This window comes from Hydra vulgaris, chromosome 03, assembly GCF_038396675.1.
Source record: "Hydra vulgaris chromosome 03, alternate assembly HydraT2T_AEP".
NCBI classification, from domain to species: domain Eukaryota; kingdom Metazoa; phylum Cnidaria; class Hydrozoa; order Anthoathecata; family Hydridae; genus Hydra; species Hydra vulgaris.
In genome coordinates this window covers 59,414,352-59,486,440 of record NC_088922.1, presented here as the reverse complement: position 1 = coordinate 59,486,440, position 72,089 = coordinate 59,414,352, and the positions used below count along the sequence as shown (strand labels likewise).

General features: G+C 27.8%; 3 protein-coding genes across 10 annotated transcripts; 1 reads left to right on the top strand and 2 right to left on the bottom strand.

Annotated features, from left to right (window-relative positions):
- Positions 1 to 35,806: 35,806 nt before the first annotated feature.
- Positions 35,807 to 68,439, top strand: LOC100213140 (b(0,+)-type amino acid transporter 1). 5 transcript variants are annotated; one of them, XM_065793842.1, is made up of 9 exons: positions 35,807 to 35,884; positions 63,139 to 63,707; positions 63,780 to 63,905; positions 65,140 to 65,408; positions 65,592 to 65,695; positions 65,792 to 65,888; positions 67,108 to 67,263; positions 67,582 to 67,759; positions 67,985 to 68,439. In XM_065793842.1, the coding sequence occupies exons 2-9, from the start codon at positions 63,188 to 63,190 to the stop codon at positions 68,110 to 68,112; spliced, it is 1,578 nt and encodes a 525-aa protein (XP_065649914.1). In that variant the 5' UTR covers positions 35,807 to 35,884; positions 63,139 to 63,187; the 3' UTR covers positions 68,113 to 68,439. The 5 variants fall into 5 exon arrangements, with proteins under 5 accessions (XP_065649914.1, XP_065649910.1, XP_065649911.1 ...); XM_065793838.1 differs by lacking the exon at positions 35,807 to 35,884 and adding an exon at positions 48,964 to 49,112; XM_065793839.1 differs by lacking the exon at positions 35,807 to 35,884 and adding an exon at positions 48,990 to 49,122.
- LOC136078309 (uncharacterized) lies at positions 37,633 to 43,326 on the bottom strand. Of its 4 annotated transcripts, none has more exons than XM_065793835.1 (5): positions 43,166 to 43,326; positions 38,861 to 39,692; positions 38,393 to 38,665; positions 37,918 to 38,109; positions 37,633 to 37,814 (listed from the first exon to the last, which is right to left on the bottom strand). In XM_065793835.1, exons 2-3 carry the CDS (start codon positions 39,120 to 39,122, stop codon positions 38,559 to 38,561), a joined length of 369 nt encoding a protein of 122 aa, XP_065649907.1. In that variant the 5' UTR covers positions 39,123 to 39,692; positions 43,166 to 43,326; the 3' UTR covers positions 37,633 to 37,814; positions 37,918 to 38,109; positions 38,393 to 38,558. The 4 variants fall into 4 exon arrangements, with proteins under 4 accessions (XP_065649907.1, XP_065649909.1, XP_065649908.1 ...); XM_065793837.1 differs by lacking the exon at positions 43,166 to 43,326 and adding an exon at positions 39,928 to 41,804; XM_065793836.1 differs by having other exon boundaries at positions 37,918 to 38,665; positions 43,160 to 43,326.
- On the bottom strand, positions 40,760 to 41,629 carry LOC136078803 (uncharacterized). The gene has a single exon (XM_065794614.1). It carries the CDS (start codon positions 41,627 to 41,629, stop codon positions 40,760 to 40,762), a length of 870 nt encoding a protein of 289 aa, XP_065650686.1.
- Positions 68,440 to 72,089: the final 3,650 nt, after the last annotated feature.

The following is a 72,089-nucleotide window of genomic DNA, read 5'->3' as shown; positions in this document are numbered from 1 at the left end:
CTTGACTAAGCCAGATTATGAGTCATTTGCATTGATCTGATTAGTTTAACTAATAAAAATACTTTATTAATTCTATTTATCAAGAGCCATCTGGTAATTTAAAAAAGTTTAAAACTTATTTTGAAAATCTTCAATCAAAATAAATAGAGCGCGGAAGCATGTTTACAATTAAGTTCGGCGCCAGTTAATTTGTATAGAATACTGTTAGCAAACCTGCTCAAAGCGCCACCCTTTACCCACGTCAACTTGTTATTTGATCAATATAAACTTTTAATAAATTTATGCTTTGATATTGTTTATTTTAATTTGTATTTATATTCAATAGAACTTTTGTATTATCGTATATAAATGCATATTCGTTTAACGTTATCTGATGTAGTTTACTTTTTGCAATTTTTAAAAATATTGAAACGAGTTTCATTAAATCAAACTTTTAGGGAAATCATGTTGAATTAATAGAGTAGCTATTTTCTCTGGACTTCGTTACTTCCTTCACAAATAAATTGTTCATTTTTTCTTCTGATACGGGTTGGTTCGACTTTGGTTGAACAACTGTCATTATTTTTAAACTGATTACAGCCAGTTTTGATGTTTGTCTACTTAAAACACTTTTTTGAGTTAACCTCAATTTAGTGAGAGTTTTCTCAAATTCACTGTTTTTTCTGGTATTTACAAGAAACTTTTCGTTTTTATCCAATTGATTTATGGCGCTACGTATACCTTATTCTTTTGTCTGAAATAATTTAATAGTCACATAATATTATTTATGTTGATCACTAATAAAAAATCATGCCACACACACTAAGCAACAACAGCTTAAAACATGAAATGACTTTATAATATTGTATTATGAATTACCAGATGCTCTTGTTAAATTTCTATGGTCCGCATTCTTGACCAGACCATTGCATATATCGCATTGCACGTTGCAGTAATAAGCTGAAATGTTGGCTATAACTCATCTGCAGTCTATTTTTCCTTAATAAATCTAAGATTTATTTTTCCTTTACCTTTGCTAGTTTGTAACAATATAGACCTCAAGTAAAACTAGTTATCAAATTGATACTGTGTTGTTATCATGCTTTGCAACTTTTCCGACGTTGTATTATTAAAAGTATATTTCAATCTATTTATTGCAAGAGATAAGCGTTAGCGCGACTAGATTGCAAGACGCTACAACGTTAATATTCAAATTTAATAAAATAGTTTAAACTACAGACTTTTTATTTAATGAATATAAAAAAATAAATAAATAGAGAACGGTGTTGTTAAAATAATTTTTGATGCGTGCAGTTTGATTAAAAAAATTCAAAACCAAAACGCGTGTGGTTTCATAGCTCTAGTATTTATCAGACATGAATTTATTCTACACTTTTCTATAATCTCATAAAGGTTAGTCTGTATTTAAAATTGAATATCTAAAAATACAATAGCAGAACAGCTGCAAGTTTCATTTAGTGAATAAATATATTAACAAAAAAATTCAATGCATTCAATTTATACTGCCTTTGGAATTTGGTTATGCAAATGTAAGGCTTGCAAAATAAATGCTTTTTTTCTATTTCTCCATGCTTTTACAATAACGCAAACATGATTAGCCTTGCTAAATTCTAGTGTGACCACTTGTGGGAAAGCTCAAGACTTGTCCCTTTTTTCAGCGGCAAGTTGGAAACTAAGAGTGGCTGGTCACTTCGTCACAAATATCTTATAAAAAATAAAATAATAGCTACCAATATTAGATTATTAGTTAAAACTGATTTAAGAAATAAATAGAATATTTAAAATAAATGATAAAAAGTATGATTTTAGTGCTTATTTTTAAAATCTCGAAATGGAAAATGCATTATCTAAAACCTATATGTTTATCTAATTCCAAAAACCTATTGTTGACAATAATACAAGCAATAAATGATGAGTAATGGATTTAAAAATCCATTACTCATCATTTATTGCCTGGGCGTATCCAAACCATCTAGAAAGGAGAGGGAGATTTTTAGGTTTTTTGATTTGGTATTATGAAATTACATTATATTAATATCCCAACAGTCCAATTTTTTTATACCAAACAAATTTATTAGAATTTCGTATCACTTTTAAACAGCCTCCCTACTTTACTTCCATTTTCAAACAACATTTTATGTTAAATATATAAATTAAAAAAATTATTTCCAGAACATATCAGCCCCTATCGCCCATCTCCCTCCCCCTTATGGATCCGCCATTGGCTGAAGCTATATACTAAATACATTTTGTATAAAACAAAGTTGTATGCAAATAAAAAACATATATAAAGTAAACAATTACCTATTAAAATAAGTTCGTAAAAACATTGAAAAAATAGTATTCAATTAGTATTCTGTAACTGCGTAGCCAAATGTTTCATAACATTCTGCAAGTCCATTAGCCGACGCGAATGTTCGCAAATAGTCCGTTGTGGATAACGAAAGAACATTTAGTGAGAAGAAACACTTGAAGCGAAAATGCGAGCGAAAAACTATATGTGTATTTTTTGAGTTAAAGTTGTACATTGAAGTTTGAGTTGTTTTGAATTAAAGTTGTACATTGAAGTTTGTACATATTTTTTTTTTTGGAGTTCATCACATTGGAGTTATTATATTAAAGTTTATATATATATTTAAGCAGGAGATCGTTTTATTTGAAGTCACATATACTTGCATTGGAGGTTTTTTAGTTGGAAGTAATCCTTGTCACATTCTTCACATTATATTTTTTTGTGAAAAATCTACAAGCTAACCGGCCACTGAATTGAATTATCTTTAAAATTCTCGCATGTGTTTGAAAAATATGATGGTACGTTGGATGTTGCAATTTAGTTACAACGAACTAAAGTGTTTGCAAATATACATGGCGTCGAGTTGAAAATGCTTAATCCTGTACTGCTGCAAAGCGCTGCGTATGCAGTTTATGACAGTTTGACAAAAAAAAAGATAAAAAAGATTCGGAAAAAATTGAGACTGTGTTTTTGGAGGCCTTTTTACTGGAGCCCTATGCAGAGTACGAGTTATTCATAAAACAAAGGCTAAATAATGGAGAACGAGTAGATGTTTTTCTGACGGACTTGAAACGCTTGGCATATCTGCCAAAGCTCTTGGAAACGATATCCTGGAAATTTAGATTTTTCTAACATAAGCGATATCCTGGAGATTTCAAAAGAGACCGTTGATGTAATGCTACTAAAAGTGAGAGCCGCTTTAAATCAAGTTGATGCAACTGAAATGAATGCTGCTGCTTCCAATGTTTGCCAAGGCGTTCCGTAAACAAGATTACTCAAACCTGTGGTGTGCTACAACTGTCAGAGGTCAAAACACATCGCAAGGAATTGTGCAGCACCAAAAAAATAACAAACCAGGACACGTGGTGGCAATCTGCAATAAAAGGCATGGAAAGCAATCAGAAGAGCGAGCGTTGTGAACTCGCTCTCAAGAAAACATGGAGTAAGCGCACTTATTGTTAATCCAATAAAAATTAATGGTAGAGCCCTGAAAGTTGTTGTGGATACTGGATGTTCGACGTCGTGTCAAAGATTAGTTTGCTGATAACCAACTTGTGCAGTCAGGAAACTTCGAAGTGACAACATTTGACGTAAAATTCAAAATTGTGTTGGATTGGCAAATATTTTACTTGAAGTTTATAGGGTTCGTGTAAATAATCAAGTTTTGGTAACAGGTTTCTGTCCTTTTGGAGTAGACCTATTGCATGAGTTCAGTACGGTCACTGGGAGGAGTTACGATCCTTAGGTCTGGCGAAGCGCGTTTTAGAGGCGTGTGTGCGGAATTAGGAAATTACAGTAGAACGCTGCTTAAGATCACGAAATGAGACCATGAGACAATATTTATTGGAAAAGTTTGGAAAGAAAAATGGATAAAGAAGAGTGCAGGCAGTTCTGAAGTGTCTGCAAATACAGTGGCTTGGATACAATTCTAGAAAACGTTAATCAAGAGTACAAGAGCAAATTACAGGAGTGGATAAATTAAGATTGGTTATTAAAGTATGACGAACAAACAATTGAACCACCAAGGTCAGCATCCGCTAATGGCAGTGATTCAACGGAATAAAAGCAAAGTTCGGTCGGTGTTAGACTGGAGAGACGCCAACAAGTTCATCGAAGCATTTACAAATGACTCAGAAGTTTGTGCGAAAAAATTAAGACAGTGGAAAAGAATGGGTGACAAAAAATTATCAACCTGAGCAAACGTATCTTCACCTGAAAGTGGACGAGATATTGTGGCCCTTCCAAAAAGTGATGTTTCCAACGGTATCGTCTTACGCCACTTGGATTTGGACTCAACGTGGCACCAATGGTAATGATATATGTAGTGAACGCCATTGTTGAGGAAGATAAAAGGGTAAGGTAAGGGACTTCAGCATACGTTGATGGCATTTTTGTTAATAAGAATGTGGTGAGTACGGATTATGCCAGGAATCATTTTTTGAAGAGTTGCTTAAAAAGTATGGGGAGATAAAGACGGGGAGAATATTGATGTTCACGGAACGCAAGTCCTTGATTTGGCAGTGAAGAGAGTGGGAGAAAATCTGATGTGGTAAAGGGAAAATCAAATGTATGAAACTCCGCGGAAACTATCAAGAGGAGGATGGTGTGTTTTATTTGTGGACAATTTGCGAGTCATTTGCCAGAGTGCAGTTAGTTGTATGTTGCAAGCATTCTTATTAAGCGGAAAGCAGTTTCTTTGACAAGTGGATGGGACAACAAAACTTTTGATAAGGGATTAAAACGTGTTGGAGGAGATACTAGAAAAGATGAAAGATAACAAAACTGCTTGTGGAAATTGGGCATAATGAGGCAGCAAAAGCAAAGTTTGGGTTGATGCTAGTTAGTTGGCATTAGAAGCTCTCGTTTGAATTAATGTAGTCACAGTTAAAGACGCAACATGGTTGCGCAAAGACAGATCTGTAGTTCGTATAAATATGGCAAAATTGGATGCCTTTTTGCGCCGTATCAATATGGCATTGACATGGAAGCTCAACAGATTGCAATTATTCACAGACTAAATGACGGTTTTTGATTGGATCTCTGACGCCTTTACAGGTAAATCACGATTAAAGTTGAAATCATCAAGCATAATGTTAATACATCGGAGAGCTAACGTATTTCGGGAATTAGTTGACGTTTACTACTTGGAGATCAATGTGAAGCTAATATCATCTAAAGGCAACTTTGTAGCCAATTCATTAAATAGACTAGCAGGTTGATTGATGAGAATTTTGAAACTTGATAGCTCCACGAATTGTACTGGAATCGCTGAAACAAATAAGAAATCAATGCTGGAAATACACCAACAGACCGGATACTTTAAAGCCAAACGAACATTATGCTTTGTAAGGAAAAAGTATCCGATTGCAACAGAAGAAAATGTACGCAAAAATAATTCAAGAGTGTAAACCGTGTCAATCAATAGATCCAGCACCCGTTGCATGGACGCACTGAAAACTAGAAGTAAACGAGAATCGGAATAGATTAAGCATCGATATCACTCATTACAGAGGGGATCATTACTTGAGTTTGATCGAATACGGCCCCTCAAGGTTTGTATTGAGGCGTCAGCTATCACATTACCAGGGAAGCACTGAGGTGATCCAACACCTTCAAACCATATTTTGTCAAAAAAGTAGCGCTTGAAGAAATTCTGACAGATAATGATTCCGCATTCAGAAGTGAAGAGATTGTAGAATTTCTCTTAGAGAAATGGAATGTAAGTGTATGGCATCGAGCACTGTCCGTCGGATAATGGCGATGACTCCATAAAATCTAACTACAGAATAGTTTCCATACTTTCCTGTTTTTTTAAAATAATAGAGCGTATTATGCACAACAGACTGTACAATTATCTTTAAAAAAATAACATTCTTTATCATAAACAGTTTGATTTTTAAAAAAACCCTTCCACGGAACATCCAATAACTGATCTTGCGAATCAAATTTTGATTGGTTTTTAAGACAATAGTTACACACTCGGAATTTTTCTAAATCTATCTTAAGCATTTGATACTGTCAACCAAACGATTCTTTTCTATAAACTACGCAATTATGGAGTAGTTCACTTTAATTTAAAGTGGTTATTATTGCGTTTTATTAGAGAGTATTATTACAATGTTCTTTAGAAAATTGTTAACAAGGAGTACCATATGACTTAACATGCACACTATTTGAATCACTAAGTTGCGGTGTTCCACAAGAATCAATACTTTGACTTGTGCTGTTTTTAATTTCTATAAATGATATTTATTTGTTCTCAAAATCACTTAATTGTATTACTTTTGCTGATAACAATATTGTGTTCATTTCAGACTCAAATTTAAAAAATATTTACATTATGTAAACACAGAACTAATATATTTAATGAGTGGTTTATAGCAAATAAACTTTCATTGAATACTGATAAAATTAAATATATTTTGTTTGCTAAATCATTTAAATCTGAAAACCTTTCACTTAAACTACAATATTAAAATAAAAAGAATCCTTTTAATAAAAATACTTTTTGATAAACATTAAAATTGGAAAAGCCAAATAAAGTTAGTCGATAATAAAGTTTCAAAGACTCTAGGGATTATGTACAAAACACATCTTTTAAATAAAATATGTTTAAAAAGTTTATACTATTTATTTAAACGTAGTCATATTAACTATTGTAATATTGCCTAGGCAAACAATCATTCATCTTTCCTAAAAAATATTTGTACAAAACAAAAGTAAGCAAGGCGATTAGTTTTGGATTCGAAAGTGCTGAGCCGTTACTCAAGGAAATAAATGCTCTAAACGTATATGAACTAAATAGTAGATACCATAACTCGTTATTTATGTTTAAACTTCAAAATGAAATAGTTCCAAAATATCTTTTAAAAAATTTCTCTTAGTTAATCATAAATATGAAACAAGGCACTCAATTAGTAATTACTACATTCCACCAACATCACTAAAAAAGTCTGAAAGTATTTTAATGGTTAAAAAATTGTTAAAATAAAACACCTCTACAAAAAGATATAACGTTTTAAGTAACATATTTTTGAAATATGGTCTTATTGAAAAAACTGTGATCAAAGTTTAGCTTTTATATATCTAAATAGTTATAACTTCTTCAATTTTATCTGAATGCATAAAACTTGATATCAAAAGGTAGGTATAGCATTGGATTACAAATTTATATTGGCTTCTCACCACTAAGGGATAGAGGGGATGTAGATAAACCTAACCGTAAAAAATGCATTTTTTTTTCACAAAAATATTTTTTTACGAATTTTTTTCATACAATAATACTAAAATTTTATTCAATACCACAAATAATTATGAGAGTATGCGAGAATATCTTAGAGTTGGAGTGGGATGTAGTGGTAATGATTTAACAATCCCAATTTTTAAAATTGTTTAATTCTTATAAATAGATTATTATTAAAATAAGTGAGATTTACAATTTACAATACATACAATAAAACTTATGTTTTACAAGATTATACAAGTATTAGAACATGATACGTCATAATAGGCCACACACACACACAAAATGGAGAGAAAAAATTGATTAAAATAAATTTTTTAATTACTTATGAAATAGTAATTAAAATTTTATGGTAAAAGTACTTTCGTTCAAACTTTCTTTTTCCTCTTTTATCTATTTATTGCTAACTGCCGTAATCACTTCAATTTTTAAATCTGGTGACGAAACTATTATTTCCAACTACAGACCTATTTCCGTTCAAAATTATTGGAACGAATTATGTACAACAGACTTTATAAATATTTGATGTTAAACAGTTTGCTGTACAGTAAATAATTTGAGTTGAAAAAAGATAATCTAACTAACTATGTGGTAATCGAACTGATTAATCACGAATGAGATGCATTCAATAATGACTATTTTACTATAGGAGTTTCTATTGATCTGTCAAAAGCCTTTGACACTGTTAACCATATGATACTTATAAAAAGCTAGAATCCTATGGAAAAAGAAATGAAAACTGACTTTGGTTTGAAGATTACCTGGCGAACAGGTCACAATGTATTATTTATAAAAAAAATTGAAAAAGAAAAACACATTACATGTGGTGTGCCCCAAGGTTCAATCATAGGACCATTATTATTTTTACTGTATATAAATGATTTGTACTTAGCATCAAATATTTTAAATGCTATATGGTTTGCAGACGACTCCAATCTTTTTTAGTGCTACAAAAACATAAAAGTTCTCTTTAATATACTTAATGAAGAACTATTAAAAATAAACGAGTGGTTTACAAGTAATAGGCTTTCGTTAAATGTAGAAAAAACTAAATTTATTTTTTTCTCCTAACCTAGAAAAGGTGATGATGTTCCTCTAAAATTACCTAATCTTTTAATCAATAAAACATTTATTTAAAGGAAACCAATCGAAAGGGAACCAATCGTTAATTTTTTAGGAGTAATACTAGATGAAAATTTGTTATGGAAGCCACATATAAAATACATAGAAAATAAAATCTCAATAAATATTACCATATTATATAAAACTAAACCATATCTTAACACTGCTTCCTTGAAAAATATATACTTTTCATTTATTCATAGTTTTATCTCTTACTGTAATATTGTATGGGGTAGAACTTTGCGGTAGACCTATGCGGTAGTGGTGTAGTGGTAGAGCTCTCGCTTCATAAGCGAGAGGTTCTGATTTCGATTCCTGCCACGTTCCTGGTAGTACCGCGCTCAACTTGTTTCTCCGCGCAGCGGCCTTGTTCGTCAAGGTTCGTGTTTCGGAGTTAGAGAATTGAGAGAGGATTATAATCACAAGTAGCCTCCTTATCTGTAGTGGCCATCTCGGCCTTGAGGAGATGAATTATAAAAAAAAAAAAAAAAAAAAAACTAGTTATATTAAATTAAAAAAACTTTATAGTAAGCAAAAACACGCATGCGGGATTGTATTTGGTGCTCACAGAACTTTTAATTGTGAACCTCTTTTAAGGAAGCTTGGTGCCCTAAGAATCTATAAACTTAATATACATCAAGTTCTACAATTCATGTTTAAAATAAAACATGGGCTTTCTCCTATTGTATTTCAGCCTTACTTTTTAGTAAGACTGAAAAACAATAGGAGAATAAAAACAATTTAGTAGAATACTTGTGCGAAATCTCGCATAAGTATTATACTAAATTTTCAATTAACGACTTTATTGTACCAAAAACTAATTTAAAACTAAGTTCTTACCAAATCCAATACCGTGGACCTTTTCTGTGGAAACACTTTTTAAAATTTATTACAAAAAAAAAAAATTCAAAACATCTCTTTGGAACAATTCAGGAAAGAATCTAAGAGTCTCTTATTACAAAATAACTTTGATTTAAAATATCTCTTTTAAAATAAATACGTAAATAATATAAATTATCTAAAAAAGTAGTTATTGACACTACTTCTCTTTTGTTGCAGTTTTATTTTTGTTTAATTTTTTTTTGTTAAAAAACTTTAATACTTTTATGTTGTTAATCTTTGATATATTGCGTTATATTTCAACACTAATATTTATATTATATTAATATTTATATTGTAACTAACGTGTGTAAAATTCTTATTATGTACTTAGCTACTTTTTATTTTTGTATATAAACTGACAATTTTTTCAATGTAAATGGGGCTCGATGATAAAACAGTTTATGCCTTTTGCTTGCTCCAGCTCTCTTATTTATTAAAACGATTTATTTCATTGTAAATTTTAATATACGGCAAATAATAATAATAATAATTAAAAGAAATTGTATAACATCCTTTTTAAAATCTCTGCTCAAGTATTAGTATGTTCAGTCAATTCATTTTTTTTTTAACCGTTTGAATAGACTACAAGTCTACATAATTTTTAGATATATAATTTTAACTATCAAAAAAAATCCAAAGTTCTTCAATTTTTATCTTAACTTGCGTAAAATATAACAACTTGTTGCATTAGATGATCTTCTTTATACATCATTAAACATTCCTATTAACTCTTCACTATCTATATTGTAAAACCATGTACTTGCTGTGTTTTCTTTAAGAGTCTCGGTAATCGACAGCGAAATATATCTCCTGTATTGACAATTTAAGACAAATTCCACTCCAATCAGACGTGAAGAAATCATGTTAAAAAGCTGGAAATCAATAGAGCATAAACTTTTTATTGGTTTTAAAATTATTGGGTTAATTAATTTCTCCAAAAAATCTGCAAAACAGTGCAACTAAGTTATATTTGTAAGAACATTAATAACTCACTGTTGTAAAAATATGAAATATTACTTAATGTCATGACCTAGAAAAATCCTTTGGGGGTATGATTGTACTATCGTTGGTGATTACTAGGTTTTAAGTCCCAAAATCTGGTTACACCGTCTGTGGAGGAAAATCCATTCTCAAATTTGCATAAAACAAATTTGCATAAAATTAATTTTTTATAACTTTTACTTTCATCTGATTTATAGATTTTGACAGATTGTGTTAAATAAGTTGTTTTAGGAAGAAAATAAAAAAAATTGGACCTTTTTTTAATTTAAAAAAGAATATACGAGTTATTTGATACAAAAAAATTTAAAAAAAAATCGAAGTTGCTTTTTTTTAAACTATTAAGATAAAATTCTCACAAAAAGCTTGAGCATTAGTTATTCAATCCATTAACAAAATATATGCCAAATTGAGCAAAAACCCACAAAGCGAACAGAAAAACTGTTTGCTTTTAGTGTATAGGCTAGTCCTTTTTTAACCAGCTTTATGACAGAAAAAATGCAACAAATTCTGAAGCAGCCAATTGACTTTAATGATCCAAAAGTCCCAAATGGCATTTGTGAGCGTTGTCGCTCCAACCTTAGGAGAATTGAGGAGGGGAAGCTTTAAACCCAACTAAAGCTGTTTGACTTCTCCAATATCAAAGTCCGTCCGGTTACAAGAGATTCAGTTTGTGATTGTTTGATTTGCTCCGTTGGCAAAGCAAAGCACAGTTCTCCACATCCAGTCTTGGCAACCCAGAAACCTAAAGCAAACGAGAACTCAGTTGAAAGTAGATGTTCTCAATGCTTTTCAATAGTTGGCAAAGGTCTTCCACACAGTTACTCAAAGTCCACTTTGCGAAAGAATTTAGCAGAAGTTGTGTCAAAGAACTCTGTTGCAGCATAAAGAATTGCAGCATCAGTCATTGCCAACAAGGAAGCTTCACCCCATGGAACAGTTCGTCTTAGTAGACCAGAAGGAAGAGGAGGCCACTCTATTCCAGTTCTTCCGGGTATAAGGTTGTACAAGATATTTAAAAATTTAGCTTCATATTTTAAATCTATGTAATGCATAATAATGTAAAATCTTTCTTAATTATTTCAAAGGTTCATCTTTAAGAACAAGACAACTTTTCAATAAAGAACCAGAACTGACAGCAAAAGATCTTGTTTATGTGGAACACAACACAGGGCTGTCCAATTCTGGTGTGAAAAAGCTGGTGTCAACACTAAATCAAGTTATTTCAAGTCGGATAGTAAAAAAGAACTTCCTCTCCAAGTTTGACCAGTTGAGCGAAAAACTTGAAAGTCATTTTACAAAAACTTGGATCAAAGTTGCTACTGACAAGGGCACAAACCAGGTGGATAAACTTATCATTCACTGCAAAGACTTAAAAGCTCTTTGTCAGCAAGTTCTTGAAACAAGAAACCTCTTTGATGATTACATTATGAATCTGGGAGTGGATGCTGGTAGTGGTTTTCTAAAAGTAAGCTTTGGAATCATGGAAAAAGTTTCAGTTTTACAATCTCCGCCATCAAAACGACTTCTCACCAATTCTTTGGCCAAAGATTTTGGTGTTAAGTGTCAGTTACTGATTGCCATTTCTAAAGATCTCCAGGAAAACTATAGCAATTTCAAGCAAGCTTTTGATCTGTTGAATATTGAAAAACTTCCCTATATGAATAACTGTCCTTTGATATAAAGCTGGCAAACATCATTTGTGGTTTACAAGCACATTCTAGTGCACACCCACGCTTTTGGTAAGGCATTTCATCAAAATATCTTGCTGAGTGTGGATGTCTAAGAACTTTTGGATCAATCAGAAGAGATTATCAGGCAATCAGTGTGGCTGGTGCTAACATCAAAAAAGGAAGTTTTTTCAGAAGCTCTGTTCATGAACCCATCATCAATGTCTCAGATGAATCTTTTGTTCTTGATGTTCTCCCACCCATGGAGCTTCATCTGTTGCTTGGTGTCGTAAATCATCTTCTACAGTCTCTCTCAAAGATTTGGACACATGCTCCTAAATGGCTGGCATTACTTTATATGCAACAGCAACCATTTCATGGTGGACAACTGTCTGGAAATGAATGCAGGAAACTTTTTAAGAATGTAAATGTTTTGGAGAGATTGGCCAGCAGCACTTCTTCTTTCCAGCTGTTCCCTTAATTGACACACTAAGAAAATTCACTGGTGTTGTCCGTGCTTGTTTTGTAAATACTCTTGATTACAGCTATGCTGAAAAAAACTGAGCAGTTCAGAGTCTCCTACTTACAAATTCAGGACACCACCATCACTTCAAAGGTTCATGCCGTCAGCTACGATGTTCAACAATTCATCAAACGCCACAGTAGCTCTTTGGGAATTTATTCAGAGCAAGCAACTGAAGTACTTTATCATCTTTTCAGTAAAAAATGGCAAAGGTTCAAGAGACCAAGCAAACACCTAGAATATGAAGACAGGCTGCAAATGTGCATTACAGACTTCAACAGCAAAAAAATTCATTAGGAATTACAAATCAGTTTAGATGTGTTTTTCAAGAAATAACAATTAGAATTGAAACTTTACTTTGAATGAATTGAAGAAAATTGTTTGTTACCAGTGAATTTATTGCATAAATATTTTTGCTATATTTTTGGGGTGTATAAAAATTCTTAAAAGCAACTTTGTTAATTACTTATCAGCTATGTATTTAATGGAATTTTATGCAAAATTTAAAAAATGGATTTTCTTCTACGGACAGTGTAACCAGATTTTGGAACGTATAACCTAGTAACCACTAATGATAGTGCAATCATACCCCAAAGGATTTTTCTGGGTCATGACATCAAGCAATACTTCATTTTTTTACAACAGCGAACGTTTCTCTTTAAACATTATATTATTAAAAGAACATTAATATCTATCTCTTTAAACATTAAAATTTTAACTACCTTTAACCAGACGTTTTTGCTTTTTAAAATATAAATTGCTGTAACCTTGCTGTCATTTTTAATTAACTTTTTTTTAAATTACTTATTCTTATCATTCTGATTATGTGTGATTTTTGTGCGCATTTTAATGTATACAACTCAATTTTTTTAAATAATAATAGAAAATAAAATAATAAGTTATTTGCTGATATAGATCTATCTAAATTGATTAAAATGAATAAAAATAGTTTTACTAAAATCTACTTCTAAGTTTCTGCTGCAACCAAAAATATTATTTGGTCTTTAGGTCAAGCCTACCTTTCCCTATAAAAAGTTATACAGTTTTTTGCATTATCCGTGCGCAAATCTAAAGTTCTTTAATAACATGCATAGATGCAATATGCATACATCCAGCATCCTTTTTATATCAGTCAATAAGTTTATGCCTTCTTCTACGACCATAAAAATGATCTCAATTAAGGAATAAGACCCCAATTTACGCAAAAGAAATATGAAGCAAAGATTAATTCCTTTAAATCAAACCAAAACAAATAAATTTTGAAACTGTTACATCAAGTATATATAAAAACATGACCTCTGGGGAATTTACGGGTATAGTAATTTACCTACAATTGCAGCAGACCTTAAAAATTCCATTAGAGATCTCCCACTAGCTATGTAGATTAGAATAATATTAGTTACAGTTTTTTATGTCACTGTTAATGCGGCATACTTAACAGTTATGACTCCACACAACATCTACATCTTTGTTTTTTTCATAGTAAGTAAATTTCTTGGGTTATTTGGAAAAACGTTTTATCATGGTTAGTTAAGTGCTGCGTAAAGAAAATAAAAAACGTAACAAAGTAGGTGTGTTATAAATGCTAAGCCTAGTATAAGTATACAGAATGAAACAAAATATTGGAGATCACGTGTACTTTTTTACACGTGACAATTTTTACTAAAGTTAAACTAAATTAATAATTGTTACTGTAAAAAATTATAAAAAAAACACGCATAATAAAAGTAGTACATAAAGTAATAAAACAATAAAACAATACATAACTATTTTAAAAAATGTGAACTTCCTGGTTAATAAATGCTATTAAGGTGCTCTGCAATAAGTAACCAAAAAAAAAAAAAATTAATAAAAACAAAAAAAAATGAGTAGAGATTTGCAGACAAAGTAAGCAAGGTTACTAATATTTATTTCAAATTCACTTTATATACAAGTTAGGATTACAACTTTACAACTAATTCTTTGTTTATTCCTGAAATTTTAACAAACACATTTTCATTTAAAAAGGCTTTTTGAGCAGTATTACCTTTATTTGACGTTCCTATCTCCTTTTGCTTACCATTTTTTAATTTGTATTTTGTATGAAATATGAATGAGATACATGAAATATAGATAATCCGTATTTCAGCTCATCCCAGGGGCGGATTAAGCATTTTTTTGCAAAGCATCCTTGTTTGACACAAGTATAACCATATAAATGTTTGCTGTGTGCTTCATGTTTGAAAGCTACTTTTCTCAAAGACCAAAAAACAATGGATCTACCTCTGTCTTATCCAATCAATGGGTAAGTTTCATAACTTTGTCAATGTTGTTCATGCCCTTTCCTAAACATCAACATATACAACAACATTGACTGGAACTTGTTACATTGGATAAGGCAGTATAGACTTTGATATTTATCATAGTACCTTGAATGGTATATCTTATTGAAATGGACTTGCCATTAAATAACTCAACGCAAGTTGCAACAAAATTAGAGATCTCATTTTTTAAATTGTTTTCTTCCATTAGTAATAAATTAATTGTTAATTTTTCAAATTTATATTAGTAGATATTTTACATTCAAATAAAATAATTGTATCATTTTTTTCTCACCTTTTTTATAGTAAATGATTTCACCACTTCATCAAAATCTATTTCATTCAAAATGTTACGCTGAATAGACATCAGTGACATATTATTCAATCTATTATGCGTCATAGGTAATTTTAGTTCATTCTTAATTCGACTTGGTAGAAAAAAGCTTCTTACTCCTTGATGGGATTTAATCAGATTTAAATAAGTACGGAATGTAATGTCGACAGTGATCCTTTAGTCTATACTAAATACTTGGTGCGTGTTTACTCAAATTGACAAGAAGAATATACCAGCAAAGTGTTAATGTACTTAAAAAGTGCATACTTTTTGAATAAAATCAAAGAATTTTACAGCATCTGAACAACAACCAACAGTACTGCATCCTAAACTTAATGAATGTGCAAAACAAGGTATAAATATAGCAAGTGGATTCACTGTTTTAATACTTGCTAGAACTCTATTATATTGACCAATCATACTTGAAGCATTGTCATAAGTCTGAAAACAAATTAGCAATATTTATATTACTGTCATCTGAATAAGACAGCAATATTTTAGCTAATTCTTTACCAGTATGGGTTTGTAAATTAGGAAGTGTCAAGAACCTTTCTACAGGCCCAGATTTAATTGTATACCAAATTGTAACAGTTAGTTGGTTGATCGGGTGTATAGTCAATCGAAACACGGTTATACTTTGCTTCCTTCATTTGGTTTATTATACTACTTAGCACTGCTTGATCCATCAAAGCAACTAGTTATTCAAAAATTGTTGATGACGATTATGACCCAATTCTCCTCCCTGTGTTTCCTTCTTATTTTATATGCATTGCTAAAATTGGATCATACTTTGCCACTGCCTCTAAAATACTCATGTAATTATCATTTTTATTTGAGTTATGGCCTCAAAACGACAAACTCCTTGCGCTCCAAAAACGCGCTCCAAAACTGATCACGTAAAGTTCAATTAGATCTTAAATTTTTCTGCATGAATGACATCAACCCTTTCAGCCATTATTGATCACTCCATGTAAGCAAGAGTTGCTTCTAAGTGGCAGGAATCTTCTCAAGGATTTCAATAGAACGTTTGACATTCTTCCAATCATTAAAACTCTAACACAAATCTGTTTAAGTAGATCAGAGAAGCCTACACATTAAGCAGTATACTTTACAATTTGTTGGTGAATATTGATGTTGATGAAATAAGTTCTGGGCATATTTTTCATTAGTTAGAAGATGTTTCCGTGTGAATAATACGTATTACTTTTCATGGCTTCCCTGAGAAGTGATAGCTTTGTAAGTTGATACCTTGGTATAGCTAAAAAATATGGCTCTTTTTTTTGAAGAGTGCTGAAGATTAATTCAATTTTATAAAGAAACTAATTTGCAATCAGAAAAAAAAAATTTTTTCTCAAAAATTAATGTTTGGAGATCTTTAAATTGTGAGGCTTAAGGTCATGGCATCATTAACTTTACTTACATTTAACTGATTTGAAAATTCTGAGCAAAACAAAACAATGTTAGTTCAAACAATATAATTTAAATTGATTTTCATTAAAATTTTGTTTAATACAATAGTTGAGTAAAAAAGTTGATAACTAAAAAATGTAAATAGCGTTTTGAAAACTTGTAATTTTTATGCAAATTTATGTCGATAACCACGCAGGTTGTTTCAAATATTATGCAATTTTTATTAAACTACATATTTCCTAAAATAAAAATAACTTTATCATTATAACAAATTTTCAGCATGTAATGTTGACATTTTTTTAGTATATTAGCCCACTCTGTTTCATTGTACGGAAGTGAAGGAATTTTATCGGTAACTCTGGATAACACGTAAAAAAACACGCATATTTATTTAATGATCGTTGCAAACCCGTTTGTTTCGACAAATCCTAACTACTTATTAATTCTTTTAAATCTATAAGAAAAAATTTTTTCATTTGAAAAAGTAATCTTCTTTTATAGCATCATTTAGTATTTGCGCAAATGTGTACAATTGTTTTTTAATTTGTTCTATGCTTTTTTTTTATAATCTAAAACAAAGAGCAAATAAAGTTATTACAAACTCTGTCTCTAGTTAAACACTGCATAATTAACATCTCATTGTTAAATCACACTGCATTACCAAATTGGAATCATAATTTTTTTTTAATGGCTAACGCTATATTTTAAAAAAAGGATGCGTGCTTGCCAACATATTGCCCATAATTAATGACGTTCTAGCGTCAAAGCAGGTATAAGAGAATCGATTGTTCCATCGAATGTAAGTTAACTTGGTATTCCCTAAGTAATTATCTGCCATTTCTTTACTTTAAAGAACCCATTTCTACAACAAAGTTCTCAGTTTCCCAACTTTATGCTGATTTGCTAATTTCTATCGTAAATTATCATAACTATTTTTTACACTTTTTTAAAAATTTTATGTTTGCGTGGGTTAGTGGGTTGTTTTTCGAAATGCGATTGCATTTGGCAAAGCAGATAGATAGATAAAAGACGCAATCATGCATTTCTTTAATGTTTTGTTTGATTTTCTGCTTAAATTTTCAACACCTATTTTAAGAATATCGTTCAATTTACTTATCTTTGTATATAGTACATTGTATCATTGGTTATGCTGATAACTGAGTCATCTAACTTTGAAAATTTATTAAAATACATTTCTTTTATTAACGCGGAATTTGTTGGTTTGATGTCTGCTTTGTTATGGCTACGATATAAAATACCAAATATAGAAAGACCTTTTAAAGTAATTTATTTTATTTACTTTACAGACCAGAATCTTTTATAAATGTTAAAAGTACTCTACTTATTTTAAAGACTCATATCAAAAAAGCATTCAAAACTTGAATTTTATATTTATTGTATATCTAATATGTTTTTTTTTCTCATTTAAGTGTTCCTTGGATTACCCATTTTAGTCTTGTTAAGTTCAGCTCATTTCACAATAGCTCCATTTTTTAAACATCCATTAGAATCAACCTATTGTATAATTGCGATCCTTGTTAAAATTCCTATATACTACACTTACATAAAAAACGAGGAAATACCTAAGTTTGTATCAAATTATTTAGGTAAGTCTGCAAAAATTAGTTTTTTTTTAATATTTTATTATAAATGTTATAAGTTTACAACTCAACATACATCAAAAAACCACATGCACATTCTTTAATATTAAATAACAATCCAAGGTTTATAGCTAATACAATATTAGTTCATTTTTTGATTTAATTAAGTTCATCTCTTATTTTCGCCTATTAAACTTCCGTTCGTTGTTTTAGAAAATTCTTATAAAAATATGCTATAAATATTTATTACAGACAGTTTTGCGGCAATGTTAGAAAAGTTAAACATGGGCTATCCAACAGAAGAGCTTAAAGAAAATGTTTATTTTAAAAGAAGTACAAAGGAAGAGTAAATGTGCAGCCAAAAAGTGAAGCTTATTAGTTTTTACACTGTCATGAACTATTCGAATTTCAGTAATAAAAATCGCCTGACAACAATAGGTTATAAACAAAATTTAAACATTCCAATAATTTTTGACATTTTTTTAAATGTCAGCAGAGCATCACTTCCATTTTAGGTTAATAGTTCATCGCTTGTATAACATTTGTGGAGTTAGGTGTATGACAATCAAAGGTTCAACGTTTATATTCAAACGTTTAGATTTAAAAAATTTGAACTTCATTTTTATATCTTAAGTTGAGATTATATATTTACTGAATTTAGTGAAATATTAAAATATATTTAAATTGTCTTACTTAAATTAAAAATGTAAGTTTCGTATAAACCTTATAGTAATTTTTATTAGCATTACATGCTTATGAAAGCATCATTGTAATTAATAGTATTATTTTATTGTTTATATATAAATCAATGTAAAAATCGAAAAGATCAAATTAAAGTTCGACGCGTTATGATTCCATCCAAATTTTTAAAAACAAGTTTTTAATAACAAAAAAAAAAGATTGTTGAACGTTTTGAATAAAAGTTTTTACAGGCGTTTGTTTGCACTAAGCAAGTTCAAATTGAAAAACTTTTAAGATTTTTAAAGTTTGAAAAAACCTTACAAGTGGTGGTACTTTAGTAAATAAACTTGGCTAAATTTTAAACTGTCAACATTTTATAAAACAAATATTACCAAAGTTTATGTGTACTAAACATTTTTGACATACATCACTAATAATTCAAAGAAAGAGTTAAGGAACTTTAAAAAATCTTTTTTTTAAAAAAATCAATAACTTTACTAATTCAAAAACGAGGAAACCTAACTGATCTAAAATGTTAGCAGCCAAAATTTCCACGTGGTGCTGAATACAAATTAATCACATAGATGCTGGTAGCGCTTCAGATAAAAACGTGTTCTCAAAAATCTTAGTGCACAGTTGTTTACTTTGCAGATTTAAAAATCCATTTTGTTCGGTTTTCTGTTTTTTTTTTTTTTTTTTTTTAATAAGGAACCTATTGTTTTAATGAGATCTCTTGTATGTATTACTTGATGATTTATTTTATATATTTATAAAACATAAATACAGCTATGTACTAATTTTTAAATTAATTATGCAATATTAAAAGAATCTGTCAAATTTTTAGGGCAACGTGGCAACCCTAAAAATATTTTTTAAAGCTTATTATTACAGTAATATTTTAGCCTTTCTATACAGAGCACAATTAAAAAATATTGTTTTAAACACCACCCTAACTTACGTGTTAATTTCTCGCAATTATACAAATTTGACTGCTTTCCATGTTGCTGACATTGACATAATAGTTTCTAACTTTTCCGGGTTTCATTAAGTGATATAAACAAAATTTATAAAAAAGCAAAATTAATAATTGCTACGAGTTCTTTTGCTTTTCATCTAAAGTTTATTTTAAACAAACTGATAAAAATATAAAATAAAAAAAACAAATAAAACTATCCGGAGATATCTGTTTCCAACTTTTTAATTTGGTATAAATCTAATATAGAGAAAAAACAGTAATAAAATTTTATATTAAAAGTTTTATATAAATTTAAAAATTTTATATTTAAAGCTAATTAACTAAAAGAGACAGGATTATTTCTGGTTTTTCAGGTTTATTTCTGCTTCTTTATCTAAGAATCTTCTTATAAATTTGTATTTTTTAGGTGGATTTATGTTTTTTTTAATATACATTCTACATTGTGTAACATCGTAGCTTCATTCGTCCATTTTATGCCTCATCTTAGTACCTTGTAAGCCATAATTGAATATAATAAAAGCTAAATTTTATGATAATTATTGATGACATTTTACCATTTACATGTTTTTCTGTAAAATTCATTTACTGTTCTGTGTTTGAAATGCTGAAATATTTCAAGCTCTTCAATTACTTTACCATCATATGGTTTTGAGGAACAACAACAGAAAATGAGGCATCACCAGTCTAAATATTCAAATTTTAGCTAAAGTTGTTCCTTAACAACATGCAAGTATATAACTACACTGCCCCCAGTATTCCATCGCTCCGGATTTTTCATAGTTAGCATTAAATACATGACCTAGGCTCCGATGTTGATATTAAGAGACCTTAGTTCCAATATTGATATTAGGAAATCTAAGTCATAATGTAGATACCAAGAGACTTAAGGATTTTATTTTTGTTGTAAAAACACAAATCTGCATTTTTTAGAGAGAGCAACGGCATCTAATCACTTTTCATGTTCTTTTAAAATTAGTTCCAATCCCATTTAGTGGTTGATGTCAACGTAATTGCCAGGTATCATCAACAGATACTTATCTATTTACATGTTTCTTTTTAAAGGCATAAATAGCCTTTCTGGTATAGGGTACAGCTCTGGTAATGCTTTGAAGCAACAGTATTTTATATTTCATACAATTAATTAGTCAAATAGTTAAAATGACGTAGAAATGCAGCATTACATTTGCTGCAGGTGTTTCAGGAGAGTTCAAGATGGATTTAAAACTTGGAAGAGTTTCAGACGTATCACTTAATAACAGCAACTCGTTTAAGAAACCAATTTTATTTTACAAATTTTTATTTAGTACTAACTTTCCACAATTTAACAACATCATTTATTATATTTACAATCATCAAACATTGACTTTCGAATTTTAAAAGTTTATTATTATATTTAAATTCTTTAAAAATTATTCTTAAAATTATAATGAAATATATTTAGTTATATAAAAAATGCACTTGATAAGAATAATTTTTTAAAGAATTTAAATATAATAATAAACTTTTAAAATTCTATTGTCAAATCATAATGTATACAATATGATTGGGATTTAGTGTTTAAATCACTATCGACAAAAAGTGCTTACAATTTATTTATTTCGCCTTTCAGTAAATAGTTTAAAAATCCATTTCCTTAAATCAAACGAACTTGTAATTCCAAGCCGATTTTAAATCCATGGGTGACAAAGAAATCAAATCATCTAAGAAAAAAACAAAAACTAAATTAAAAATGCCAAAGACATAAAGCATATTATATTGAAATAAAATACAAAAACTCCAAAAACCTTTATTTAAAAAAACCAAGAAATATTTAAAATAAATTATTATGAAAAGCTACTGGAAAAAAACTATTGGAAATACAAAAAAAACGAACTTGGAATCAAAGAAGTAATTAGTTCAATGTTTGTTAAAAGTAATTTCGAAACTTTCACATTTAACATCATAAAATATTCTGTACAATGAACAATTTGGGTTTAAAAAAAAACATTTTACGGATCACGCGGTAATGGAGCTTGTAAACCAATCGGATGCTTTTAATAATGATTATTATACATTAGGAGTTTTCATTGATTTGTCCAAAGCATTTGACACTGTATTCATGAAAACCCTATAAAAAAATTAGAACTCAATCAAGTAATGAAGCTAAACTTTATTATTTATTTTCTTTGGCGTTTATTAAAATTTACAATAAGAAAGATCGTACCTAATAAAAAAATAGCCGGAGCAAGAAGAAGACGTATAATGTCTTATTGCTGAGCGCCGTTTACATTGTCGTCTTCAGTTTATGGAACAAGTTAAAAATTAATATATTACAAAGAGTAAGTCGAATAATAAGTACTTATATATATATATATATATATATATATATATATATATATATATATATATATATATATATATATATATATATATATATATATGTTTTTAGTTTTTGTTTTTTTCGTATTTATAAGTAGTAAAAAAGAAACAAATCAATATTTAATAAACAAAAATATGCGAGCAGTAATACCTTATTTTAGTTCAATTATTTAAAAAAAACTTTTGATATAATTAAACTAAAAAAAAAATTTAATTTAAAATTAAAATTATTTAAAAAAAAAAATTACCATATAAATGGTCCACGGTATTGAATTTGAAATGAACTGAGTATTAAACAAAATCTTGAAACAATAGTATCAAGTGAAAGTTTTATGGGGTATTTATGAGAAATTTTGGTGAACTAAGAGTAAAACATATTAGGAGATAAATCATGTTTTGACTAAAACACTCGAAGCATAACTTGGTATATATTAAGTTTATAAATATTGAGTGCATTAAGTTTCATTAAAGGAGATTCACCATTAACAGTTCTGTTAACACCAAATATAATCCTACATGCATTTCTTTGTGTGCTCTAGATCTTTTTAAGCTTCCCATAATTGGTACTTGCCTATGCAACATTGAAATAGAAAAGATAACTATAGATAATTTAAAAATATACAATTTTCAAAGACTTCATATTAAGATACGGTTTAACTTTATATAACATTAAAGTATATTTGGAGGTTTCATTTTCAATAGGTTTAACATGATATTTCTATGATATATTTTCATCTATAATTACCCCTAGAAAGTTAACAATTGACTCTTTTTTAATAACTGTTTTATTTATGAAGAGATTAGGTAATTTTAAAGAAAGGTTATCTACCCTACTAGGTTTGTGGAACAACATAAACTTAGTTTTCTCAACATTTAATGAAAGTTTTTTATCTGTAATCCAGTCATATATTTTAATAATTCTTCGTTAGATATTCCAAGCAGATATTTTAATACTTGTTTGAGTAAAAAAAACTTGAATCATCTGCAAATAAAATAACATTTAAAATTTTGGATTCTAAATATAAATATTATATAGAGTTGGAATAATAACTTTGGTTTATAGACTACTTGAAAAACAGTACTCAACGCATAACCTACGATACAATTTAAACAAAAAAAATTTAAAAGAAATGAGGGATTCCCTAATATCCTTGGAAAATTATTTTTTCTAGTGTATATAAATGACTTTTTTTTAGTATCAAAAACATATTCCATATTGTTTGCTACGGATTCCAATTTGTTTTACTAACACAAAGATTTGAAAATTATTTTTAAAACTTTCAAATCTTTGTGTAAGTTAATTAAAAAATATTTTTAAACATCTCATTAATATTTAAATAAAAAAATAAGTTTTTAACGAACTCAGTATTAAAGACAATTGATAAAGAAAAATTTTATTAAAAAGTTCAATAAAGAACATTAATCACTGAAATTTATAACAAAATCTAAAAAATTTTTTCTTCAATTAGATTTTAATACTTCAATTAGATTTTAATATAAATAGACTTTAAATATATTTTAAATAATAAAATGATTCCAAAATATGTAAATATATAATAATAATTTTCACTAAAAATATATTATTAAATATTTAGCAAATATTTTTGTATATTTGTATGAGTATATGAAAATTATTTTTGATTTAAATCAGTATAAAAGACATTTATTCGAGAAATGTTACACTTATTTATTCCAATCTTTTTAACACAATTTTGTTTCATTTTCTATCAATGTAAACTTTACAGCATAACATTTTAAAAATATATATTACTTTACATTGTATAGTAATATATATTTTTAAAATGTTATGCTGTTACTGCTACTTTATATAATAGAGCAGTATTATGTATGATATATGTAATAATATATTTTTATTATTATATATTATTATATAAGTTATAATATTATTATATATATCCTCCTTTTAAACTTCGGCACTCTACATTTTTTTACTTTGACTCGACATGTTGGGTGGGAATCATTTCTTCCAAAGCTATATTTTTGAGTCAAGACTTTGAATGCAAATATTTATTGCAAAGCTATAATTTTGAGTCAATATTTTGGATGCAAAAGTTTGGACTCCGGTTCAGATGTTAATATTTTAAGCATATTAGCAAATTAAAATGTGGACTGATTGGTTATTTTGATGTCGAGTGTTTAACAAGTTGTTATTTTAGTTATTTACAGGCGAGTAAAAACTTTAAATTAAAAAGTTTTACTTGCAGTTGACTTAAACATTCTTTTAAAGATATATAAACTTTGTCTCATAAAACTGAATTCTGTTTGATAGAACTGTTAATGTTAGTTGTGTCAAACTCTTTTAACGTGGTAAAAAGCACCAAAATCTATGTGACAAACTAGCCGGTAAGCAAATAGCTAAGATTTTTTTTAGTCATTAAAGTACAACCTTAAAGGTAACAAGTGTCACTATAATTAGGCTTACTGGTCAGTTTAGACTTAACTAATTAATAAAAACTTTATGCGTCAAAATAAAAACAAGCATATTTTATATAACCTCATAGTTAACCGTTTCCATTTTGAATTCGTGACTTTTTACCGGAAATAGCAAATTTATTTTGAAAAAACTATTGACTGGCATATCAAGGTATACAAAAATAAAATAGAAAATTTTAAGTTTCCTAATATTAAACTTTACTCCCGAAAGTTTTTTACCTCTTTTATAAAGAAGAAAAACAACTATTACGCAAAAACTTTCAGTATTTTTCAAAAAAGATTCTTTTTTGGCGTAATTACAACAATTACTGAATTTTATTTTAGAACTGAATATGAGAAACTGTCCTGACATTACGGCCAGAAAATTTTGAGAGGTATCAAAGCCGTTGGTCTTAGATCTGAATACATTTAAGAAGTGGGGCCAGAAATTCTTTGCCATGTGCTACTTGTCTGGTATTCTCATCAGAGCAGAAGTAAATTTACTAAAAACCGAGATGAGTTGATTTGCAAACATTGAAATTCGTGAAAAAAAAGAAAATTTGTGTATAGATTTAAAAAGTATTAGATGACACAACAGACACCAGCTTTTTTTTCTATGCATGGATTTCAATTTAGAACCAACAATGTCTCGGAATCACTGCATTCAAAAATAAAAAGATGCACATTCCCAAGAAGATATTGTTCTGTCGTGTAGTTGCTTTTGTATGTGTCTTGCAAATGACAGAAACAAAAGATTTCTTATTTGAAGTTCAGAAATTGAAAAACTTTTAAATATTTTTTGTCTCGAATTTGACCAACTTAACCTATAGGAGTTGTTTGATAATTTACTATGCAAAGAAAAACTTTATGGCACTGTTGTTATTAACTGTCAAATAATAATTTTTTTATTGAGTATCAATTTGAGGTAGGGCACAAACTTAATGAATAGTATAGTTTTTATAATAATGCTTTTTTTAAGGTGATAGACTTATTTTATTTATATATTGAAAACAATTTGATAACCGTTACCTCTATACGGTGAGCCTTAACTAAATTTGTTTTTTTGAATTGTGTTTCAATTAATTTTAAAATTCCAAATTAGTTTCAACTAAATCTTTTGAGCATTTATTACACTTTTTGTAGTTTGACTAACACTTGCACTCATGCGTAGGTCATATTAGAATGAACGTCTTATAAATTATGATGTAATAACATAAAAGTTTAAGATTATTCAATTGAAAACTATATAATTTAATTTAATTTATAAACTAATAATAATAAGTTTAATTTATTTATTGTATTTAATTTAATTATATACAATATATATATAAGTGGCATTCATGAGTCAGCTAAGTTAGAATTTTCAGGATATGACCAGGATATGACCATGATAACCGTGCGCCAGAAGTTTTAGTAAAAATCTATAACTGGACAGAATTGGACTATTATACTGACGAATGAAATTGAGTATTATACGTAAATATACGTATATGAACTTAATTATTACATTAAAATACAAAAAATTAAAAAAGAAAGTTGCATATAAATAAAATAGGGGAACTTTTTTTTTTTAGAGACCATTTTAGCCCTCTCCTTTTTTTTTTAAAGATTTTTTTAACCCCCTCCTTGGCGAGTGACAAAACACGCCCCTGCCCATGAGAGACCTATTCAGAACTATTATTTGACATTGTTTTTTTCACTCAGACTTTTCAAAATGATTTAACATAAGTGCAGTTCTTAGTTTTTATCCATCATTGACAGTTTTTAATCTTTTTTTGCTGCTAACTGTTATTATTAGTTATCAGATGAACCATCCTCCAATACCATCCAAATATTTGACTATGACCTCCAAATATTTGACCATCCTCCGATACCCTCCAAATATTTGACTATGTAAAGCTAATGCTCAATGTATGTAAATAGTCATGCATTATAAATATTTGCAACTTTTTGCAATAAATTAAGTTATTTCAAATAAATCATATTCGTTTCATACCATTTATTATAAAGCACGTTTTTAATAAGTTCTTAAAACTCAATTGTATAACTTTTTAAGTACAAATCAGTTATGCAAAGTGTCAAAATACAAATAGAGAATTTTTTTTTTATTATGTACAAATGGTTTTAACAAAATAATTTTTTTTTGTTTTATATATTGTGATTGTTGCTACCTTCCCGTTCCTTCCACAAATAAAAAAGTTTAAACTTTTCTAACCTTTTCAGAATATCTAATGTTACTACATTTAGTTTATGAACTAATAACTTTTTTAAAGATATATGTCCGCAAGAAAAAATAATTTCAATTTTATTTTTAGATGAAATATTTTGATGTTTACATTTTTTTAAAAGATAATAACATTTCTATTTAAGACACTGAGAAATTATACCGTCATTACCGTCATTTCTTTAAAAGATATTAACATTTCTATTTAAGGCACTGAGAAATTATACCGTCATTACCGTCATTTCTTTAAAAGATATTAACATTTCTATTTAAGGCACTGAGAAATTATACCGTCATTACCGTCATTTCTTTAAAAGATATTAACATTTCTATTTAAGACACTGAAAAATTATACCGTCATTTTCTAATATTCTTTAATTTGCTTTTCGATCAGAACAATGATATTGTAAAGAGATCAACACTTAAGAACGTTTTAGCACGTCTTAAATTGCGCTGGAATACTTGTAAACGTAGAATCTTTATTTGTTAAAAACAATGCTAAATGGCTTAATAATAAAATTAATATAAATGGTTTTACTGCAGTCAAAATGCAATCAAAATTCTTATTATTATCAGTGCAGTGGCTAGTGGGTTGGAGTCCCCACTAAAACATGCCATTAGGGCCCCAAAATTTTAAAAAATATTCTACTAAATAATACTAAAAAAAAAATTAAAAAACCAAATAGGGATGTGGGGGAGCCTAGCCACAACTCTTTATATATAATATTACTTATGTATATTTACGTAACAATTATTTATTCTAATTAAGTTTATTTACACTTTAAGTATTAAGTTTGTTTGGCAGAGAGGTAAAAGCTAGCGATTCCGCGGCGGAGTTTTGAGATCGTATCACAGTCAAGTTATAGTTTACTTTCTATTTGAAAAAAAATTTATTTTAATGACGAATCAAATAAAAGAAAATTTTACCAAGCGCGGAAGTTTTAGTACGTTTGTAAAAAACGAGCCTTACTCAAGATCAGTAAAATTGAAAATAAAATCTAAAACCCAGTGCCGGGGCAAAGCTACCCATATACCCCAATTAGGAGGGGGTTCAGCGATATTAGGGGTCCTTTTTCAAATTTTGGGAACTATTTATTTTAGCAATACCTAGCGGTAAAATTTTGAATTTTAATGACAGGTTTTTTTTACGGGTGGCCTCCGATTCATTAGCCATGACACAGCTAAAACCTATTTTTTGCGGACTCAAAAAAGGATTGCCTGAAATAAAAGTCCGCCTTACTCATAGTCATTGTATTAGGAGTGGCACATGTGTGCATAGAGAGACACTATACCCTCGACTCACCAATACTATACATCCGTTTATGTTAGCAAACTAGGTTCTTTAGTTAGAATTTTACCTTCTCTATTGGTTAGCTGACAAGTTATGGACAACGATGATACGTGATGTTTTTTTTTTAAATTTGTTCCTTATTCAAAAACATGTAGTTATTAACGAGTACTTGTTAATTGTGATAAATTAGAAAAACCAAGTACGTACTTTTAATTTGAAAACACCCCCTCCCTCCCCCACCGCCTTCTTCCACTTATACGAATTCGTACACTATATGAAGACCCCCTTTCTATCCATACTTATGAGCGCACACACTTTATGGACGACCCCTTACCAATGTACTTTAATCTTTTCTTGATAAGTACAAATAATTATGATATAAATCTGGTTGTTTTTTTTTAAGTATATTTCATTCAACTTTTTTCAAATAAGTTACATATCTTTTTATACATTTATAATTATGACAATTACAAAAACTTACAAAGGATACTACACTTTAAGATATTCACATTGTTATGCAATATAGTCTTAAAAATTTTAGTCTCGATCTTTTTTTAAGAAAATCATTTAAGATATCAAAACTAATGTCAGAATAAAAAGCAACCAAATTAGAAAGCTTCTGTCAAAAGTTATTTTCTGATGCTCTGAAAAGTTATTTTCTGATTTTCTGAACTTCAATGTTCGCCGAAAAATTGTTACCTGCCGTATATATATGCTGTTTTTTATTTCAAGTAACTTCTGGGTTACTGAAAAGATCTATCCTTTTTCCTGCATTGCTTAATGATCATTTATAATCATCCTGACAATCTTACATTTAATTTGGTCTTTGGACTTTTTGAATAAACGCATTGTAAATTTAATTGAACCTGGTCTATCTGCAAAGCCGTGTAACTCTCAACTTTATAGTGATTGTATGGAGTCTTGTATGAAGTGAATTAGCATTAAAAAGAAACAAAAAAAACACAACGTTAAAACAAAAATAATTTGGAGCAGATAATATCATTTGCAAACAAACTCACATTATAACATCCGTATAATCAATATCTGGCAAGATTGATTTTGATTTGTTTTTAAATTCATTAAAATTATCTCTCATTTTGTCTAATATACTTTCTAACGATGCACGCATCAAACCAAAAGGTTTCACATTTTTTTTGACTCAAAGATCTTAGCTTGTTTGTTGGAAGCTATTTAAAGCTGTTTCTTTGCAATATGAGCATAATGACAAATTCATATTCCCATCTTATTTGGTATACATTCAGCTTCGTGCCTGGTTTCAATTTTTTTGACAAGGGTTTTCAGCAATATAATTTACATTTGTCAAAGAAAAGAAAACTGCTTTCATTGCATTCGCTTAAGCCTTTATTTTAACCCTAAATTTAAAAAATAAAGGAAACAATAGTTGCACTATAAATAAAAAAAAGACTAACTGCAATCAAGCAGTTTTGTATAGCAGTTTATCGCACTCAGTTCAACAGTTGTTTTACACACGGTGTTTATTTATAGCATGTTCATTCAGATTAAACTTTATTGCTTGCGTCCCTCAATATACTCCGAACAAATATGCAGTATTGTGTCTACAACTTTTAAATCTGAGTGATGAATCTCACCTAATAATTTTAAAACCTATTTTGTAATGACTGCACCAACGTGACCTTTTATGTGAAAAAATGTTAAAAATTACGTGACTGGTCCTTAGATGAAACGTATCAAAAAACTATACTCTATTGGTTAATATGAGCAATCTGGAGTTGAATTGACTAAAACACTAAAATAGCAGGGTTGTAGTACTACACTTAACAGAAATATTTAAAGTATTTTTAAATACAATGTATTGTATTACATAAATATTAAACACAACATTTTGCAATATATAATTAAGTAGAATAATAATAAATATAAATATTTAAATTGTATTATTTTAAATTGCACAGTAAATTAAAATATTTAAATATTAATGAAATCAAAAATTAAGATTTTAACATCCAACTTTGGGGACCCCTAATTATTTAGGGCTCCAGACCTTGGTGTAGTCTGGCCTATCGGGTAATCCAGCACCAAACATCTGAGATTAACGTGAATAACAATAAAAAATTTTCTCCTTTTTTTTGTTTGTTGATAACATGTTTAACATGGTTAAATGGTAACATGTGGTTTGATCAAATATTTAAAACTTACCTCCAAGTAAAATTTGTTCCTCAGAATGAAAACTTTGGTTCCCCAGAATAAAGATTTTTATTACTTTTATTTTTTTATTATTCAAATAAAATCGTTAATGAACACTGACACGTTAATGCCCCTAAATAAGTATAAAAACAATGTACATATTGAACAAATTTAGTTTATAATACGAACATTCAAGATTTCATTCATTCATTTACTTTAAAAAAGCAGTGTTAATCAAAATAGCACGATTTTATTTTATTTGTAAACATACAAATGTTATCTGCGTTTACAGCTTCTGATGTCAGATTATTCCAGATATTTACAATTCGTTGAAAAAAACAATATTTGCGAATGTCGAGTTGATATCGTTGCATACGAACCTTATAAGTATGACCACGGGTACATTTATTAATGGTAATTTCAAAAAATAAACTTTTATCAATACAAACAAAATTATGCACAATTTTGAAACGTAAAACTAAATCATGTTTTAAACGTCTGAGCTCGAGAGAATCCAACCAAGCAGTTGTCAATGGCTATAATAGCTTAAAAAACTAAAGTTAAGCAACTTTCGTGAATCTTTTTTGAATATTTTCAATAGATTTTATTAACATAGTTTGGTGTTGCAACCAAACTGGAGAGCAATATTTAATATTTGGTCTTATATAAGTGGTAAATGTACTAATAAACTATGATTGAGATGCAACTAGGATTGAGAGTTTTAAAACATTTTAAGATTATAGTTACACCAAGATCCTTTGGGTTAGATGACCAATCTAAAATACAATCACCTAACTTGTAATTAAAACTAATACTATGCATTGGAGTAAGTGCTAATCTATGTGCAAACCATTTCTTGCTGGCCTCAAAAATATTTAAATGAGGAAAACATAAAACATGAGCTAACTTTTTAAGAATTTCATAAGGTAAAACAACAGAACCGTACGAGGTACTAGGATTAATTCCCATTAAGATTTTATGCACCGACTTCACATTAGCAATTTCTATATTACTGGAAGTGACCTTGTTATTTTTATTTTTGTCTACTAGATGGTGGTGCTTATTAGGGATATTCAATTTATTATTAACATATTTATAAAACTTTCTAATGTTATTTCCCTCTACTAGGTTAAATTCAGTTTTCAATTGGTAGTTAGATAAGATTTGTTTGTAATTTCTGGCGTACTGTTTGTAAGCTGATTTATTATAAATAGTTTTATTATTAGTCCATCTTTACCATAAAAATGCTTGCGGCCTAAGATTTTTTAAATGTATTTTGGATAGTGATTACTCGTTTTGTTATAATACTTTTTCCTCATAGGTACAAATTCATTAATAGCAGCATCAAAAAGTCTTAGAAAAATGCTTCAGTAGTCCTCAAATGAATAGACACAAGAAAACTCGAAATCCAAATTTATTTTCGATAAATATTACCCTTAACATCAGCGTTAGGAATGTCGTAAAAAGATTCTGCTTTGTTTTCACACTGGTTGAAATTGTTATTATTTATAGAAAATTGAGCTGTGTTATGGTCGCAAGTGCTAAAAGGACACTTGACAGATATATCAATTATAAGAGAAATGCTACTAGAAAATACAAGATTAAGAAGATTCTTTTTGCGCGTGGGTTCTTTAAAGAATTGGTGCAAACCGAAATTTGGTTAAATTTGTGTTTACCAAATTTAAGAATACATTATAACACTTTTCATTTGGTGAAACATAGCTTGTTAATGTCATTAATGTCAACGGTAATGTCATTTCTACAGTAAATTGCTAATCCTCCGCTAATTTTGATACGGTCTTTGCAATAAATTGAGTAATTTTTTGGGCAGAAAATAACATTAAAAAGTTTATTGTTAAAAAATGTCTCACAAACGCAGATTAAAGCAGGCATCATATGTAATTGCTCACCTGACTTTTTTATTGGTGCTCTGCCACTAACAACGTTTGTCCAAGATGTTGAAGTTGGTATTTTTGGAGACATTTTCTAAAGCTTTAATTCTTTCTAACAAATGCGAATTGCAACTTTTCAGCTCACAGATTGCCTTGTTTAACGCTCCAATTATTTTATATTGCTCGGCTTTATAATTATTGAATTCAGTTGACTGAAAATTTACCATAATTATTTGCTTTAACTTTGTTAAACCTTTTTTACTTATAAAAATTTTGTTGATAAAGACGTGAGCAAAAACACATCTTGTCACTTTAAAAGCGGAAGTCAAAAAAAAAAGTAACATTTTATTTTGGCTAATTTTTTATTTATCAAACTACTTAAACAAATTTATTAATTTCTCATTTGCTAAATATAAATACTGAAGGCATAACTATTTTATATTTATTAAGCTGAAAGTGATATAAAAGATTTTGATAAAACATACTTTATTTAAAAGAATTTCAAACAACTAAAAACAATATGTTTTTGTATCTAATTACTGATTTTTAAAATTTTTCGAGCTGACTCCTTTGATGAACTTGGAGTGTTAAGCTTTGAGTGATTATTCAAAAAAGTATTTGACGAGATTTTATAACCTTTCATACAAGACATTATTTTTTTTAAATCGCAAAAAATCGTCAATTGATTGAAAATAGTTAGATAGGAAATGTAAACAAACTGGTAAAGTCAGATCCAGTGCAATAAAAGTACATAATAAAAGCAAGTCAATTGACATCGAATATCAGTTGGCTTCGGCAAACCTCCTCTATCAAATTTATTGAGATAAACACCATACTCACTACAATACGAATATGTATTAGCGTCAAGATCTTCATAACAAGCCTTCAACTGAAGGTAACCAGCAATGTAAACTAAAGCAATTTTACCAGCATCAAACATCGGCAACCGGTTAAACTAGATATATACTCAAAAAGTCAAATATTTAACTTTCTTTTTGCATCAATTTTTAATAAAGAAAGTAGTTGTTGCAGGCAAAAGCCACGTGACTCAATGACAGAACGCAATGGGTCTCTTAACCTTTTATCATCACCAAGTTTGTGAACATTCATAATTTTCTTTCCTTTCACCAAGTTTGTGAACATTCATAATTTTCTTTCCTTTCACCAAGTTTGTAAACATTCATAATTTTCTTTCCTTTCAGCAAGTTTGTGAACATTCATAATTTTCTTTCCTTTTTCCAAGTTTGTGAACATTCATAATTTTCTTGGCATCAATAAACTTAAAAATAAAACAGTTTCTTTGACGTTGATTTGAAAATATTTTATTTTATCTTACATTAAGAAAGTCTAAATAATGCACGTACACAAGTCTACGACTTTTGCAAAGACTTCCTGAACTAATTGGCCTCCAGTTTTTCTTACGAATTACACGGTTAATATGCTTTGGTTTTAAAAAGCTGTGATAAGAACATTTGATATTTAAAAGATAAAACGGTTATACAGGTATTTAATTTTATGAAAATAAATTTATGAATAAAAACTTTACTACGTTCTTAAATGTTAATATTTTAACATTATTTATGTGATGCAAAAAATTCACGAGCAAATATTACAAACTATAACGGTTGAAATTGTTTGATTTCATTTTAAAATGAAAGCTCAATATAAATTAATTTATCAATTTCAAATTAAACAAACATTTTCAATTAAAAATGTTTATATAATATTATTCTTATAAAGTTAATATTAAGTATTATTATAAGTTCAAAAAAAAAATTAATTAAAATTTTCTCGCCAAAGTTTTTTCACACTTAACACTTAAAAAATCAAAAATATTTAAAAATCTTTAAAACAATCTTCAACATATTTAACTGTTAAGGTACTTCTATACAATAAGAAAACTTTTTTCTTAAAAAACATTAATTACAAATATAGTAAACATAAATTACAAATATAGGTCGAATGAAGACAAATTAATGAAAATTTTTTTTTTTTTTAATCCTAATAAGAAAATTGGTTTTGGTCCCAAAATGGGGCTAAACCGTTTATATGATTACTTTTCATAGGGTGGCTATTAAACTTTACAATTTGCATAGTTGTTTTATAATTACAATCTGTGCCAGTTTCATGTTCAAACTATCAAAACTTGCAAAAATATAGTCATTTTCAAAAGAATTAGTGATTTTTACAGTTTTACTCGCCTATTCAAAATTTCATAAGTACAAATCTAAATAAGCAAGACTCTCCAATGAGGGTCATTTTGTAACTATAATTTCATAAGTACAAATCTAAATAAGCAAGACTCTCCAATGAGGGTCATTTTGTAACTATATTAGTAACAAACATTTGCGGAAAAATTCAAAAAGTTTCACAAGGTATTAATGAAGATATTATGTAAACGGTATAACCAAAACAACAAAAAACATGTCCTGTGAAAAAACAGTTTTAGAAATTAGATAATATTTATTAAGAACTAACTCAATGGGATCCAGAATTATAGGGTTGGTCTTTAGTTTCTTTTTAAAGATAAATTTTTTTCTCCAACCTCTTTTTACTTTTCTCTGTTTTTAAAATATTGACTATTTACAATGAACTAAAGCACTATTAAATGACTATTTACAATGAACTAAAGCACTATTAAATGACTATTTACAATGAACTAAAGCACTATTATGGCCACTTTTTAGTGCATTTTTTTCAAAAAAACCTCCACTTGGAATATTCAAACAATCAAAAACATTTCCAATGCAATTAATACCATCATTGAAACTTATGATGGGAGAACACACACCAATTTTTTAGTACTTATCTGCTACAATAACTAGATTCGGTACAGCGTGTCCAAATAATTCCATTTAAACACTCATTCACATTTTGCGTTTTATCATGGAGGCATTATTCTAGCTAGAGTCTTGATTTAATTCCAAAAAAAGTATTTTTTTTTTTTTATGCTAAGTGCATAAAGAATACTTGAAAACAAATTGGGAATGAGTTGTGCAAGAAATAACTTGCAATAGAGGTCCAAAAATTCCATAACATGGTTGCAAAGGGCGTTGCTATGAGTGAAAATCTGTACCAACATTAAGATAAATTGAAATAACTTCAACTTTTTTTTTTTAAACTTAAATGGCAAATTAAGATTCTGTGATAAATTTTGATCTTAAAGCAATTATAATAAAAGAAAAGAAAATTTTAAGATTTTCACCTTTTTAATTGTGTAGCAATATCTTAACTGTTCAAAACCGCGAAAATATCTATATATATGAATTTTAATTAATTAAATTCATGATCTTATTTTTAATAGAACTTTCAAATAAATTTATTAACAAGTGAGTTTTTTGGTGCAAATATTCGTTATACAGCAAAAATAAAAAGGTACCATAAATTTTTTTTTTTTTTAATATTTCTGTGTCAAAAATTTGATGTCCAACTTTAAGGAATTATTTCATGTCCAAGTATTAAAAATGTTTAAATAGTCTTCAGAACAAAATAAGCTCCATAAGTGGTTAAAACATTTTGAAAATGAAAATTCTTAAGGAATATAATCCATTCAAAATAACTTAGATTTAAATAGGCTTTAAAAGTTGCCTAAACTGCCTATTTCAAAGTATAGCTTTGCAAAGAAGCTGAGCGTGAGGGAAAACTTATGTAACATAGTCTTTTAACTACCGCATGAGCTCTAATTAAAAACATGCCTATTGTTAACCGGCCCTATACCGAATAGTTGAATGGTTTTATCTAAAAATGTTTGCTGAAAAAAAAAAAGGTATTTACTTTGATCTATAAAAAAAAATGCATTTATTTATATAACGTATTTCTTTTATAATTGGTTATATAAACCTTATATAGCGTATTATTCATTAACATTTGCATAATAATTATTAACAAAAAGCTAGTTTATATAAAAATAATTCATTATATTAGACTCACCCATTACAATGCTATATGCGCTTATATAGAAATGATGTTTTCATATCGAATTTGAACTTTATTGAATTATTGAAATTATTATGAGTTACTAAATTATATATATTTTTATGCGCAGGAAAATTATAACTTTTTCGGTTAGAAATTTTCTTTTTGAATTTATTAAACCTATTTTAAATCTAAAAGTAAAGCTTATTTTAGTTTAACTTGCTTCAAATAAAAGTTCTGTTAGGAGAAACGAGGGACGAAAGCGGGTGATATTATTACTCCAGCCATTTTGAAATACGGAATGCAATATTCTCTTCAATGTTTGAAAGACGATGTTTTGCGTGTTTCAATTAAAGTTGCATTTTGTTAGGCTAATTCGATTTGCGCAAACTTTTTTTTAGACTGTTTTACTTTTATATTTCGGCTAAAATTTTTGGAATGCAGATTATACTTAACTCAATTTAAAAGCATAAAGAAACAGCAGCAAGCCTATGAGCTTGCTAAAGTAGGAAAATTCTGTCTTAATTTAGCTACTCCAAAATTTGTAAAGCGAAACATAGTTTCAGTATTTTGAGCATCGGATTTTTTATTTCTGAAGATACTCCAACAAAATGTAGCAGTCTCAACTCAACAAGAAATAACATTTAGAACGGAAATTTCCTTTTCTCTTCTTTACTAATGCCACTTTTAAATCCAGAGTTGATAATAAAACTTGCAACTTCCAGATCAAAATTAGCGTTCTAACCTCAGAGTTATGGGTATTTTTTAAAGAGAATTATTGGTAAAAGTATTATTTATAAAAATTGCACTCTCCAGTCCGATTAGCTCTCTAACCACAGGGATATTAGTATTTTTTTATTGGTGTTATTGATAAACACAATAACACCTTTGAATTCATACTCTGATCTAATTCATTTAAATACTTTATTAAGTTAAATTAATTTAAATTAATTTTTCAACCTAAACAGATATTTTGGGGTCTAATTATCTAAAATTCTAGGAAAAGACTTTTTTAGCTTTTTGGCAGTTTAAATAAATTTGCCAAACATATGTTTTATGAGCTCCTTTTAAATACCCAGTGGGCACGCGGACGTCCGAAATTGGACGTCCATAAGACGTCCCATGGACGACTAAATAAAATGGCACTCGTCCGTCCGTTCTGGACGTCTAAAATTAGACGAACGAAAGTCTATTTTGGACGTCCAATAGACGACTAAATGAAACGGCATTCGTCCGTCCATTTTTGACGTCTATAGCATCCATAGACGTCTGAAATATTTTTCAAAAAATGTCTAATTAGACTATCTATCTAGTTAACTAGATAGATAGTCTAATTAGATATATCTGTGTGTCTAGATAGAACTATATCTTTGACCGAGTGTGCGTGTATATATACATATAATTTTTAAAATGATATATGTGTGTGTGTGTGTGTGTGTATATATATATATATATATATATATATATATATATATATATATATATATATATATATATATATATATATATATATATACATACATATATTATTTTAAAAATTCTGATCAGAATTTCAAATGCTAATAAAAAAGGTGTGCTAAACAGAAAACAACTGAAATATGTAAAAATCATTTACTTTCAAAATAATAAATATACAAAGCAACAATTTTATGTTGCTTCCACATAATGAACGTCAACACCGTTAACTATTTTTACTTTCGGCAACGCCCACTTCAATAAATCGCCAACAAGGGCTTCGATAGTTGCAGCATCATAACCGTTTCTTTCGGATGCTAAGCCTTCTAAACAAGCAATTGTTAGTATTCTGAACACAGAAATGGTTTTTATATAAACAATTTTTTATTTTTTTATGTAAATATAAAATTAACTTTTTTTTTTATTCACCTTAGGAATGCACAATACAATCATTGCATAACCTTTAATACACTTGTAATGTTGCGTAGCTGTAAACTTAAGTTTGCCTTTTAACCCATCTTTACTAAATAAGTTTTGGACTTGTGGCACCATTAACTGATTTAAAACATTTTTGACAGTTTTGCGTGCTGTTGCAACACCAATGGCTTTGATTTGAGTGATCTGAAAAATTGTTAAATTTTTAAATCTAATAAGTTCTAAAATCTAATACCGTAAAACTTAAATTTTATATTGCAACTTTACATTTTCACAAACACGATATTCTAACGTTACAAGAAACATTACTTGAATCATCAGGAAAAAAAAAACATTACTCGAATCATCAGAAGGAACATAATAGATTCCTTGAATCATCAGGAAAAAAAAAACATTACTTGAATCATCAGAAGGAACATAAAAGATCAGATAACATACAACTACGTTGTATGTTATTTGTGGTCATCACCTGTTTTAACAGTATATAGAATATACTCCTGGAAAGTTTGTTTTTAACTTGTTTTTCATAGCACAAGAACTTGCTCTGAGAATTTCCTCTTCTTCATTAAAAACCTAATATCTCTGTGTGGGATTGTAATTATGGCACCCCATCATTACAATCCCACACAGAGATATTAGCACCCACTTTTTGGCTGTGTTTCCATGTTGTCCAATCGCTCCATAATTTTAAGTTGATTTTGCTGCAACAAATCTAGTTTCATTAGCATAGCATATTGAAACTCTAAATATAAATTATTTATTTGTATTGCATCCAACAGGAAAAAACATTTATAATCATCAAACAACAACAACATCAAACATAAAAAACAGGAAAAAACATTTATAAAACTAGAGATAAACTTTTAAAATCAGAGAAAGATTATTTGATCAGAGAAATAAAGATCATCACAAACCTTAATATCATGCAAAAACTTACGTTTATTTGTCATTTCCTTAAATAAAACACCACTATCACCTATCTTGAAAGATGTTGGATTTTTGTTAAAGTGGTATGATTCTAAATCCAATGACTGTTGGAAATCTTCATTTGATTTTGGCTGTATTACACAGCCCACTTTACTTTTTTTCCGTGGAGATATAAGTGGCACATCCAATAGAATTGGAGATGAAGAACCAGATGATGGGCACTTTAAAGCATGGAAATTTGGACTAGGAACTCGTTCCTTTGGGTTAAGCATATTTGAAATTATAAAATGAAAATATAAAATAAAAAACAAAATAATCCCAGAACACACCAATTAAATACCAAACATATCAAAGCTCTATACACATTTTTATCATAAACAATTAATTTCTTCAAGGTCCAGGGGCAACTACAATTAACTTTTGTTAAAACCTTTTCTCAACCCTATAACTATGTAAAAATAACCTTGCTGCACAAAGAAATTACATAAGCAAGTTTCTGAAAATATCAACTTTTCACAAATTATATAACAGTATAACATCTGACAAAAAATAATGCAAACAATTTTTAAACGAAGCAATAGATACACTTACCAGGGTGATCATCATTTTCATCTTCAGTTAAAAATTTTACCATTGCCTGACATGTTTTATAACTTCCACACTCCAAAATAAATTCTAACAATATAAACTCTTACCAGCCCATTTCAGATAAATAAACACCCACAGTTTTTTTTCCTCAAGGGGGATAGTATACTATACCTTCGTCTGCATTAACCCAGTGAGAAGGTACTACTGTCTTAGTGTCAATACCATCTTCTTTAATTGCAATGGTACTGTACAACCTACAATTTTAGATAACTATAAATTAAATAGCAAATAAGTCATAACAATTAAACTTACTATTTATTCTGTACAATATATGAATGCATATTGTATATTTTGAATTGTTTTGAGGATAAATTTTATGTTTTTATAAAACATATATGATTCTAGAAATAAGCTTTGTAGTTAAAAAATGGATAAAACTTTAATAAATACATATACAACAACAAAAAATAAGCAATTTCAAAAACTCACATTATTTAATAAAGATATTACAACATAGTTATTTTAAATGGAATACACACACATTTTCTAAGCAAGTAATGCATGTTAATTGTTTGCATTATTGGACTACAACTATAATTTTTGATATAGTATAAATTAATTATCTTAGATTCTACAAAGTTGTCTAAGAAATTGTTTAAATGATTCTTTTTATAGATGTCACAAACTAATTGATCATTTGGTAAAATGTTTTTAACAAAAACAACAAAATATTTCGTCATGAAACAAGCATTCTTGGAAACATCAATTTTAGTTATTAATTTTGCTTTACGTGGATCATCTGATTTATGTTCACTTAAGCGTTTTGCAAGTTCTACTAAAGGGTTTTGTTTACCTCGTGCTAATCTTTTTAATTGTTGCAAGAAAATCTCAAACTGGAAGCAAGAAATATCGTCCAAACTGCTTTCAAAATGTTCAACATTGTCTGTTATATGCAGAAGACAGTGAACATTGTAGACACAAAATGTGTTACCAAAATGTTCATGAGCGTTTGACACAAAGAGTTTTTTCCAAGAGTTTTTTGGCACGGCTCAAATATGTTTTCCTACCATCATTATTTTCCTTACACAACATGCGGATTGCTAAAGATAAGCTGAGAAATTCTTTATACATCTTAGGATTGAGAATATCCTTCAAAACAACAATACCCACATATAGTAAGAATGTTCTTAGCTCTGTGGCTTTCTATTGACATCTTCTTAAGATCTTGTTTGACGCACAAAATCTGATGGCAATTTCCCATTTAAATTAGTAAACGAGAAATCTCTTTTAAATAAGGTGTTGATAAACGACCATTAAATTTTCAGGCATATGTACCTTTGTAGTAGTATAACATACGTCTCATAACACCAAAATTAACTAAGTGCATATAGTCAAGAGCAAAATCCTGAATCATGTCTAAATCTTTAATGTCAAACAGTGGAGTTCGTGTGTGATGATGGCACCGACCATCTTTATAATGTTGAGAGTATAATCCGGCTTTTAAATCAGCATTGTTTCTATTTGTAACTGTTTTGTGACATTTATCATAAACAATACAATCATTAACATAAAAACCACGCAAATTGCATCTCTCACATGCATAGTATCCTGAATGTTCAACTGTGTCTTTTAAGAGTGCCCTAGCAGGAGCATCACATGTTATTGCTAACAAAGAAATATTAAAGACCTTACCAAATATTTCTTTTGGCAGGATGAAAGTTTTTAACTCTTCTGCAAAATCTGCTAATAATTCAGAAGCACACAGCTTTATTTCACTGCCATACAATCCAACAACAAACGGTTTAAAATACCCAAATTGACAAAGTATAGGCCAAACTTGGTAGGCACTTGATTTAAAGAGCAGTAGACCATCTACATTACATATAAGATTTATTTTAGTGGAGTTAAAGTCTTGAACTTGCAATATATTTTCAATGCCTTGTTTTATGCCAAAATAAATGTAATTCCCATTTTTTAAAGATGCTGCTTTCACAACTCTTCTTGTACATAAAAGTGTTTTTGCGTCTTTTGGCATTTCCTGGTGCCCATGACAATTTAAAATTGCCAATAAATCATTGGTACATTGTCTTGTGCAGTTGTGTTTAAAACTCCAATTTTTTATTTCATTTTGAGAAATAACTGTTTCCAATGGCTCTTTTTCATTATCACTATCGTTTAACAACAAATACATTTTATATATTTATTTTATTAATATTTTCTGCAGCAAAATTACATACAGATTCACTAACTGCACTCTGTGAGTCTTCAAAATCTGAACTTCTTAAATCTTCCTTTTGATTAGAAGATTGGGAAAATTCACAGACAGCTTTTTTAGAATTTCGCCAGCCTGTAAGCCACTTTCTACTAAATTTAAATTATCTATTAGTTTAACTTATACATAAAATATAATAAATAAATATATAATAATATATATATATATATATATATACATATATATATTATGTGTGTATAAATATATATACATATAGTTCTATAGATTGTTGCATTAGGGTGTACGGAAGGAAAAAAATGATTTTTACGCCAACAAATACGTCACTTTTAATTACTTTTGACTTTTGCCCAACATTTGCGTGTTGTCAGAAAGTAAAAATCATTAATTTTATTACAAATTAGCTGTTTTTCAAGAAAACCACAAAAACACAAATTTAATTGACCAGAATGTTTTTAAAAACATTTTGAATGTTTTTAAAACATTCTTACAATGTTTTTATTTTTATTTTTTTTACTGTAAATCATGCATGGAGTGTTGCTACACCGACTATCTCATAGCCTGACTTGCAACAAAGTGCTGCAACATCGACTGACAAATAGCCTGACTCGCAACGGAGTGCTGCTACATCGACTGACAAACAGCCTGACTCGCAACGGAGTGTTGCTACATCAACTATCTTATAGCCTGACTTGCAAGGGAATGCTGCTAAATCGACAGAGGGTTTGGTTGGGGCAGGTAGTCTATCAAGTAAAAAAAAAAAAATTCCGGTCTTGCATTTTAATTTGTACTTTTTGTCGACAAAACTTTTTTTTAACAACTAGTTAGGAGTTATAATACATTTATATATATAACATACATATATATATACATATATATATATATATATACATATATATATATATATTCATATATATATATATATATATATATATATATATATATATATATATATATATATATATATATATATATATATATATATATATATATATACATATATATATATACATGTATGTATATATATATACATATACATATATATATATATATATATATATATATATATATATATATATATATATATGTATGTATGTATGTATGTATGTATGTATGTATGTATATATATATATACATATACTTATGCAAACATTTATATACACATATTGTATATACATTTATATATACATTTATATACACATTATATATATACATTTATACACACATTTATATTCACGTGAATAATTATATATACTGGATATATAAAAATATTATTTAAATTTATGCATGTATCTAATTTTGCATAAATTATAATAATAATTTATATATCCAGTATATATAATTATATTCAAATGTATATTATAATTATTAAAATATACATTTAAATATAATAATATATACTATTTAAATGTATAATAATTATACATTTGAATATTAAAACATTGACATTAAAAAATAAATACATGAAATATAAAATACATTAAAACCCACTCGTACCTTTGTTTTTTTTTATAGATAGAAACAGTTTTTCTTTTTGTTGATCTAAACTTTGAATCCATTATATTATACAAATGCAAAATTTAATAATACTACTTGGATTTCAGTTTTGAAGAGAAACACGTAACTTGAAAAACACGTGGGTAGATATAAAATGGTTCGTTCGGCCGGACCAGAATCGACCCGTTTTGGAGGTCTAAATAGGTCCGTTTTAGACGTGGACGAACGGACGAACTTAGTACGCCCTATGGACGTCCTAGGACGTCCAGTGCCCGCTGGGTAAGAGCAACTAAATTATTTTTATTGAATGAGCGAAAACATTTTCTAAACAAGTACGGCACATGTCTTAAAATATATTGCATATTAAATTAAGACCTAATTGGACAATATATAGATAATGATACAGATACTGAACGCATGGTGTTTTCTTTTTCCTGTTGATGTAGATTTTCTACACTAGATTTTATATTTTTGATTTGAATATCAAAAACTCCCCAAATGGGAACTGAGCAGTATTTTGCAGTTTCCAATTTCTGTGCACAACTCCTGACCATTAATCTATGTAGTAAAAATTTCCAAAATTTAACCAATATTTAAAAACTGAGACTTTGTCTCAGCGAGATTTGGACATTTGCCTCAACGAGAAAATTTTTGAAGCCCATTAATAATTCAATTTAATGTATAGTTTTTTAGATGTAAAAACTAAATTGATATTTTCTGTTGGAACCAAGTTAATAAGCTGATTATAACATGTCCCATTTCATTTTCTGCAAAAAATCCTACATGGCTAACAAACTCTTGAGACATCCTCCGACGTTGTCCTTCTATCAAGCTTGATTCTTCAAAATGTGCATTTTTTTTGTTTGTTTTATTTTTGTTTGTTTGAATGCATTGTCTATTGCAACCTGGCTTAAATTATCCGACTTTAATCACACAGAAAAAGTTTCCAACATTTTTATCTTCGCTTATTTCAACATTTTTATCCTTGCTAACGCAAATTTTTCTCATGACCACTCCGATGATGTTGTTTTTTAAATTACACTTGCGCTGGGTCGTGGACATCAAAGACTATTTTTAGTTTAAACTATTTTTAGTCTAAACTAATTGTACAATAATTTTCAATTTGAGCTTTGGTGCGCATTTATACCTACGTAAAAAAAAAAAATATTAAGCTTTGTGACATAAAGTATATATCAGCGCCGTCTGCGCATTTTTTGTTTTAAACTAATAAAGCGATCAATCATCATAAGATTTGCCAATTATTTGATTGATTTGGTGAAAAAGCATAACATTTTAATTGCAGATAACTATGCAAAGCACATCAGTAACATCAAGCTTTGCATTAGAAAGTCCAATTACCAAGAGTTAGATTTTAGCAAGGGTTTTTTGTTTACGTTTAATATAGAATGGAATAGAATAGAAATGACGTTGTTACTCATACGAGTTGAAACTGAAACTACGTAAAACTTTAGTCTTATATACAGCCAAAACAATAAAAAAGAAAGTGTAACAAAGTTTAAGTAATGTACAATTTCAGAGATTTGTAGTTTAAAATTTAAAATGTTAATCGATATATTTTTCCTATTAAGATCCATATAACTACTTCAAACAAGAGATGGGATGAACTAATGACTTTTATAATTAGCTAATAATACTTTTATTTAAAAACTGAAATTTATGTTTAATTCTTCCCATTCGTTTATTTGCTTTATAAATTGCAAAGCATATAATTTAATATAATATAAATACAAAAGTGTTGAAGTTATACAAGAGAAAGGAAAAGAAATAAGAAAAAAGAGTTATTGCAAAACTGTCAGCAACAATACTTTCTCAATATGTTTTTTTTTTTTTTATCATATTGATTGGTTGCCGAAATAAACTTTGAGTTTTCAAGTAAATAAACTTTTAGTTTATTTACTTGAAAATAGTAGAAAACTTGTAATAAAAATTAAAATGTAAAGTTTATAAATGTCATCTGGTCACGTGACCAAGGCAAAATGGTCGATTATGCGTTTTCTGTCTACAATTTTATAAAATTTTAAAACTATTAATTACGCTAACTAAAGTAACACAAAACAAACGCGCATCGCAAAAAAATATCCTTTAAAAGTTACACCCAAAGCATCATTACCATCCATTAGTAATAACCAAAATCGAGATTTTTTTTTAGACGTAAAAAAAACAAAAAAAAAAAACTAATGGTTATAAAATTACATTAGCAGTGTTTAAAAATAAAGTTTTACTTCCACTCATTTTTTTGTCGAGTTGTTGTATGAAAAGCCATCCTACCTTTTTTGTAATTTTACCCCATTTTTTGCCTTTTTTTTCGTATATTTAAAAAAATATCTACTCTAAAAAACAAACAAAAAAAAACAAGATATTTATTTTCCTTTTAACTCATACAATAATATTAGATATAATAATAATAACAATAAAAAAAAAAAATAATAATAAAAAAATCATAATTCTATTGATTGTAGTAAGTAAAAATAATTGATTAATAAAAAATATATATATGTAAATAATAATAACATAAAATAATATAATAATGAGTAAATTAATTATAAGTATTTAATAATAATAACTAAATGATTGATTCGGATGGTGTCACTCAAACAGAATTCTGATCAAGGGAGTGACACCAGTTTTTAAATATAATATGATTAATTATAAGCATACACACATAGAGCATACATAAACTAAGCAAACATTTAAATATCATACTTTGATAATAATAATAAAAAATAAACAAACAAGAAGTTAATGATAATAATAGTAGTAATCATAATTAAAAATATAAGAGTATATTTTAAATAATAAAGTGAAAATCATGTCATTAAATTAGAACAAAATTGTTCTCAGAATATTTTGAATTGATTTTGTTTAAGATAAAGAAAAGACAATAAAGGTGTTTGAAGTTGTAGTTTTTTGAACTCATTCACTATGCATACAAGACTCTTGATCCATTCACAAATGCACTGATGCAACAGAATGTTTACCATACTTATGAGTTTTAAAAGATGGTACACTAAGTTTTCCATTATACATGTTCCTAGTAGAGCATCTATGTATTATTTTACTTTCTGTAAAAAAAGTCTGTTATAGAAGAGAGTAAATTTTTATTAAGAGAGTCAAAAAAAAAGGAGATTAGCAAATTTTACAAGCGCTGGAAAAGTTAGAGTTTTTAATTTTTTGAAAGATGCTGATGATTCTGACTTAAAAAGTTGAAAGTTTATGATTCTTATGGATTGACGTTGAGAGGACATTTGTGACTCTAGCGGATTAAGGTAACCACAAATTTTTTAAAAATTTTAACGATTAGTTTAACTACTAAAGCTTAATTAAAACATAATCGGCAGTTAAGCGCTGTAATTTAAATTGCGTTCACTTTAAAATTACGTCACGCTGCACAGGGGGCAGAATAGCTTTACATTTTAAGTTATATTATTATTTTAAGGGCACTTGTTTAACATTAGAATAATGTATTTTTCGAAGTTATAGTTGACGTTAATATTAAGTTGAATTATAGTTGATATAGTTTATATAATTATATATATATATATATATATATATATATATATATATATATATATATATATATATATATATATATATATATATATATATATATATATATATACACATATATATATATATATATATATATATATATATATATATATATATATATATATATATATATATATATATATATATATTATATATATATATAAAGTTAACTATAGTTTTGCGATACGCTGCGCGATAAAATGATTTGACACACCAAAGACTTTTATAAAACTCTACTATAAATATATAGTAGAGTTTTATAAATGTCTAATAAATTATATCACATTTATAAAACTCTACTATATATTTATATTTAAAAGCTAATTTTTATAGTAAATGAAGGCAAAGGGCTTACAACACTAAACAACATTTAAAAAAATTTAATTTCAACATTACTCGCTTTTTATAAAAACATTTTTTTTTTAAAAACTGTATTTTAGAGCGACAAAATTTTAAGACACTTTTGGAAAAAAATTATATAAATTGTCTTTAATAAAAAAATGTCTTAATTTTAAAATTCGATAGAGATACATTTTTTTGAATCTCTTCTAACATTCCAGAAGGTAAAGAATCATAAAATTTTTTTATGTACAAAATGTCAACTGCATCCCTTGCAGATGCGATGGATGATTTCAAGACAGCTAGTGAACTATATTGTTTACCATCTTCAAACACTTTGCGACAGCAACCCCTAAGAATTCTCAATAAAGTTCAAGTCTGGGGATCTAGCTGGGCACTTCAATGTCTTAATTTCACTGTTGCTGAAATAATCCTTTTATGCCTTGTTGAAAAAATCCTTTTGCCTGAATGTCTTAATGAAATAATCTTTTTGTTTAAATAATCCTAATGTCTTTTATGTCTGTGGAAATAATCCTTTTATGTCTTGTGCCCAGTGGGCACAAGACATAAAAAAAGACGTCTTTTGAAAATTTTTTAAACGTATCGAACGTCTTTTGAACGGTTTGGACGTGCTTTGAACGTTCAAAAATTTTTATGAATAACTTGCTAAACTGTACGTAAATTAGCAACCACATCTGCTTCTGCAGCAATTTGACGGGCATGTAACAAAGAATTTAAAGATTGCCTCAACAACTTTTGCCTATCACGGCCTCTTAATGTTGATGGGTGTACAGGACTATTTTTCATTCCATACATATGAGGATTATTATTGTAATTTCTAATCACAGTTTGGCTCGTCCAATGGCACTAGCCTTGTAACTAACGGAATGACCCATTTTCGATAAGTTAAAGAGCACTTTTTTCTCATCTGGACTCAACGGTGCATCACAAGCTATTATTAATTAATTTAATATTTTAAGCTTAATAAAAAAAAATCTAAAACAACTTTTTGATAGTTCACAACAGCTTACAGTTAAATAATCGTTTGTGGTGTTTATATCAAATAAATATTTGTAATTGGCCGCAACTGTGGTTTGTAAATAAAACGTTTTACATAAAAATATCTTATAATTTTATCGCACTGAAAAAGGTTTTTTAATAAAATGCAAGCTACGTTTAAAATAAACTTTGTTTAGTGTTATAAACATGTAACGGACCCATGGTGGTGGTGATAGTGGTGGGGGAAGGATAGGAAGATGGAGTAATGCATCCCCCCCTCCCCGGCACATCAGAATCTAAAAGTCCTAAAATGGTTTTTTTTTGGAGACGCTAATGTGATTCAAAATTCAAAAGTATTTCAACATCCCCTTCTTCCCCCATTCCCTACCATCACCAAAAATTCCTGGATCCGTCACTGTTGTAAACCCTTTGCTTTCATTGACAATAAAAAATAGTATATAAATATTTTAGCAGAGTTTTATAAATATTTTTAGGGTATCTTATCATTTTGTCGCGCAGTGTTGTATAGAAAAACAGAGTTTCACGCTTTATGTGATCATCTTTGCAATTATTTTATTACTATTCTAATATATACTTGCTCTATTTTTGTATTGAGTTCTGTCTACCAAAAAAATTAGTTTCCAACTAAATAATACAAAAAATTAATTTCACACTTTTTTCAGTATCATGCTAGTTTCACTCTTTTTCCAGCAGTACACGCGTACAAATAATGCTAATTTAAAATTATAATTGTTACTTAAAATCATAATTACTCCCAGCTTTTTAATATTGCTAAGAAATTATTCCAAATCTTTTCAATTATTATTTTATGTAATATTGTTATATGAATATAAATCTTAAGATAAAGAATACAATATGTTAAACATATTGCTTTATCGTAAGATTATTTTGAATAGGTATTCGAATGCATTACATTACAATACAACAAAAAAATAACATTCAACAATAAAAAACGGCTTTACTTTTTATTAAAACGATAAAACAAATATTTTCAAAAGTAAAGGCAATTTGATGAATGGTATAAACAGGTTTTTTTTTATTGTTTGTATTTGATTTTAAAAACTTAATTATTTTTTAAAAGTTTCAGTTATAACACTTTTATAAAATTCTGTTGTTACTGTTTCTTTTTTAAGATATAGCTTTTAATTTTTAAGGTAAAGCTTTTTTTTTTAAATAAACGTTTTTAAATATATACTTTGAAAGTTTGTTTTTAACAACGTATAAATATTATTAATACTATTAATTTTTTTTTGTTGGTTTTAATTTGTTGGTCGTTGTACAACTTTATATAACCAATAATAAAGATAATCATATAAACAATGATAGAAAACATTATTACAAATACAATTACAATGAGAGAAAATATAACAAAAATAAACAAGCTGTCTGAAAGAAGATCGCAAGGATCTTGTCGTCAGGACCTTAAGGTGGCACTCAACTGAAAACAAGGTTTTTTTAATTATTGTAGATTTTGATAATTTTTTTGAGGAAAAAAAAACTTATACAAAAATTAAATAAAAAAAAGAATATAAATATTTTTTTTGAAAAAAAATTCATAATGGCTGAAAATACATTGTAAAAGCTGTATTTTAAGCAAAACTTCAAAACCTGATAACTTGATTTTGTCTTTGTAACTCAAACTAAAATTTTCTACATAGTATCCTCAGCATATCTTATCCTGCGTGACCTTGGGAATTAATCAAAATATTTCAAAATATATTGCATTTTTAACAAAATCACTTTACATTTATATAAAATATCAATAGTTTTAACACTTTAAATAATTTTGATAATTTTTATGTTCTTTTTTCAATTTTTTTTCTTATTTTTGCTTTTTTAGCAATGTCTTTTTAAAACTATGATATGCATTTTCTCATTAACCAAACTTTGCGTAATTTTAAAATTCTCAGGACTTGTTTTTTACAATATAATACTTTTTTTGACCCTTTTATAGCTTTGCATTAAAAATGGGTCAAAAAAAGTATTATATTAAAAAAAACAAGTCCTGAAAATTTTATAATTACGCAAAGTTTGGTTAATGAGAAAATGTATATCAAAGTTTTAAAAAGACATTGCTAAAAAAGCAAAAATAAGAAAAAAAATTGAAAAAGGAACATAAAAATTATCAAAATCCACCAGGAATGTAACTATTACTTGTGTCTTTTACTTGTGGATCCATGAAACTTTTTTCTACTGCTGTTAGTTTTTTTTTTGCATTTTACTTTAAACCGTTGACTTTGACTTCATATGTCGAATTCTGGTTTTGTCAATTTTACATGACGAAGTCAATTTGACAATACCATTTAGGCCAAAGTACTTTAAAATTTCTAGTACACCATTAGCACTATTATTATAATGTCGCACTGCTGAGTATGTTCCCATTTCGGTTAGACTTACTAACAAATGTGGTACGCGAGACCATTTAATTGAATTTAAAGCTTCATTGGTATTTTGCAAAAATACCAATAAAGTTTGATGTTGATTCCAGTTTTTTGAAAACTGGAATCAACATCTGATAAAGTTAATAGCTGAAAGCAATTATTTCATGCATTTTCAGATATCAGTTCTTTGAGAATTTAAACGTCAATTTTCTTTCAATAGAACAGCTACTAGTTGTTTTATTTGTGCAAGATGATGAAATGCTAGATTTTTTATTTGCAACAGCACCATTTCATTTTTGTTTTATTCTTCTTGATGAATTTCTTTTACTTGTATTTCCTTGTTTATTCATTTAAAAACAATTTTATTTCAACTAAATTAAAATCAATTTTAACATAATTTGATAAAAAATAAGGAAAAAGTTTCAATATAAGAGACTTACATTACCAATCAAAAAACACTCCTGTTCTTAAATTAAGATTTGAAGTATGACTTTTAAAACGGAAAACTAACAAGAGCTTTCATATAACACATTAAAATCAAATTTGTGGTGGTGTTTTCCTGTTTTAAAGTCATAAAAACTCAAGTGTTTGGTGGTTGCTAAGGCGATGTTAGGGAAATTTTTCAAAACTGTTATCTACTAAAAGGCTATTAGATCAATTTTTATATTATTTTTGATGATATTTTTTTTATTATGTGTTGGGGGAATAATTATAGAACAAAAATACCACAAATCCTAAAATATTTAAAAAACTTACTTTTTTTTGGTTGTGTGCCACCTTAAACAAGCATTTAATAAGAATAAGATAAACAAAAAATAGTTAAACTTTTACAAAATTACAACGTAAATAATCTATTGCAAGGTAAACAAACTATTGCAAGGTAAACAAACTATTGCAAGGTAAACAAACTATTACATGGTAAATAATCTAATGCTAGGTAAATAATCTATTGCAAGGTAAATAACCTATTGCAAGGTAAATAATACATGTATCTGTAGAATGATCAAGAGAAACTTTTCGTTAGAACTTTATTCAGGCGTAAACCAACGTATAAATTAAAAAGTTAAAATCATAAGAACAATAAATAAGTAGGAAATTCCTACTTATTTATTGTTCTTATACTGTTCCTACTAGGATTAAACATCAATAAACGTAGACATGTATATAAACAATAAAAAAGTACACGAAAATATATTTTTAACTTTTACTACTAATAATAACTCAATATATTATCTAATGAAAGAATGAGGTTTTTTAGTTTTTTAAAAAAAGGCAAAAAGTAAAAGGTACTTTAAAAGTAAAATTCGGCAAAACAATTTTATTCTAAAGGTGTGGCGCTTGATAGGTAATACAAAATTGATTAAAGTTTGTTTGATAAAAAGGTTCATTTAAAAATTTTTACTGATTGGTTTCAATGTAAAAAGATCTTTGAAAACGGCTAGGGATAAATTATTTATCCAAGTATAAGCAAAACATAAAATATTAAATACATTTAACTCGTATATATTTAGAATTCTCATTTCAATATAACAATGTCTCGAATGAGAGAAAACTCCCCAAGCGACATTAGAGTAATTTAAATAACTATAATAAATAGAAATGAATAATTACTATAATAAATAACTATAATAAATAGAAAGTTGGATCAAGACTATCTTTTTGAGGTAGATTCGTGATTTATATAAGATCCCATGTTTTTAGAAATATTTGTGCTGATTTAATTAATATGATGATTCCAACCCAGCAAGCACACAACGTTGAAACAACGTTGAAATAACGTTGATCAACGTTGATCAACGTTGTTTCAACGTTGTTTCAACGTTGTGTGCTTGCTGGGAAGTTATGTTTTCATCAACATAAACACCTAAAAATTTTGCAAGAAAATCTTTTTTTATTTCCTTTCGATCTATAAAGATTTGAGATAACTTTGATGAAAGAAATCGCTTTTTTGTAATCGAAAAAAATTAAACCAATTTTGATTTATTAGCATTTTAGGTTAACTTATTACACTTGAACCAATTAGATACATGTCCGAGTTCTGAGTTTACTGCTTTAAAAAGTTCAGCAATATCACAGTTAAAAAGGAAAAAGTTTGTATCCTCTGCATACATAATGCTCGTTAGTTTTGAAGCTTTTTTCAAGTCATATAAATAAATTAATAAAAAAGAGATTTCAGAATAAAACCTTGTGGGGCTCCACCCCAGCGGGCACCAAACGTCCGCTGGACGTCTTACGGACGTTCTACAAACATGTGACGCTATATAGACGTCCCACAGACGTCTGTGTTCGCTGGAACAGATTATATTTATTGTTAAATGGTAAAAATTGTTTTTGGTTAGATAGATAAACATTTTAAAATTTTATTTTTTGTTCCGTAGTATTTGAGTTTATAAATATATTGATTGACTTGATATCTTTTGATAAGCCAATAAAAATTCCTTATGTATATTGTGATTTTTTGAATGATTTTGGGATTTCACGTACAAATCAGATAATTGTATGTTCAGTTGATTTATCTTTCTTGAAACTTATTTGATTGATGTAAAGTAGATTATTATCATGAAAATGTTTGTATGCTCTGATGATCATAATTTTTTCTAGAATTTTGCGAAAATGTGGAAAGAACAGAGATGGGGCAATAGTGACTAATTTTAGATTTGTTTTGCAGCATTATCATCAAAGTTCTCAACTCATAATAAGTCAACTTTAAAAAACATTATTTTGGAAAAAATATCAATCAAACATTGTTTTTTTAAAATAAGGACTTTTTTTAAGTTTATATTTAAATGACTCAACAAAAGAAAAGTTAAGTCGCTTAACTTTCTTTTTAAGTATAAACCGATTACTATTAACTCTACATTATCCAGAAGTACTGTATCTATATATCATAGATACAGTGGATAGTATTTTTAATTTAATTTATATTTTTTCATCTTGGTCAACTTTAAATCAAAATAAATTGAAAAATAATTTCAATTTTCAAACTAACTTTTTTTTAAATAAAAGGTGAGACCGAATAAAATGCCAAATATGTTTTTTGTTTCGATGAATTAACTAGAAAACTTTTCTGAAAAATGAGTGAAAATAAGCGTGCAATAGTATTAGCGTACTCATTTAAAAAGTATATCACGCACATTTAATTCCTTTAAGTAATAATTTTTTGTTCTCTTTTTGATTGATTTTTGTTAATTACTCTCTGCTGAATAATAATAGTCAATAAAATATAAGTAGTTTCGAAAATAAAATTAGCTAAAATTTCGAAAATGCAACAAAAAAATATGGGTTTAAAAAGCTGATTAATTTAAAAAAAGTAGCAAGTTGTTGGCATGTACAAAAGTGGTCTCAGCAAATGAGAAATCGGACGTCTGCTCGAGCGAATGCAGCGTTAGAACAGCGCTCAAAAACTATAATGAGTTTGGCACAGTCAAAGCTAAAGTCGCTCTTGTTATTCTTAAAAAATGACGGAAAAGAACAAAAAAAAGCCACTATGCTCGCTAGACGCAACCCAAAAAAGAGCATAGTTTAAATTACCTTAGACCTGAATACAACAATGGATCCATACCAAGCTAGCCAATCAATAATTAGCAAGCTGATGAAAAAAAAAACAGCTCAATTTGTATCTTGCAGCAAAGAAGCCACTACTAAGCATCAAAGGCCGTTTAAACCCAAGAAAATGGTGCAAAAAAAGAGCTGCATGGACTGTAGAGCAATGGAGAACAGGGCGGATCTAGACTATATCTAGTACGTCTGTAGACGTAGCCAAAAATACCGAATATTAAATTAACTTTTGAAAAAAAAAAAGTTAATACAAAATTTTAATGCTGCATATAAAAATACCTTTTTAATTAACTGTCAAGTAAATTAAATTTGAGTCTTTTTATTGGGTTTAAGTTTTATAAACACTAATAATAAAAAAAAGATGCTTCTTGCTTAGAGAGTTTTGAAGTTTATATAAAAATATATTTCTCACCGGAGGTTAAAGTTATTATAAATAAATAATATTTAGTTAGATTAATCAATGGACATCCCCAATATTATTTTATTAAGCAATAAAAAACGTTTTCAAATTTTCGTTTTTTTTGGACGTCCTATTTGCGGTACATCCTAAGTAAAATTCAGTCAAAATCCTTTGTTTTGCGATAATCAGGAGGTGAAATAAGTTATAATAACTTATACATAAGAGAGTACACCAGTGGACGTCTCCAACATTATTCATTTCTATAGTTTATCTTTTTATTTAGTTTCGTTTTTAATATTTAATTTTTAAATTTTTGATTTCATTTATAAAAAAACACCATCGGGCGACCTTCAACACATACACCCTGAAATATATAAGGTTTATTGCTGATATTCATACGCTAAAAGTTTTAGTTTTGGATATTTCAGTTAAAAACATGCTACAAAAATGACGAAATAAAATTATTATCTTTGAAAGGTATATCAGAAAAAAATATATTTTCTTGTAAAGATACGAATCTTGTCGAATCTAATAAAGTATTTAGTTTTCTTAAAAAGTGTTTGCAACATTTCCGTGTTAACGGTGGTGATAAAATTTCATCAAGATCAACTGAGATATTATTAAAAAATTGCTTCTTACATATTTTAGATATCACACATCAAGTAATAAAGTGTTTTGAAGGAGTTATTACTGACAAAATAATAAAAAAAATTTTAAGTTCTAAACATTTTTTTATTTTTGCTGATGAAGCCTCTGACAGTTAATGCAAAGAACAATTATTACTATCATCATATGGTTATCGACTATTATCATAGGGTTTGTTGATTTAAAGTTTAATTAGAGAAGTATTTATCAGTTTTTTAGATTGCACAAAAGGTGTTTCTAGTTAAGGATTAGTTTATTTTATGTTTTGTTAAAAAGTATTTTAGATTTTTCTTTAGATATTATGATGATGCTGGAACAATCGATAGCCACACTTAAGGTCTTCTTGGTATTTTAAATCTGAATAAAAAAGCTACATTTGCTTATTGCAACAGTCGTAGGCTTAATTTAGCTTTTTGTTCCTCGTGCAATGTATAATCATGAATCTTTTGGCTAACATTAAAGAGGTATCATACTTTTAAAATCTACCAGGAAATAAAAGTTAGGAGAGCATATTAAAAGTTTTGTTTCATTGGCTGTTAAAATAAAAATTAAAAAAAGTTTTTACAGAGCATGTTGGGTAGAAAAAGTAAAAGGTTTGGATACTTTTCAAGAACGTTGTGCTAGTTCCTACAAAAATGATTTTTGAAGTTCAATTTTTTGGTGACACTAGGTAGAAGTATATTCATCATATCTTTTAGTCACTTTTATGGAACAGATTTACTGAATCCCTTTGCTTTTCCTTGTGAGTTTGGTTTATGCGAAGCCTTTGGGTTAAATTTAAAAAAGTAATATCCATTTTATTATTACCGATTTGTTAAAAATGATAAATTTCCCTGCTTGCGAAAACATTAAAAATTTACTTGCTTCCTTTTCATTAACTTAATGTGACATTAACTGCATGTGAGTGCACATTTTTTACTTTGGCGCCTGAAAAATTATATTTGAAGAACCATGGTACAGGACCACTCAAATAGTTTAGTTTTGATGAATATTTATACAGAGTTAGTAATAGATATAAAAATGCTACTAGTAATCATAATTAAATTGTTTTAACTTTTAAACAAAGTTAAAAAAGTATATGAAATATGAAAAAAAAAAACTTTTTAAATTTTACATAAAAAAATATAAAAAACCTAGTACAAAAGAAGTCAACTTTTTTTTGTCACTAGTAAAAAAAAGCACGGCTATTTTTGGAGCCACATATCATTTTAAAACTTTATTTGCAATAAAACAAGTATTGCAATACATTGTATTTTTAAATTGGGTTTAGATATATCATTATTAGTGATACAAACAACAAAAACTTGGTGTTGTTATTCTTTACATTAAAATACTGTTGTAATTATTATATTGGTATTTACTTTCATTTTTTGAAATGATTTTTTTCAGATTTTATGTATTTGTCATCAAGATTTAATAAAAATTTAAAGAGATTTTAAAATTTACTTTTAACAAAATGGGGCATTAAGATTGTCTCTGTCTCTGTCTCTGAATATCTCTTTATATAATTCTTATTTGGATATTATATTATAATATAAAAATGTTCAAATATAACTCGTGTTATATTATAATATATTTGTTACAATGTAAATATAAAACTTTACAATGTGTAAGTTTAATTTAATAATAGTAATGTGTAAATATACTTTTTAATAATAATTTGTAAATAATGTGTAAATATATAATTTTACAATGGTAAACTGCCACATCCTTGCATACTTTTAAACGAAGATAAGCTCTAAATAGATTAACTAATATATATATATATATATATATATATATATATATATATATATATATATATATATATATATAATATATATATATATATTGTGTAATAAGGGCTAATAGGTTGATTTTTGCATCCCTACACATCCACTTTTGAAGGTGGTGAGGTGGGGGGAGGGGGGTAATGTATCAGACGTAAAAAATCAGATGTACACAAATAATTTCCTGGATCCGCCCCTGATGGAGAAAAGTAAATTTCTCGGGCAAAGTCGGGCAAGAAAAGGATTTTAGTCAGAAGATACACAAACGAAAAATACAATCCTTGTTTTATCATGCCAAGACTTCAAGGAGGTTGAGACTCAGTCGGCATTTAAATCTGGATCACTGGATCTAGCACTGGCCTGGCGCATCTTTGCACTGATTTCCACAATCAACTCAATAATATCTCGAAATCCGTATCAGGAGATATAATTACAGTCTTCAACGGACGTTTTCAAAACTGATTCCACTCGGTAATTTAAGCTAGGTAAAGTTCCTTACTATACAGCACGCTCAATCAGGAAATACATGAAAAAAAAAACGATTGAATCTGATACCTTGGTCTGCTCACTTACCTGGTTTAAATCCTATTAAGAATTTTTAATGTTGGATGAAATGCATATTGTAAAAAATCCCACTAACTTGGTACAGCTCAAGACTTAAATGCAAGAGTTGTGGAATAGCGTGTCACAAGATCTAATCAAAAAAGTTACAGATTCCATGCTGCATAGATTCCTGGCATGCCTTAAAAACAAAGTTGGCTATATTTAAAATATCAAATTTTCTTAGAATCCTTGAAAGACTGAAAGTGCGCTAATACTTTGGCACATCTTTTATTATGTTATCTAACACCAAAATTACAAAAAAATATAACGCCAGTGTTGAGAAAGTATTACACCAGTTATCTGTTATATTGGCATTATATTTGGCATCATATTGGGGTTATTTAGGCGTTATTTTTATCCGTTATGTTTGCTCAACTCTGGCGTTATATTGGCGTTATATTGAAGAAAAATGAACTAACAGCAGAATTGTTATATTTGGCGTTATATTATTTATATTATATTATAACGATCTTACTTTTATAAGAAGAATATTAAAAACACAATTACAAAGTTTCAATACAATAGTCACTAAAGTAAATAAAGTAAACTTTTTATTTGAATATGTCCAGTTAAATTATGTCTTGTTTTAGAATATATAAAAATATAATAAAATTATTAAAATAAATTAGAAATAATTAAAACAACGTCTAAAGTTTATTTATACATAGTTAACAAAGTTGTTTAGTTTATAAACATTTTAAAAATATTTAAATTGTAACCTTATCATTGGGTACAAGATGTTGACACCAATAAAGATTACAAAACGAAAAAACCTACAAAAAACAACTTTGAATCATGTGTGGTTTATGATATTTTGTTATGTGTGGTTATAATAATATTGAATTATACGTGGTTTATAACCATTTAATTGAACATTTAAAAGTATTTTAACAAGATATAACTTTACCACAGCTACTAGGTTTCGATGCCACCAGGGCATACAAAATAAAAAGGAAAATGAACAAATGACACCTTTAATTTATGAATATACTTGTTGAAAAAATATGTGTAAGTTTACAAAAATTACAAAATTAAATAGAATATAAAATAAAATACAATTTATAATTAATTTAATCATTTTTGAAAAGGTATAATATATAACATTAGCATTGATATAAGATGTTGTTGCTACTAAAGAGTAAAAAATAAAAAAGATGTAATACATAATATTATGATTGGTCATTTATTAGTACTTTAAAAAGACTCAACAATTGCTTCTGTTGCTAATATGTATCAATGCCAATAAATACTAAAAATTAAAATTGATTATAATCAAAAAGATCATCTTCAAACTTTGAAGGTGACCTTTAAATATCAATCTATTTATTTTGAAAATATATAATCTTACCATTGTTGAAAAGATTAATCTTACCTGATGTCGATCCTGCTACAAAGAATAATAAGCAAATGACACTTTATAAATATATGGAAGTTCAACTCGTATTGAAAAGATACATGCAACTTTACGATTGGTACTTAAATGCCGTTGCCACTAAAGATTACAAAAAAAATATCTTCTCATACTAAGTTATTTATAATCATTTTGAAAAGATACAAACTTACCATTGCTACAAGATGTCAATGACATTGCTACAAGGTGTCAATGACATTAAAGACTATAAAAAAAGAAAGAAAGCTAGCAAAGAAACATCTTTAAAATCATTTATAATTATTTTAATAGATACCATTGGAAATAATTGTTGGCAACGTTTAAGGTGGTAGCCCTATAAAAAATTTTTTATAGGTAGCCCTATAAAAATTTTTTTTTTGAAAAATGTTACATTGGAAGTGGAAGTTACATTGAAATTCATTATATAGTAGTCATACTTCTATAGCTTCATATATATGTTTACTATTTTATTTGGTGCATCCTTTATGTATTTATTAGTATATACATGTGTGTCTTTATACATATAGATAATATTTTTTAGATTTTAAATAATAATAGAATGCCAAATAAACAAAATTCCATAGTTAAAAGAAAGAGAAAGTGGAATGGTGCAATTACAAATAAAAAAAATATTGGGGATTCATCTGTTCTTGGTACTTGTTCAAGTCAAAGGAAATTAAATATGAATAATGAAATGTCTGCATCTATAGTAAAAAATCCTCTTGATAATGACTTTTTTATGTTCATACATTTAGCAATGCTTCAAAATATATTTTGTGAATTAATGTGTCCGAATTGTGGTAGTAACATCATATTATATGACGAAAACTTAAAACGGCGAAGGTATTCACACTTTATTACTGTCAAATGTTCCAAATATGACTAGACCAAAGCCTCGTATGCTTCTCCTGAAACAAAACCAAAGGAAATTAAAAAGATTCAGGGTCGCAGAGCCTTTGACATAAATGTACGAGCTGTTGTTACATTTCGTGAAATTGGATGTGGTTTTAGTGCTATGGATACCTTTTCTTCGGTAATAAACTTAAAATGTTTAACTAAAGGTCCATTCATCCAACTTAATAAAGTTGTTAAAGATTACAAAAAAGTAGCTGAGTTTAGTATGAAAACTGCTGCTGGAGAGGTTGTCCATATTGACACTGTTAGTGATATACCATGCACTCGTATTTCTGTTGATGAGACGTGGCAGAAACGCGGCCATTCTTCACTACATGGAGTAGTAACAGCCATTTCAGGTGACAAGTGTCTGGATGTGGAAATAAAGTCAAGGCATTGCTTTGGTTGCAAAACAAACATGGTAACTCTGATTACCAAATTTGGAAACTTAACCACATCTGCAAAATTAATCATACAAAATCCTCAGGTGCAACGGAATCAGCTGGTGCTGCAGACATTTTATCCCGATCATTACTAAATTATGGCCTGATTTATAAAGAATACTTGGGAGATAGAGACACCAGTTCGTTTAATGATGTTCTAAAATCTAATCCATATAAAGATCATAATGTAACCCCAATCAAGCTCGAGTGTATTGGTCACGTACAGAAGCGCCTTGGGACTTATTTGCGTAATCTTGTCAAATCATATAAAAACACTAAAACACTTTTATCTAGTAAGGGAAAACTTACCAACAAGGGCATTGACTCTATGCAAAATAATTATGGTCTGGCCATTTGTAATAATATTGGAAATTTGTATGCTATGAAGAAGGCAATATTATCGACCCTTTTTCATTTCACTGACCTACCAGATCCTTTCGATTGTCATAAATTTTGCCCACTAGATGCTGGAAGTTGGTGCAAGTATTGTTCAAAAGAAAATAAGTCATATAGGTCAGTAAATTCAATTCCTATGTGGATAAAAAATCTCATCTTTCTAACTTTTAAAGCTTTAATGGAAGATTAGCTTTTGGAAAGTGTATGCATGGCAAAACACAAAATGAAAACAAGGCTTTGAATGCAATCATATGGTCTCGTGGACCAAAATCTATATTTGTTGGAAGAGAAACCATAGAAATGGTTATCTATTCAGCTATCATACATTTTAATAATGGCAGAAACGGAATCCTTGGCATATTAGAATATTTCGGATTGACAGGAATAGTTTCGCACTAAATAGCAAAGAAACTGGATATATCACGTGAAAAATGCATGACCAAAAAAGCTACTGACAATGTAAAAAAGCGAAGAAAATCCGGCAGAGCAAAGCAGAAGGGTTACTGTGACATTTTAAAAGAAAAAGAACCCATAGACTCTTATGCAACAGGAAATTATTAGGATTTAAAAAAAATATTTGTTGAGATTTTTACTTTTTAAACTTTCTTTTGTATTTTTCTTCTTTGAATGTTTCTTGAAAACTTAAAAGATGATAACTTATTATTTGATAGAGTATTTGCTTTCAAATTTTCAGGATATGTTCACAACATATATGCACTCCATTTAACTGTCAGAACTTTTATGAATCACTCTAAATATTGATTTATAGACCTAAACGTTCAAATCATACCACAAAACTATTGAAAATCGATAGGTTTATCCAAAAAAGTTAATAACTTTTTTAATATTCTGATTTAGGAAAAAATCTGACGGTTAAATGTAGTATCTAGGTGTACTGCAGAATGTTCTAAAATTTGTTTGAAAACAGATAAAGATAAACTGACTTAGAGCATTTTGAAATGTGATCAATTTCGCTGATTTTATGACACTTTTTCCCCCATTATGGATCAACCAAATGTAATTTTTTTTTTGAATCAACCTAATTCACTCCAAGAAACTCTATAAACACTTAAATATGGTAGATTTCTTTTTATTTATTAAAATCACCTTTCTTATAGGGCTACCACCTTAAGAACACATCATAAAAAAGGGTATAGTATAAAATCGTTTGATTGGTTATTCGCAACTATTTTTAAGAGATACAACTTTAACGTTGCAACTAGATTTTGATATCCCTAGTAAATACAAAATAAAAAAAAATCAAGCAAACAACCCCTTCAAAATTTATAAAATATATACTTGTACTGAAAAGATATGTGTAACTTTACCACTGGTTCCAGATGACGATGCTTCTAAAGTCTATATAATGAAAAGGTTGATAAGTTACTGACAGCATTAAAATTTTTGAAATATTTAGTGGCTACAAATATTGTTGCCATTAAATAATTATTCTTTTATTAGTAAAATTTTATTTCTAATTAAGTATAAAAAAGCCATTATTTTTTATATATCTGGTTTAGTTGATGAACAGGTAAAAAAACAAATTTTTATTATGTTGCTGTAATGAAAAAAAATTTATTTTATTTCGGTGTCGCCTTTGTTTTCTTCGTTGGTAGCTCCAATAAATTCATTTCTTTCACTTGTTTTCTAGCTTCTAAAAAGCTTTTTGAAAAATTGTGCTTCCTTCAAGAATTAAAACAAAGTTTATTGGGACATCCCAATCCGGCCGCCGAAAAATAGTTTTGGTTTCAATCTATACAAACCTACTTGGTATCTATATTGTACTATCAAAACATACTTACTTTGTCGAACAAATGCAAACAAATCGAAACTTGTCACAACTATTTTGCTACGATTTTTATAGACTTGATGGTTTTCGATTTGTAAACAAAATTTACTTGAATAATATAATTATTTTATTTTATTATTATATTTATTTATTAAAATTTTGAGGCAAACATAAAAATCAACGCCAATATAACCCTAAAATAAAGAATAGTGTTAACTTTTTTCATAATCATCCGTTATATTAGCGTTTGTTTCTTAAGAGTGTATTCTTAATAATATTATTACATAATGTTTCCATATTATCATTTTTAAATTTTTAAAATTTTAATTCCTTGTTACAATTAGTTCGATTATTTTTATTATTATTATTTATACCATTTATATTATTTTACTACTATTTATATTATTTTATTATTATATTTATATCAAACTTGAAAGGTGTTTTGGTAAACAGCTGTCAAGTCTACACAGCTGTCTTGTTTATAAAATCACGATGTAGCAATTTTTTTGAATATATTTGTTGTGATTTGATTTGAAATAGATTCTCCAAGTTTCATAATGTTTTATAAGTATAACTCTTAAAAAAATTTTCGTTTATTTTCAAAAATCACATATAATTAGATTTATAAGAATAAGTAAATACAGTTGACAGGTTTTGGTTAGAGCAAGTTTTAATTTCGAAGTAAAAACGTCTTGCTTTTGAGGTTGATAAAACTTATATATTTAAAGAGACTAGTTTATAATACAAAATACTTGTAATAATTTAACATTTTATAGTTTATGAAAAGCAAAATATGGCGCAATTGAAAGCAGAATTAAGTTTGTAATGCTGAAAAACGGTAATGACGACAATGCTTTGGTGGAAGAAAACGATAACAATAGTAATACCAAGAGTTTGATCAGAAATGAAAACCAAAGTGATGCCAAAAAATCAATCGAAAAAAAAGTCGGTTTCAAACGTCAAATCACACTTTTAGGAGCTATCGGTCTTCTTGTAGGAACAGTAGTTGGTAGCGGAATTTTTGTATCACCTAGTGTAGTTGCAAACCATTCTGGAAGCTCAGGTTTAATTCTTATTGTTTGGGCAGGCAGTGGAGTACTTGCACTATTTTCAGCTTTATGTTATGTAGAACTTGGTACAATGTTTCCAACGTCATCAGGCTCTGACTATACTTTTGTATATGAAAGTTTTGGAGATTTACCAGCATTTATATCTGGGTTTACAAATGTGGTAGTATTATCTCCAATGGCATTTGTTATGGTGACGTTAACATGCGCAAGTTACATTGTTTCAGCTGCCAAAATAGATGAAAAATACATCAAAATAATTGCTGCCGTAATCATTGGTAGGCAAGTTATTTATTTTTTAAAAACAAAGTATATACAAACTCAGAAACTAATATTTTTTTGCATTTTAGGAGTAATATTCATCTTGAACTTTGCTAGCGTTAACATAGGAACAATAGTTCAGGAGATTTTTACAATAATAAAAATTTTGGCATTATTAATGATTGCAATTACTGGTGTAGTGCGACTTGGTCAAGGTAAATCTAAATCTAAAATGTATAATTTTTTTATATGAATGATTGTTAACAATCATTCATATAAAAAACAAGTTTAAACGTATTTTTTTATTTAAAAATTAAAACATAAATAGGGTATATTAGGGTAATACAAGCAACTTAGTAATATGAGCATACTCAAAGATTTCAAAGATAACAGAAATCAGTATAATTAGCGTAATTTATATGCAGTAGTTCGCGGCTCTCACTATTTAAAGCGCTATTAAATTTTTTGTGTTGTTAAAACATTATCATCACACATGAATAAATCTGTGACGCGGAAATTTGATACTAAAATAATGAAGTTTAATTTTTCATAAAGAAAAACATATTCGCTAGAAATTCGTTCTATTTTTGTTTGAAAAACGATACATAGAAACATTCAGTTTTGTCTTTATTTAAGTTTACCATTTTTGTGTAATATGAGCAAGCTCAAATTTAACGAGTGATTTTCATTGAAATTGCCTAGTTTAAAGTCCTAAAATTGCTGGCTTTTATTTGCTTTTTAAATTAAAGCAAAATATAGTAAAAATTTTTAATATTTTAACAATACTAAATTTTATTCTGTAACTTAAATTAAAAAGTTTATAATTGTATTTATTAAAGGTTTACGCTAATAAAATTTTTTTTCAAAGTACTATTCTTTCAATAAAAAGTGACCTAAAATTTGGTCTTTTAATGAAAGGTATTGTTAATAACGAATCATTATATTCCACAAATTAGTTCTAATTTTCAGGTTCGTATTTTCTAATTAATGTTTATTAAGCTAATTTAAAGTGACATGTTACCAAATGGTCTGGGTAATATGAGTAATTTTGGTACTTTTTTAAAATCTTCGTGTTTTAAAGAAAAAAAATTCTGATGCCCATATATCTAAGTCATGACTAGTAATCCGTAAAAGTTGTTTACTCGCAAAAATTTTGGATCCAGCATTATTATTTTTGAAAATATTTCAGTTTTCGCCTAAGGTGCTTATAATACCCTAATTTACCCTGAGTATACTTTCACGTACACAATGTGTTATAGAAAAAACAAGTTTTATAAAGTAATTAAAACAATACCTTCATTTTTTAAATCTTAGATTAATCATAACATATAGTTTAAAAAAAATAAAAGTTCAAAAACTTAGCTTTAAGTTCTAACTAATTTGAAGTAATAAAAGTAAACTTTTAAAAAATAAAAAATGTTTTTAAAAGAGTTTTGAAACATTTTTTAGGTCATTACCAAAATTTCAGACAAATTTTTAAAGGATCAAAGACAAATATCTCAGAAATTTGTTATGCTTTTTACGGTGGCTTTTGGGCCTACGGGGGATATAGTAATTTGCCTACAATTGCAGCAGAACTTAAAAATCCTATTAGAGATCTCCCATTAGCTATGTGGATTGGAATGATATTAGTTACAGTTTTCTATGTCACCGTTAATGCGGCATACTTGACAGTAATGACTCCATTTGAAATCGCCAATTCAAATGCAGTAGGAGTGGTAAGTAATTACATCGCAAAACTAAAAAGAAATTTAGGTGTATGAATTGTATAATAGTACTTTTTTAAACAAGGCACTAATATAATGTCGGAATTTACTCCATTCTTATGTTTACTTTGTTTTTAAAGATTGAACTTGCACCATAACAAAATACTATCGCATAAATTTAATGAGTTTATTTAGACATTTGGTGATCAAGTTTATGGTCCTGCAGCTTTAATTATACCGGTGATGGTGGCATGTTCATCATTTGGCGCTTCAAATGGAGGCATGATATCTAGCAGCAGGTGATTACACTTTATCAGCTTTTTCCATCTATGGTAATATTAAATCAATTTAACAACTAAATTAGATTCAACTTAGAATTAATTTTATCATTTTAGGATGTTGAATGCAGTTGCTCAAAAAGGTCATGTGCCAAAGTTTCTTTCTCTCATACATAAAAAACGCCACACACCAACAACGTCTCTGTTCTTTATAGTAAGTAAATTACTTGGGGTTATTGGCGAAATACGTCACGTTTTATCTTCGTTAGTTAAGTGCTGCGCGAAGAAAAGAAAAACGTATCAAAGTATATGTTGATAAAAGCTTAATATAAATAAAAAGAGTGAAACAAAATAAGGGAGACTAGGTACACTTTGGTAAATTTTCACTGAAGTTAATCTAATATAATAATTACTACTATTAAAAATATTATATCATAAATATTATGTTATAATTATTAAACAACTTACAACTAATAAAATGTCACAATAAAATTATAAATTTTTTAATAACTCCTAATATTCAAGGAACAAAGAATATTTAAAAAAAGAAGACAGGTTTAGTCCCCAAATTTACCTTCAACTAGAGACTAGATTGGAATTTCAAATAAAATTCTAGATAAAACTTAAATAAACAAGTGAATTTAATAAATGATGGTTTTCACATAAATTGTTTATAAATATTATTATGACTTCGACTAATGTTGTTTTCTTATTAACTCTTTTCAATATATTAGGTGAGATTTTTCATTTCAAAAAGAAAATTTTTATACCATCATTTAGTTTTTATGCAAAAATGTAGAATTTTTTAAAATATAATTTCTAGGTTGTTTTTTATTATCTAAAACAAAGAGCGAAGGAAATTTTTTACAAACTCCGTCTGTAGTTAGTAACTGCATAATTCACTAGCAATTTCATACATCACATCCCACTACTAAATTTGAATACTAATTTTTTTGATGATGTTTTTTAAAAAAAAAAAGCTGCATGCTTACTAACTTGTTACTATATTGTTCGTAAGCAATTGCATTCTAGCGCATGAAACGATATAAAACAGGAAACAGGAAAAAGGTGCAAGAGAATCAACCTTAAAGCAGATATAAAAGTATCCATTGTTAACTCGAGTTTAAAATTTAATCCGAATTCCCTAAGTAGTTATCTGTGGTTTCCTAGCTTTGAGCAACCCATTTCTGCAACAAAATTCTCAGACCTAAATCATAAATTACCATAACTACTTTTTTCTTTTTTGAGCAAAAAGTCTATGTCTGCGTAGGTTAGTGGTTGCTTTTTAGAAATGTGATTGCGTTTGACAAAGTAGATAGATAGAACGATTGCTCAATCATGTGTTATTCTATGTTTTTTTATTTTATTTTTTGCTTAAATCTTAAACCCCTAATTTAGATATATGTCTACAATTTACTTATCTTTGTATATAGTGCATTGTATCATTGGTCATGCTGATACCTAAGTCGTCTAATTTTGGAAATTTATTAAAATACATTTCTTTTATTAACGCAGCATTAGTTGGTTTGACTATGTCAGCTTTACTATGGCTACGATATAAAAGACCAGATATAGAAAGACCTTTTAAAGTAATTTATTTTATTTATTTTACAGACCAGAGTATTTGATAAATGTTAAAAGTAGTTTATTATTTTTAAAGACTTATGGTGGAATGCAAAAAACAAACTTGAGTCAAGTTCAACTTGAACTTTACATTGTAACCATTAGCAGCAGAGTATGGGTTTTCCCTTCAAAAAATACTCTGTCGCTATTGGTTACAATGTAAAGTTCAAGTCGAACTTGACTCAAGTTCGCTTCTTGCATTCCACCTTTAGATTAAAAAAAGCATTCTAAACTTTAATCTTTATATTTATTGTATACGAAATATGTTTTTTTTTCTCATTTAGGTATTCCTTGGATTACCCATTTTAGTCTTGTTAAGTTCAGCTTATTTCACAGTAGCTCCGTTTTTTGAACATCCACTAGAATCAACCTATTGTATAATTGCGATCCTTGTTACCATTCCTATATACTTCATTTTCATAAAATATGAGAAAATACCTAAGTTTGTATCTAATTGTTTAGGTAAGTCTGCAAAAAAAAAAAAAAGATAACTTTATTATTATTATATTATAAATTTATTTATTATGTTTATTATAAATGCTTTATTTTTTACATTGAATATCAATTCAATGTTTATGATTAATTGAGCATTAGTCCATCTTTCGATTAACATAAGTTTACCTCTCAAGTTTATTTTTTGAGCTTTGAGGCTGGTAAAAAATTTATTTAAAAATATATTTATTTCAGGAAGTTTTGCAACAATGTTAGAAAAGTTAAACATGGGCTATCCACCAGAAGAGGTTAATCAAAATAATTATTCTAAAATAAGTACAAAAGAAGAGAAAAATGCGCAACCAATTAATGAAGCTAATTAATTTTAAAACTGTCATTATCTTTTCAAGTTTCAAGTATAAAATCGCTGGACGACAAATGGTTATAAAATCAATTTAGGAATATTATTAACTTTAAACTTTTTTATTGTTAGTAGAGCACCACTTCATTTTTGCTACTAATAGTTTATCACTTGTATAACATTTGTGGAATCCATTTTATGACGTTGCAAAGTGCCAAATTCATTTTCGTACGTTTAGAATTGGAAAAATTCGGATAGCCACTTTTATTTTTCAAGTTAAAATTTCATATTTAATAAATTGTAAATACATATTTACTAAATTTGAATAAAACGATTAAATCAAATATAACTAAACTTGTCTTACCTTATCTAAAAATGTAAGTTTTGTATGAATCGTTTGGTAATATTTATAAGCAAAATATGGTTTTGAAAGCAGTTTTATCATTATTATTATTATGATTATTATTATTATTATTATTACTATTATTATTGTTATTGTTATTATTTTTATTATTATTATTATTATTATCATCACAAAAATGGTAATTTAAAACATGCTGCATCTAAAATGGAACAATCAAACCTGACCTATCAACTGCAAACTGGGCCAGAAAACCATCAAATGACGTCATATTCCTGGATTTAAAAAAGTATATTTTTTAATTAATGTTCGAAATTAAAGAAAATCTTCTCAATTGGATTATAGCTTTCAAACATCTTGATCTCAGTTTCAGTCATCCTTGGTCACACTCAGTCCAATCGATTAACTGTGACTAGTGGCGTTCCGCAAGGATTACATACATATACACATACATATATACATACATATATACATACTACTACTACTACTACTACTACTACTACTACTACTACTACTACTACTACTACTACTACTACTATTACTTCTGCTACTAACTACTACATACTACTACATACTACTACTACTACTACTACAACAACTACTACTACTATTACCACTTAGAGTAAAAAACTTTGTTTGTCATGTTTTTTTGTAAACTTATCATTAAAGTTTTTTGGAATTAAAGTGTTGTTGTATTTATACGTATAAATTAAGTGTAAGTAAATATTGATTTCATATATATTCATCATTTGCCTGTTTTCACATATTTGTTAGTGGCAAAGATTAAAAAACCGTAAATAACTTCTGACTAGGGCTATCAGAAGACCGCTTTTTCGTAAAAGAGTGCCATAAACTACAACCCAGCTAACAGAAATACGTAGATAAAACGTAGATCGATGTTGCGAGTTACATTGGCCCAACATCGGTCACCAACGTTGTTTTTATGTTATTTTGGTTACGAATGCGACATCGCCAACAACAAAAATCCAACCTTGGTACAACGTTGACTTTTAAGTTGGCAAAATGTAAATATTATAGATTGTGTAATAGTTTAATATTGTAGTATATTGTAATACAAAGTGTAATACTTTACGCACGCACACACGCACACATACACACACACATATCTAGGAAAATATCAGAAATGATGAAAATTGCAAACGCAATTAACGCTAGTTATCATATATTTTGTCTCGAATATTCTCTTACAAACATTTAATTTTTCCGAACTGAAACATTATTTTTGTTTAGTTTTTAACGACAACAACAAAAAGTAATATTTACAAAAAATATAGATGTTTTACATAAGCATGTTATAACGTAAAAAAATATGTTATATAAGCATAAAGCATATTATAAAGTAAAAAAAAAGTTATATATAAAGTAAAAAAGTTGTATATAAAGTAAAAAATTTATATATATATTTATGTATAAGATGTAAAAATTGATTAATAAAATAGAGTGGATTAAGAAAATATATAGAATAATAAGAATACAATAAATATAATATAAGGACAATAAAGAAAGACAATAATATTGTCTTTCTTCACAGTATATTTTTTTAATCTACTTTATTTTATTTATCAATTTTTACATCTTTTCATATATTGTCATATACATGTAGCCGCGTGTATTGTCAATTTGTTCTTAAACTTAATTCTTTTAAATTACACTTTAAACAATAATTTGACAACAAATAAATTTTTGTTGAACCAAATTATGTTTCTATTTATATTACGCTTTTTTGCAATTTTCTTTTCAAATTTTAGCTTTTTTATAATTTCACCAAAACTCTTCTAATGAAAATATTTTTAACTCCTCTAAACGCGTTTATGAAGATGCCCTTAAAAAAAGTGGCTTTCAAAAATTCGAGCTAAAATTTGAAAAGAACATTGCAAATAAGCGTAATAGAAATAGAAACATAATTTGGTTCAACCCCCCTTAAAGCAAAAATGTTTCAACAAATAGAGGTAATAAATAGAGGTATTTTTCTAAAATTAGTAGACAAACATTTTCCTCCCTCTAATAAATTACATAAGATTCTTAACAGAAATACCATTAAAGTAAGTTATAGTTGTACAAAAAATTTAGAAAGAATTATAAAAGGCCACAACTACGTGTTAATTAATAAAAATGAACATATATAAGAAAAAAACACTGATTATTGTAATTGTAAACAAAAAATAGATTGCCCCTTAAATGGAAAATGCCTTTTGAAAAATGTAATTTACTTGTGCATTGTTTCCTCACAAAATAACCCTGATAAACCATTTATTGGCTTATCCGAGGGGGAACGGAAAAAACGTTATGCCAACCACAAACAATCGTTTAAACACAAAATATATTCAAAAGAGACTTTGCTGTCAGAATATATTTGAGATTTAAAAGAAAAAATTAAAAAATTTTATTTACAATGGTCTATTCTAAAATCTGCCCCTGCCTATAATAACATTTCCAAAAAATGTATGCTATGTTTGCAAGAAATTTGAAATAATTTGAAATTTGAAATAATTTTAAAAAGTTACTCATTTAAATCAGGAAAATTTATGAAATAAAAAATCTGAATTAATTTTTAAATGTAGTCACGAAAATAAATACCTCTTAAAAAATTATAGAAACAAATGACCAAATTAAATTATCCCCATTCCAAAAAAATTTATTTAATAATAACTTTCTGTAAATTCCCGTTAACCAAAAAAATATAGTAATTAAAAATTTTTTTATAATAATTTATAACTTCCTGTAAAATATTTTTTTCTATAAATTGATTTTTTTTTTTTGAGATTTTGTAACTCTTCCTGATGATCCAGCAATGGTGAAACTTAAAGTTGAAGAAAAAAGTTTGATAAGTGTTTTTTACTAATTTATATATATATATATATATATATATATATATATATATATATATATATATATATATATATATACACATAATTTGGTGTAGTGGTATAGTGGTAGAGCGCTCGCCTCATTAGCGAGAAATTCTAAATTCGTTCCCCTCCACGTCCCTGGTAATACCGCGCTCATTTTTTTCCTCCGCGCTGCGACCTTGTTCGTCAAGTTTCGGAGTTTTAAAAACTTTTTTAAAACTTGTCCTTTTTTTGCGTGAGTGAAACCATAAATATATATTTTCAATAATTCTTATTTTTTCACTTGTATTTATTACTAATTAATAATGCACCGTTTTTTAAAACTTTATTATATCAATCAATAAGAAATTTAAAAACTTAAAACTTTTAATATAAGACTCACTATTTCCCTACATGTACCTTTCAATCCTTAATCCTCCTCTTTTGTATGCTAGAAGGTAAATAGCATAACTGTATAGGGAGTGACTAGTATTTCTCCATACTTAGAATACGTATGTCATAAGGATTGTTAAACGAGTGCTGAATGTAAAATATGTATATATATATATTTATATATATATATATATATATATATATATATATATATATATATATATATATATATATATATATATATATATATATAATATATATATATATATATATATATATATTAAGTTGAATAATAGAGACCTTATAATAACAAATACAATAAAATGGCAATTAAATAATGTAACAAATGTTTTAAAAAGATAAATATTTACCTTTTAAAAACATTTGTTACATTAT

What these genes read in the sequence shown, in the direction of transcription:
- LOC100213140 (XM_065793842.1), top strand. Translation starts at nt 63,188, where the DNA reads ATGCTGAAAAACGGTAATGACGACAATGCTTTGGTGGAAGAAAACGAT. An exon ending in ATATAGAAAGACCTTTTAAA is followed by an intron (nt 67,264 to 67,581) that starts GTAATTTATTTT and finishes TTTCTCATTTAG; the next exon opens with GTATTCCTTGGATTACCCAT. An exon ending in GTTTGTATCTAATTGTTTAG is followed by an intron (nt 67,760 to 67,984) that starts GTAAGTCTGCAA and finishes TATTTATTTCAG; the next exon opens with GAAGTTTTGCAACAATGTTA.
- LOC136078803 (XM_065794614.1), bottom strand. Translation starts at nt 41,629, where the DNA reads ATGTATTTGTTGTTAAACGATAGTGATAATGAAAAAGAGCCATTGGAA.
- LOC136078309 (XM_065793836.1), bottom strand. Translation starts at nt 39,122, where the DNA reads ATGCTTAACCCAAAGGAACGAGTTCCTAGTCCAAATTTCCATGCTTTA. An exon ending in TAAGGAAATGACAAATAAAC is followed by an intron (nt 38,666 to 38,860) that starts GTAAGTTTTTGC and finishes ATTTATATTTAG; the next exon opens with AGTTTCAATATGCTATGCTA.